We start from the raw sequence: 72089 nt of genomic DNA, 5'->3' as shown, positions 1-72089 counted from the left end.
ACCTACTCTGCACGAGCTCAGCCCAATACAGAGTTTGGACAATCTCTAAATTTGTAAATTACATTTAGGTAAAAACGAAGTTAAAATGAATATCAAATTAGTAGGAAAGGTGGGGCCAATATCCTGCTTTTATTTGTTGTCATTTGGGAAAACTCGTAAGTTTGTGGCTAAAGGACCTAATGACACAGAAAGTTCGCGGAAATTTATTATCTATTTCTCTTGATGACCGCAGTTATAAAGTGACTTCTATTTCCGTGTCACAAAGTAAATGGTGGACACCACCACTTGAGCAGGTGACCTAATGGCACAAGAGGACGTCTTCACTCTTCTACGAAGGAACTTTGCTCTTTTATATCAGTCGGCTGTACCATATATACTTCTTGAAGAAGGCAGAAATAGGAACCTTTGGTGTTGAAAGTCAACTGTATAGAATCAAGTTGGTAGCATTGTCCTGTATTCTGGCCGCGTGGCTGAGAGGTCATTTTCAACTTTCAGTAGCACTAGTGAGGAAAGTTTCTTTTCCAAATTCAATATGCAGAAAAAACACGAATCCAATTCTTTGGAAGTCATCTCCAAAAAAATATTTTATTGTTAGATTATAAATTTGATTGCAGAATGACCAATGCTTGAGTCTCGATCAATTGTTAAAGCTAATAGGCCTTTTTCATAGGACTTTCAGTAATCAGATAGTTTAGCTAGACTCCTAAAAACTATAGCAATCCAACGGATGGCCGGTGCCGGCGATAACAGTTATTGGAGGTGATAATTGAATATTATAAAATCTTATCCGCGAACACTCCTAATAAATATGACAGATGAAAATTAGCTAATAAAAAATGATATATATATATAGGAAAATTATGCTGCCACATGGGTTTCATACCCCCTTTTTTTTGTCTTTTTCTAAGTCAACATTATAACAATGGAGTCCATTTATTTGTTAAAAAAAAAGATAAAAACAACTAAAATTTCACACATTAGTCTTGCACCTAAAAATTTTCAATTGCAGTGATACTTTTTGAAGCCACAATCTGTTTCGCAAGAACCTTTCAAAGATGCCGACATGAACACAATACTCCAACATTGTAGATTTGTCAATTTGGACAATATAATTTTTTTTTATTGCAATATATGTAGAGAAGCCAATGCATAATTTGCTAGAATTGAGGAAAAGGAAAGAGAAATCCATTTCACTACCAAACTTTAAAAAAAAAAATTGGTCATGGCCATGGTGCTATTTTCCAGCGCTGAGCCATTAATTTGATAAGAATATAACAGAAAAATATATATTTGAGTGGTCAATTTGACACAATTATTTAATTCACCATATCCGTGTCAACTAGGGATGGCAAGATCGAGTTAGATATAGTTATTATCCATCTATGTGTAAATCATAATTATCGACTATGAATATGGATACCCAAGGATAAACATGGATAGATAATTTTTATTATAAATCACTATGCATTTTATAATATGGAAAACTAATTAATGTGTTTTACATAAAAAAATTCTTATTTATTTTTATTTAATGTCCTAAAATGATTAATACTAAAAAGTAATTAAATTATTTTCAATATAGAAATAGAATAATAAAACAAAATTGTTACTCTTATTTTTAATTACAAAAAAAATTTACATTAAAAAATATAGACAATCATTGGCAACCATTATTCTGTCGTCGGCAATTACATTATTGATTGCAGGGGGCCATCAAGGGTACCATTACACTCAAAATTGGATGATATGCACAATGATTATCTCAATGTGGTGATACGTAGAGTTGCATGCGCCTTCCAAAAATGACCGCTACCATAACTACACCACAAAACCACAACGACTTACATTACACTGCTACTTTTTTTCAATTTACAAACCGCCAATTGTGTTTGTTAAGGGCGGTGAAACTTGAAACGCCGCCTAATCATGGCGGTCTTGCTATGGTTATTTGCATTGGAAGGCGCATCCATCACTAGCACATCCATTTATCCGGTAACGTTACCACCATTATATAGATCGGTGAATTTTGAATTTTTTGATAGTATTTGTGCTTCTGTTCACTCACTTCTATTTTTTAGTGATGGTGTTGTCATTGTTGTCATCGACTGTGCAATAATTTTTAGAAATGTTATTTTGATCTTTCATTTAATTTACAAAACTTAAATAGTAATTATAATATTCAATTTTAGTCTCATTCACTTAAATATTAATATTCAAGTTCATACATGGATATCAGATAAATCAAGTCCATAGTATTTTGGATGGATGTTATCCATTCTATTTGAATCAGATCCTTGGATATTTAACTTGAATGGATTTGCTTGCTCTTCATATCTGTCAACTCGATTAATAATTGTATTATGTTTAGATTTAAAATTCCTAATATGATAATCTGTTTGTTCAATTAATTATACTAATTGACTTATATTTTAATCAATAGATATGTGTTGAATTTCATATTTTTAAACATCATTTATTTGTATTTAAAACAAAATTGATTGGAGTTTAAGAAGATAGCACTCCAAAACTTATAGAATATTAAAAAATATTTTTTATTGAAAATTAAAACTTTGTTAAATAAGTAACACAATTACATAATTATAATAAATGGGTTGAAATCCTTTACTCAATTAATAAATGAGTTGGGATTGGGTTAACTCAAATTTGATGTCACGATATGAACATGATCCACTATCCCGAATTGCCACCTTTGCTATTGTCCATGTGCAATGCTAGCACGACAGAAGAAAAAATAGAAAATATTTATTTTTTAGTTTACTTTTAATAAAGAAATATTTAAATTATTTTCAAATAGAGTAATTGTTTAGATTTTTTTAACCTTCTTTAATTAAATTAATGAAATATCTTAACCATATGGATGTGCACTAATGACTATTTAAAATGTTGGGGTGGAGTAAAAAAAATCCATTTATTTAAGTGTGCAATTAAATTTATTCTTTTTACTAAAGGCAAAAACTTAACAAAAAGTACAAAAGTCCTTATTCAAACAACCAAAAATGATTTTACGAATTGCTAAACTAATACTTTATTATTATTAGTAAATTAATATATTTTTACTACATAATTGAATAATTGATACTATGTTAAATAAATATTATGTTGCAAGAAAATAATAAAACATTAACCAAATAAAATATTAAATTAAATTAATTTTCATATTATGTGCATTCGATCTACTTGAGATAGTAAACTCTCTTGTGTTAGGGGAAAAAAGAGGTTATAAGGTTTGAACCCTGCTCATATGGGTGATAGGAAATTGGTTGTCATTATGTTAAATTAAAAAAAATCATCTTTATAATTTTCATCAATTATAGTTAGTAAATGATATACATAATTTAGCTATATATTAAATTAATTAATTTATTGATTAATAAGAGAATGTATTAATTTAAATATATGTTAACAAATGTAAGGATAAGTCATTTAACTAGAAACCTAGTTCAATAGTATTAAAAAAATTTAAAATATTATGGACTTATATGTCAAAATCTAATCTTCTACCACTAAATTTTATGAGACTAATTTATTGGCTAAAAAAAATCATTGGGGTACATTTTTACTAAGGGATATTATCATTTGTTCACCCAAATTTTCTGACATATCAATTCATTGCCAAAGTTTTCAAAAAATTATATTTTACCAGCTAATATTTAACACGTCATCACTTTACTGTCAAAACATTAACATAGTTAAAAATTTGGTGACGTCATAAGGGCATTTACGAAATTTCATGTTAAAGCCAAAACACACCATTCAATTGTGAAATAGACAAATCAAACTAATAGTCGTACCATTTTCAAGAAAAGTTAAACTATTCCCTTTGTGCACCTTCTTTTCACTCTCAAATACCCACAATTTTCAACTACAAAATAATCAAATTAACCAAAGCCTTTGATGCTAAATTAGATGAGAGAGGCTGAAACTTGAAACGGCTCCTACAAGTGACATACAAAAGATATCAAACAAATGAAATTGAGCTCAGATTAGGGTTTACTGCTGTGAGATAAGTTCATTAGCTTTCTTTTGAATTTAAACTATTATATGTATATAAATTTCATGCATGTCATTATATATTATTCTATGTGAGTTTTGATGATTCATTACTTGATTAACAAAACCCTATAAGTTAACTTGCTTAGTAATATAGAATTATATGAATTATATTAAGGGTTTCATTGTAATCGACTTTGATATGATGAAAAGACTACAATGGTGTTGAAAATTGTGAAGAAAAAAAATATGTCATGTTCAATATGAACATAAATACTAAATTCTGTTCACATACTATTTCCAATTTTCTTCTTTACTAGGATAAACTTTGTTATTGTTATTTGGTTATTTAATTTTGTGAATGTTCTTTTTAATTATTTGCTGATGTGAATTTGAGTTCTATTATTTTTTATGTAAGTCTGTTACTTTGATTTTTTATATTTAGTCATGAATTCTGTTATTGTTCATGTTGCAGCTGCGACAATTTTTTCTCATTTATGATTTTATAGTTCATGTTACCAATACAACTAGATATAATCTATAAAGGCGAAAAACAGCGTAGAGAGTTTATGGTAGTGTCGTTAAGGTGCACCAAATTTAAAACCTTACCACTAATATAAATAATTAGTACAGAATATAAATAATTAGTACAGAACGAGTAAGGATCGATCCCACAGAGACTATGCTAGTTATATTTATTATTAACTCCAAAGCAAGATTTAAAATAAAATAATAGTAATAGTAATAATAATATAAATTAGTCTAACTAAAGAAAATACCAATTAAAAATAAAAGAGGGGTTTATGAATTTTTAACTAAATAGTAAGAAATAGAGAAATTAAAATTACGAACAAGAATTTAATAAAAACTCTAATTAAAGGAGAAAGAAATAATAATGATGAAAACTTTGGTTAAAGGATCATTCGCCACCACCAAACATGCACATAATATATCAATTCTATTATCAATTTATATTGAAACTATCAACCATAGACAACAATAAGCTCTGTTAGTCTCAATCTTTCCTTAGTGTGTCGTTAGGTAAAATAAGCTCTTCATCTAATCTCTAACCATTAAATAATTTAAAATAAGCTCTTTAAATTTAAGATAATGGAAGCATTAAATAAAGAAAGATATTAGATTGATCTAGGCAATAAACACACAAGCTCGGATTATTTAACCTAGGTTATGTTCTCCAATTGAAATCATTAATTCCAGCCTGCTACTAATGATTAAAATATCAAGACAATTATGGATCAAGAATTTTAATCTAGCAATAAAATTTATTCAAGTTCTATCTAATTGGCCACTTAAATCAAACAAGAATAAACCATGAACGTTAATTATAGAAGAACATAAACAATCTCAAATAAATAAATTGAATGATAGAATTTAAATTTAATTGCATAGCATGCTTAGGGTTTTGAATTCACCCTCAACCAAATAAAAATTTAGCCTAACATAATTGAATTGGGAATAAGAAAATTGATAAAACCAGTCATGGAAATTAATTCAAGCGGCTGCCTTTTTCTTCAATTGAATTCCGGCTGCTGATTTTTTTTCTTCTTCTTGCTGAATTGGATTTGCCCTGCCCTCAAAGTCTCTTGCTGCCCGAATTCTTCTTTTTTTTTTTTTATTGCTTCCGCTTGATCCTATTTATAATGCTTCAATTGTGGCTTTGTTTAAATCCTTGCCTGGAGAGAATTAAATTCCAAGCTCAAAACTGCCACCTCATGCTTCAATTAATAAGCCAATAATGATTTCCTAAAGCCAAAAGGCTTTATTCTCTTTCCTTTCACGTGGCCACTTTTGGTTTGCAATCTTTGTTTTCCAATTGTGCTCTCAAGTGATGGCTTGGCTTGTTAATTGGCTTGCTTCCTTTTTCTTCATTGTTCAATTTGCTTCCCATATTAACCAATGAGCAAGCCAAAGCCACTTTAATGCTTGCATATGTTATTACCCTTTCAGATTCTTGATTCCAATTAAATGAAGCCGCCAAATTGAATTAAATTCAATTCCCTCTTTAATCTCCACGTGATGGTCATAATCTTCTGAATATGCATGAATTAATTTTGTTGGCTTTGGTTTTCTTGGTTTCCAAAAATCACTAATTATTTCCCTTTTCTAATTCCTTCAAGCAGATCTCTTCTTAAATGCTCTGATTTAATTTCTCTTTAATTCCAAAATATACCTAAAATAACAAAATAAATAAAACTAAGATAAAAATTAACACAATAAAATATAAGTTACTAAATTAAAAATTAACTAAAATAACTAGAATATTTAAGACCAAAACAAGAAAAAGATAGAGAAATTAATAGCAAAATATATGAAAAATATGCACTTATCAGTTTATTGAACCTAATGATTGCAGATGAAGAATGAGGTATTAAAGATCACAAGTGAAGATAGGTTGACCACTCCTCAAAGTGTGCAGTTATTTTTCACCAACCTATAGAACAAAACAAATGGTTAGTATAGATTTTAAGGTAATCTTGCAAATTCAGCTTGTTATACATGACTCATAAGAAGTGACAGTGTTTGAAGTAATATTGTTGCCAACCTAAGGCTTGATTGACCACTTAGTGGAGTGCTACAAGCCATGCTATATAACTTAAACGTTTGACTATCTGCAAAACAAACTACATGGGTAAATAATAGCAGAAATGAACTACTACTTAGGAGCTTAGGCATACATGTACCATGAACAGACCTAAATGAGAATGTTGGGCATGCGATTGATGATGATGATAAAGTAACACCTAAGACTAAAGGCATACATGGACCACAAACAGACTTGAATGAGAGTGTAAGGCATGGGATTGATAAAATGATGATTGGTTATTAGATTTTGACAGAGAATTTATTATTGATGGTAGTCGTGAAAATGACTAGGACTTACCTAAGAATGTAAAAGTTGTGCACAATGCAAGATCTAATTTTGATGATAAAAAATTAACTTAGATCCTCAAGTGATAGATAAGACATCTAATTCAAATTATGATTTGGGCATTACTAAACTTATAGATTATATTCAACAAAATGGAGGGGACTTGCCACTTGAACTCAGAGCTAGCTAGTTCTCCCCAAAATGCGTTGAGGCATAGCCATTTACTAGAAGATAGGTCCTGATGGTAAGTATAAGTTGAGGTTAATAGATTTATTTAAAGATGTTGATGACTTCATATATGTATCAGGTGAAGTGATGGTAGATAAAGACTTTGAAATTACAACTATGTACAATGTGCCTAGGAGATTTTACAGCAAATGCAAATTAATAATTGTCAATGGTATGTGGTGGGAGGTACAATAAAAGACAGTGGCGGATTTGTAATCAAACGGTTGCAAAAGAAGCATGATTGCAGATAGATTGAAAAACCAATGAACATGACTAGTAAATGGATAGTAGAGAAAATAAGGAGTAAAGTTATTGTGGATCCTCATGAAAAGATTTCTTCTTTGTGCATAAACATTTAGTTTGAGGATAGAGAATCTAAAAATGTATAGGACTAAAGAAAAGTAGAGGTGGCAAAATATGTCACCATGTCGTGTTCAAATCATGTCAGCTTTGTTGTGTCAACTTTAAGCTGACCAAACACAGCCCATTTAATATTCCTATCAAAACATTGAGACCAAAATCGGACACGAAAAATAAACTGGTTACCCAATAACCTGCTTAATAATTATATATTAAATAAGTAGTTTTTCAATAAGAGATCCCTGACTTTATTAAAATCAGAGATTAGTTAAAAGACAAAAAAAAATTAAATTTTAATACATTACATGACAAAATACAGTGCATTGAAGTTTGTATTTATTTTGTCTTTTAATTAATCCTTAACTTTATTAAAGTCAGGAATCCTTGATTAAAAAACTATTCATATTAAATAATATTTACATCAAATATTGCACACTCAATTGACACAAATTATATTCCATTATGTATATATAAATAATATAATATATCGATTTTATAAAATATGCATATCTATCAAAATATTACACACTTAGACCATTAAATCTCTAAATCTATATAGAATTTTACAAAATGGAACACATAGCATATATATATGTATGTATGTATGTATGTATGTATGTATGTATGTATGTATGTATGTATATTTTAATGCAAATATGAATTAAAAAAAGGAGAAATTAGTAAATGATTAAACTTATCAATTATCAATAATATCTGTCTTGGATGGAGCATTACTAATTGTTGAGCTTGAGTATATCAATGGTTTGCTCATCCACATAAACCATTGCATTTACTAAAGTAAATAAAAAAAAAGGAGCACTTCAAGTTAGAGAGGACATGCAGCAACATTATAAACCAAAGAAACAAACAAAATCCAATCTCAAAATTGCAAACAACCTTAATTCAAAATCTATCGTAAAAAAATTATATTCATAAAAATTGAGAAAAAAACAACCTTCTTGTCCAAAAATCCAATCTCTACTGCAAACTATTGATTCCACTGTTTCATGCTTAAATGAACTCTAAAATTGATGAAGAACCCGACCATCCACACTAAAAGTTGATTCAGATGCAACTATTAATATTGGAATGGTTAAAACATCACGAGCCATAGAAGTGAGTTTAGGATAGCAAAATTGATTGTCCTTTCAAAAGCCTAAAATATCAAAGTGATTACTCCTATCAGCTCGTGGTTCACTCAAATAAAGCTCCAGCTGAGTCTTTTGGGTGCAAATAGATTCCATGCTCTCAAAATTATCAAATTCCTATTATACATGAACAAATAAAAAGAATAATTCAACAAACATGAAATGTAACTAAAATTCATTAAACATAAAATGTAACTGTGAAGTAAACAAGAATAAGTTGCAAATAAAAATATCTATATAAACAAAACAAACCTCAAGACATTAATATAATTTTCCTCTGCCTTTTCTATCATCATTCTCATTGAAGTGAGAAACAGAACCTTGCATGGAAGGTGTACTAGTAGATTGAGTCAAAATGAGTATATATTCATTGAACAATGAAAACAACTTCTCTCTAGTATTTTTTAACTCATTTGAATCATCACCATAAACCTTTTTGCATGCTCATTCAACAAATTGTAACTTGTAATGAGGATCCAAGATAGCAGTTATTGTCAAAATTGTACAAAAGACAAACCAATACTCCAAGAATTTCTCAAGCATCCTCTTGCCAATGTCTTTCATATACCCATCCCCATTTTTTGAGTACTCCCTCAAAATTACATAAGTTGTAAAATACTTTTGGAAAGTACAATTTTAAAGTGGAATACTTTGACCTAGAAAATATGCAAGTAATCTTATAAAAAAGTGCTAAAAAATTACTAGTTCTCTTCAATTTATTCCACTCATATTTTAAATGGCAGTACTTATAATTAGAATCACCTAAAGCTAAGTGAGAAAAAGCACTTTTGTAATAAAGTGCACAATCAAGCATAATATCAGTGGAATTCCATCTTGTAGGAACATCTTGTCTCAAGCTTTTTTTCCTATGGAAGGACATTTGATTAGCACGCTCCAAAAACTTTTGTTTTCTACCTTGAGATGCTTTAATATATTTCACACTTTCGATAATTTTATGAAGCTCTCCCTCTATTGTTTTTAATCCATCTTGAATAATTAAATTGATAATATGAGTACAACAACGCATATGTAAATAGTCACCATTAGCCAATACTACTTTTCTAATTTTCAACTGAGATTTCAACATAATAACACATGCCTCATTAGCTGAGCTTTGTTCAATGATATAGAAAACAACTTTTTTCTCAAAACCTCATTCTGTCCATAAAGATAATAACTTTTCAAATAAACAAAGTCCAGTTTGTGGAGATGGCATCAAGGTGAAGTTCAACAATCTTTTTTGTAAAACCTAATTTCTATCAATAAAATGTGCAGTAAGACTCATGTATCCATCAGCGATATAGGTAGTCAAATTAGAGGTAAAACAAATTCTACCAGGAGCCTTCTCTAACATAACTTAATCCTAAGTCTTTCCACATTATAAGCTTTTAGGACATCCACTTTTGCTATATTTCTAGAAACATTTTGTACTTCAGAATTCAGAAAATCAAAACAAGTTCTAATTGCATTAAACCCAACAAACTGAAAAGGTAACTTGTTCTTCACAATTGCTATAGATAACTACTTCTACTAGGAGCCTTCTTTAACATAGCTTTAATCCTAAGTCTTTTCGCATTATAAGCTTTTAGGATATATGCTTTTGCTGTATTTCTACAAACATTTTGTAATTCAGAATTTAAAAACTCAAAACCAGTTCTAATTGCATTAAACACAACAAACTAGAAAGGTAACTTGCGCTTCACAATTGCTGTAGACAATAACTTACGGAAGACATCTTGATCAAATTTTGAAGAACATGGCCCTATAGAACCTAAATGGTCTAAAATCAATTGATGGGGGTCACGTGACTTTTTTAACCTAGGACATTTTTTAATGTGCTTAATCATGTTACTAGTCTCATAAGTACTTTCGATAATGTAAACTTTTCCACAAACACTCATAGACCTTTCTTTTGATATGCATCTAATGGCAATTTAGTGAACATACCCCATGCTTTAGATGTTCTTCTCTTTTTGCATTGTTTCTTTGGAATATCAATGTCACCATCTTGTTCTAATTCCTCCAAATTCACCTGATGTCCACGTAAAAAGGCTTCAATGTTAGTTGAATTACCATTATTTAGATTTGTTTCCATGTTATTACTGTACCCAAAAAAATTTAATATCAATAATGATTGTAACATTAAGTTACTAACAGAGGAAGGCAATTAAGCGTCAAAAACATTAAACAAATTTAAAAAGAATTACTATCAAAGCAAACTGTAAAAGCTTTAAGCACACATATGAAGAAGGCAATAGAAAACAAAACCCATTAAAGAATACAAACAATAGATAAATAATTGAGAATTACTTTTTAAACTAACCTAACCATGAATGTTTGAACTCAAGAATAGCCGATTAGAGTCTTGCAACTTGCAAGAATTGAAACTTGAGATTTAATTAAGTGTTTGTTAATGAAAAAGAAAGTGGGTGTGGTGTGTAGATAAGACAAAGGAAGTGGGTATATCCATATATGGATTGTGGCATTGGTAATTTCCTTTTTTGTTTTTTAAATGGCAGTAATTGGGTTTTTATTTTTAATTTTTAATTTGCGACAATCTATATCTTTTAAGCGACAATTATTTTTTTAATTAGTGATAAGAAAATTTTATCTATTGGTGCAATATATTAAGTTTGTTTTTATTTTATTTTATTTATCTTAAAATACAAATGTATTCCCACAAATTCTTTTTAGAATGTCAAAAAGGTCATATTTTAGTGGGTCATGTTAGAATGTTCGGGTTGGCATGACATGATTACTCACTTAATAATCATGTCATTGGTCAGGTAAATGGGTCAAAAATTTGAACTCTAACTTGACACGAAAAAAATTGTATTGACCAGACTTGGCCATTTAATAATTGTGTAAAATTTGATTATCCAAACCCATTTATTCGCGTCATGTTTGTGTCCAGTATTCGGGTTGTGTCAAATTTTGCCAACTCTAAAGAATAGACATTCATGTAGATCATTCAAAGGCCTATGAGAACTTATTTCGATATGCTATAATAATTCAAAAGTTTGATACTGGAGGAAATTGTAAAGTGCTCTTTGATGCAGTTATTAAGCCTAATAAAATGTTATTTTAGAGATTTTTTATCGATTTCATCTCAAAGAAAAACAATTCATAATGGTTGTAGGCCATAAATTAAGTTGGATGATGTTATTTGAAGTCAAAATACGATAGAGTTCTATTAGCTACTATAGGTATGAATGTTAATAATGGAATGGTCTCATTAGCATTAACAGTATATGAGATATAGAACATAGAAACCTGAACACGATTTTTAGAAATTTTGTATTCAGATTTTGAAAAGGGATCAAATTAGATTCCCTTTTCTTTGATGGGCAAAAAAGTTTATTGGGGCAATAGAGATCACATAGCCTACTACTATCATAGTCCATATTGTAGACATGTATATGCTAATTTGTGTTAGAACATCCTAGTATTATTTTTAGGAATCTGTTTTGGAGGATTGTCAGTAGCACTAACAAGTATGATTACATAAATGCAATGGAAAAGATCAAAAAAGAAAAATTAGAGGCATAGCAGTAGTTGGAGACAAAACTTGCTAGGTTTACTTGATCAAAACACGACTATGACAAGAATTGTAAAGTGGAACATGCAAATAACAACACTTTAAAGTGCTTTAACAGTTGGATCTTATCTCATAAAGATAAGCCTGACCTGACCATGCTAAAAAAGGTTAAGTGCATGTCATGATACAATTCACAAAGGAAGAAAAGAAGCATATACTTAGACAAGCAACATTCCTACTAGAGTGAAAAAAAGAATTGGATGATGCTTATGAAGCGAGATGAATATAATGGCCATTGTTGATCTTTACTTTTAAGTATAAATATGATTCGTTCCCATTATAATCTATTTTTCCTTTATTGCACAATTGATCTTGTTCAATTATTTTCAAGTTAAAGACAAGAATTATTATCCAGTAAGGAGGTTCATTATTCATCTAATGAGCAAGTCTAGTAATTATGGTTGTTGAGAAATAACTAGACTCCTATGTACTCCTGCTACAGCTACAATTTTTCATTCAAGACACATGACAAAACAGTACCTATCGAAATACTTTACCAAACAGGCATATTTGAATACTTATGCAGTAAAGTTTAAGCCAATACTAATAAGGTTACATGGGACCATTGTGATAGCCAAACATTCTCCATTAGAGATTTCTAAAAAGATTTGAAAACCAAAGAAGCCAAGGAAGAGAGCAGTAACTAAGCGAATGAAAAAAAAAACTAGAGATTTCTATATTTGTTACTCCTTTTGTGGTGGGATGAACCACAATGTCAGATAATGCCCATTAAGGCTATTGATATCAAGAGAAATAAGAGCCCATAATCAAGTGTTAATTTATTGTATTAATTACTTTTGCTTATATTGAGATTAATTCTTTATTGCTATACATGCAATTTTAATTAAGGTGTTAGTGGACTAGGAGAGTGTTCTAATATAGCAAGTACTTTAAAGATGACAAAGAAAATGATGAATGTTGATTTAAGTATGAAATAATTTTTAGTTTGTTGCAGTCATTGATAATTCCTTTGTATTTATATATTTCAATTTAAATAGGTTATAGGTAATCCAGAGGAGAGTTTACTATTAATAGAGGAAGAAGGTAATAGAAGAAGAATGGATTCTTTATTTACTACAACTAGATAAAATAGAAGAGGTATTGTTTGATATTTTTATATTGATGTCTGGAAATAACTAATGCTCGTTTTAGATTAAGAAATTATAATTTTTTTGTGCAGGTCAATATGAAGCTAATAATCTTTCTCCAAATCCAAGTCAAGTCTCACAAGCTTCACATATTATAGATGGTTACTGAAATGTTAGTATTATCATGTTTTGAATGCACAAAATTGTTAGTATTGCATTAGGCTATTGTGTATTATGCATTTTGAATGCACAAACTATTATTGGTACATCAGGCTATTATGTATTTTGAATGCACAAACTGATGGGTATTATAATAAGTATTTGAATGCATGTATTTTGAATGCACACACTGTTATTAGTTCATTATGATATCTCATCATATTTTGAAATTATGTTAGTCCATTGACTATTCCAAAAAGTTTAATGAAAAATACTTTTGATTATTTTTTATTTTCATTACATCTTAAACTACACCGCATGAATGTTATAGTACTTTGTCATATCCATTACATTATTTTCTCATGCATAAGCCTACCACAAATCCACAAATGAAAACTTGGACCAATTTTACTTTTACTTTAATGTATCGTAGTGTTTCGCTCATTTTCATTACATCTTTATTTAGCTTCATGTCATGACCATATGTGGTATTACACATTTCTATGTCTTCTTTTGCTGCCCATTGTAAAAAATTATACTTTTTAAACTATATGTCTGAAATAATTTATTATCTACTATGTTGGAAAATGCACAGTTGCAATATTTAGGGTAGTAAGTAATTTCTACACGTTTCTTAGCCTGACCCTTAGATTTGGCACTTAAGTTACTATTGGAGGCCATTATTTAGTTTGAATTTATATGTGTGAAGGTTGAAAGTATGTTTGGTTTTGAATGAAGATTGAAAAGATGTTGATATTTTGTGTTTATATGAATTATAGTGTTTGTAGTGGTTTATAGTTGCTGTTTTTAAATGATAAAGTGTTGAACTTAGAATATTTGACTTGCCATTGCAGTGATTGAAATGGTTTGGGGTTGCTGATATTGAACAATATTATCAAAAATGCAGTGGCTGACTTGTATCAGTTGGAATTTGATTTTTGAATGCACAGTAGCAGGTTTATATAATTAAAAAAAAACTATTTTTTAATCTAACTACTACTCTTCTAGGGTAATTTTCATAAATTTCACTTTTATAATTTCTTTCTTTTCAAAGGAAATTTTGACTTTTAACTTACATTTTGTTAGATATTTAGTTATTTTTAATATTTTGGTGGTAAAATAATAACTTTAAAAACTAGGCGGTAAAATATAGTTTTCAAAAAATCTTGGTACTGTATTATAGATTAGACAACTTTTGATGGAAAAATGATAATATTCATCTAATTAATTAATATAGAAATTCCGGGCAAATTATTTGCACATCAACTAATTAAGAATTGTGCTCTAGATTAGAGCTAAAAAATCAACTAACTAGTAGAAATTGCTGCCACTATTTTAGTTGATTACTAGCTATATCAGAGGAATAAAGACAAATAGAAATGATAATATGCATTATGTACATGCATGAGATGAAATAGCTGAAAAAAAGGGTTTTGCTAGAACAGGTACGTATTTGACAAACTAACCAACAGGCCAACCTGACACATGCTCCATGAATTAACACTAGGGGTGGACAAAATATTCGAACCAATCCGATCCGATCCAACCCGACCCAATCCGAAAAATTTCAAGTTCGAATCATATCAGGTGGTGAGGAAAACCCAATCATGTGAATTTGTCTTAATCCGATCGAATCATGATCAGACAAAGTACCCTAGAAGAGTAGTACACACTCACAATCTCACACAGTCACACTACACTAGTGCACTACAGTACACGGAGTCGCGAACACCACACAACACACACACAAAGTCAATATTCACAAAACACAAACCTCAAGACTCACAACAATTCACAAAGAACACACACAAACCCTCACGGCCTCACGTCCCTCACAAAGAACAAAGCTAAGTCTGCCATTAACGCTTAGTACACACACAAACCAGCACTCAAGCACAAGCAGCCAGCCCACTGCCGACCGACAACGTATAGGCCACACCCATTCACGGCCTCCGTTGCTCACCACACGCAGTAAACACACACGCAAAGTTCACGGAGCTAACTTCATTCGGCCACCACATGCAGCAACCACTGCTGAGAACAATGTCAACCGAAGCCGAAGCTGATTCGTGAAGATCGTGACCCAATATATGGATCTGCTGCAACCAAGCACCAGATCCATGCCTTGAATCCTCCACTCCACCATCACTCGACCCAATTGAAGATCCACCTGGCAAGCTACCCCCGATTCAAGCTCTATTTGCATTTTGGAGTTCTACTGTTGACTCTCAAAAAGTGTTTGAGTTTTGGAAGCCCAAATCCGACTTTTGATACTTATTAAGTGATGGTATATAATATATATGCATTAATTATAATTCTAATATGTTATATGATAAAGTGGAATGTTAATTGAAATTTTGTATGTTAATAATATATAATTATATGTTGTTAAATTTTAACAATAAAATGAAAATAATCGGGCATTAATTTTTTGTTACTTATTAATAATTATTTTTTTGTATGAATAGTAATGGTAGATTAAAAATTAAAATTAAATATTATGTTACAATATAAATTATAATTATATATGTCATATGATATGTGTACTTGTGCAGTAGTTTCAACTTCAACAAAAAATTAACCAATTTAATTGCAGTAGTTTCAAGTTTCAACTTCAACAAACAATTAATCAATTTAATTAATTGCATGATAACCAATAAGTAAATATTAAGTGGTTAAGTACATATAATGTGGGCATAAAATTTAGGGGTTTATAATAAGAATTAAGAATTTAAGATACGGATATGTAATTAATATTATATTATTTTGGCCAATGGATAATTAGATATTATAAATTAAATAATTACATTAATTTCTTGGTTTTCTTTTATGGAATATGCATATTGAATTCTTGATCATATATAAATATTATGGTGGAAAATTGGAAATATTGATTTAAAAAAGTTTCATAAAATTAAATTAACAATTATTTGAATCAATTTGTAATACTAACTATTAAGTAGATTTTTTTAATAATCTTTTTGTGTTTTGATTTTTGAATTAATGATTAATAATTATTTATTTGTATGTTTAGACGTCTGGACACTCAAGATCGAATTCGATGAGTGATGATGACAATCAAAGTGTTCAAGTGGAAGGAACCCAAAAGGCAAAGTGGAAAAGACCACTGATGAAGAAAAGATTTGAGACGTGGAATCGTTTTACTTTACTTGAGGACAATCCAAACAAATGCAAGTGCAACTATTGTGGTAGACAATATCACTGTCATTCAAGGCATGATGAGATTACAAATATGAGAAATCATATACAGACTTGCCCTGCATACAAGACATTCTGGGAACAATAAGAGGGAAGTCGACAAAACATGACAATTGAGGGTGGGGAAGGAAATGCAAGTAATATGGTTTTGGCTAAATGGTGGAGTCAAGACGCTTGTAGAAGGGTAGTCATCAAAATGATCATTATGGGTCAGTTGCCGCTTAGTTTTGTGGATAACAAAGGGTTTAAGCATTTCTGTAGTGTAGCCATTCCTCAGTTTGTTATGTCATCTCGGAGAACTATTGGTAGGGATGTTATGGATTTATTTTTGGAAGAAAAGATAATGTTGAAGAGTTTGATTTGTAATAGCAAGCAGCGAGTATCTCTTACCGGTAATTTATTGACTTTCTTTCAAAACATGAGTTATATGGTGATCACAGTTCATTTTATTGATAGTGACTGGTGTTTGAATAGAAGGATTATTAGTTTCAGTGTGATTGAAGATCATAGAGGGAAAACGATCGGTAAAAAGATTGTAGCTTGTTTACAAGATTGGGGGATAGAGAGGTTGTTTGCAATAATCGTTGATAATGCCACTACAAATGATGTTGCTGTTAATTATGTGACTATGCAATTGCTTGCTTGGAGGAATGATGATGCACTTGTATTGGCGGGACAGTATATGCATGTGCATTGTTGTGCACATATTTTGAATTTGATTGTTGTTTCGGGGTTGAATGAATTGCATGCTTAGTGTTGCCGTCATCCGGAATATTGTGAAGTATGTGAGATCCTCCATTACGAGGCTACAGACATTTAAACAGTGTGCTCAAAAGGTGAAATGTCCAAATGGAACAGTTGTTTTGGATTGTCATAGTAGGTGGAATTCCACCTATTTAATGTTGATGACTACATTGAAGTTTCAAGCGGCATTTGATAGAATGGCAGAGGTGGATAAACTGTAAAGACATACTTTCTCGAGAAAGAAAATAATGCTAAGAGGGTAGGCCCGCCTTGACCTGAGGATTGGGAGAGTGCAGAACGAATTGTGAAGTTTTTAAAGGTATTTTATGATACCGCATTGTTATTTTCTGCCTCTTTGAGTGTGACTTCTAATATTTGTTATTATACCATTGGCTTAATTGAGAGCTCATTGACTACATTAAAGGCAAGTAAAGATCCTTGGGTGGTGACTATGGCTTATAATATGAGGAAAAAATTTGATAAATATTGGGAGTCTTTAAGGAAGATAAATAAAATGTTGATTGTGCTAGCCTAAAGGGCTATACATAATGTAATTTTGATGATAACAAACATATGTATTAAGTTATTTAATAAATATTGTATTTCACATTTTCACTAGTTTTTTAAGGATAATATTTATGCAAGTGATCAAGTGAAATCAAGATTGAAGACACTCAACGGACAACGGCGACATCAAGAATATAGTTTAGAGCTCAACGAACAAATTAGTGTGATAAATTCTTGTAAAGCCCGTATGATTTAATTGATGCTTGATTTAGCATTTGAGAAGCTCAAGAGATTATTTTCATTAAATACTTTTCATTAACTAAAAGGTTTTATTTTTATAAAGTAAAGTATGTTGTGGATTTAAGTAATTTGGACTTAAATGCTAAGATTTGAAATCTTTGATTTTAAATAAGTATTAAATTTCAGAGTTGGACGTTTTTACAAACATTTGAAATATTTTAGGCTATACTATAATTTATGAATATTTTGGACTAAAGTGAAAGGTTTTGAGAACTTTGAAAAATATGGGTATTATGTTAAAAAGGAACTTTGTGTGAAATAATAAAATCTTTGGGGCTATATCATAATTTTAAAAAGTTTGGGAAAGTCAATTATTTTTAGAAAGTTCTGAAATTGGACTTATTTGTAACATTTTATGACGTTTTGGGTCATAGTATAATTATAGAAAGTTTTAGGCCAAAGTGCAATTTTAGTGAACAGTGTTACTGTAGCAAAATTCAAAAATAACGGTAATATCACTATTCCTAAGCGACTAGCCGGATAATCAAGCGGCTTACCGGTTCAGCGCGGGAATTTGCTTATAACGGCTAGTTTTTGGGCTTTCAATATAAAAAGTCAACTCAAACTTCATTCTAAGGACTAATGCACGCAAATATAAGATCATACAACATATATTGAGCTTCCAAAAAGTAAATCATCATTAATTGAATCATTGTTGAGCTATTAGTTGCATATCCACTCTTAAAGAGAGTTTTTGTTGTAATTTTTATTTCTTATCAAATTGTGAGTGTGTAAGTGTGGGAAACACTTGGGTGAAGAGATTGGGGAGATAATCTCTTTGTTGTAAAGGTTCATTGATACCTTGGAAGTCAATTGTAAAAACTTGAAGCCTTGAGAGGCTTGGATAGTGAAATCCTCGAACTTGGTTGGCTTGAAGGCGTGGACGTAGATGGGGATTGCCGAACCATGTAAAAATTCGCGTGTTTGTTTTTCTATTCCCTTGCTCTTTTATTTTTACGCTTGTTTGAATTTATTGTTCTATATTTCATTAAGGTGTTAGATTGATTTATTGTGCGAATCGTATTGCATTATTTTTAAAAACTCAATTCACCACCCCTCTTGGGTTGCGTTACTTGCATTTCAGATTGTTGCCTCTATTCTTGATCCACGAGCTAAAATGGACTTTGCCAAACATATTTTTTTATCTCATTTTTGCCAATGATGGTTGGAAAGTTAAAGAAATGACCAAAGCAGTAAAAGATTTGTTGAATGAGCTTTATGACGCATATAGTGCAATGTGCTCTAGTTCCACACCATCGATGTGTAGTGAGAGTGTTCCTAGCGGTAGCTATGGTGGTACAAGTTATTCTCCTTATTTTACAACTGAGGTTGGTTTGGCAGAGGTTCCTAGTGGTGATAGTGATGACATTTTCCGAGTTTCTCGCCTTTTCCTTGGGTATGCTCAGAAAGTGTTTGTTCAGAATGAGGGCAAGAGAGTAGTATATGAGGTGGAATGATATTTGAGTGACCCAGTTAAGGATCCGAGCAATCTTAAGCTCAATGTTTTGCTTTGGTGGAAGGATAATGGATTGAAGTATCCGATATTAGAGAAAATTGCAAGGGATGTTCTCGTTGTTTCTGTTTCTACAGTAGCATCTGAATCTGCCTTTAGCATTGGGCGTCACGTCATTGATATGTACTGAAAATTAGTTACAAGCTAAACTTTTTGCTAATCCTATCTACAACCTTCAGGAAGATATTAAGGAGCAAATATTCTATATGAAGCTACAAGAAGGTAATATTTTTCTCATACTTTATAAAGTTAAGATGTATTATAACTTTATAAATAGCATCTACATGTACTTAAGTTATTTATTAATTTCATTTTTTGTTTACATTTTAAAGAGTTTGTAAGATCACAAGCCTCAACGGTGGAAACAGTGAGCGCTGATATGGGTGTTATGGATATTTGAAAGGTAATTCTTAATACATATTATTATTTATAATTTTATATTATATGTTTAGGTTGTAATTTAAACTATAATAATAGAAAATAGTTGTTATAGTTTTAACTTTTAAGTTTTAAGTCAAATTGTAACATTAAAATTGTTTTATTTATTTTAGACACATTGAAGTTGGCAGAATGGTATTACTTAGGAATTAGGATTATTGTTAACTTTACTTGGTGATGAATGCCATGAAATAATCCGCGATTGAGTAAATTTTTTTTCTTATATTTAATCAAGTACACACATGAATTGGGCATATGTGTTTGTGTTTAATGTCCCTTTATTTGTAATGCGGCTTAAACAAAGTGGTTAAACATTTATCATATATTATTTTTTCAATTCTTCTCTAGGGGATAGATGCTTCAATTCTTCAACTTGGAGTAGAAGAAATTGAAGTTAAAAGTTGTTGAAGTGCTTGCAAGGAATGGTGGAGCCATGGAGGAAGTTGATCTAGATTTACATTTAAACTTTGTTGTGTTTTGGATTTTAGAACTTTGTCATTTGTGCTTTAGGAAATGGAAACTATTTAATTAAGTTTAATTTTGTAACTTTGTGTTCTAAAGATTAATGTTTAGAATTGGACATTGCGCTTAGAATGGAGACTATTAAATTTAAACTTTGTGTTAATTTTAATTTTATGCTTTGTGTTAATTTTTAATTTTCAATCATTTGAATTTAATTCTATAGTAGTTTTCTTTTTTTGTTGGTTGAAATGAATGGATGGATGAATGAGGGAGGACAAGAAATGCGGGAGGAAAGGTCTTAGTTAGCAAGGTGACAAGAGGGTTTTTGAATTGAAATTTCATTGGTCAACATTATTATTAACATTACTATTATTATTACTTTTCATGTGGATTAATGGATTGGGGCGGGTTTGCCTTAATGTTTTAGCTCTTGGATAAATTAAAAATTCTCTAATCTCTACAACAAATTGGTATTTGTTAAATGTTTATGATGAATTTTTAGGTGGGATTCATATTAAAGGCAAAGAAAATTAGCTCCAAATTGCTTAGACTCTAATTGACCCGAATTAACTTGAATTGACCCCGATGTGAGCTTAATTTATTTATGCATGTTGTTTACGTAAGAATTGGGTAGGCGTTCCATTAGTGTTGAGTTTTATTAGTTAAGTCAGTGAGTCATGTTAGTGAGTTGTAATGGAAGTTAATTTGTATTTTAATTACTATCTTCTAGCAGTTTCATTCAGTTATTGTAAGTTACATTGTCATGTAACATGTATTGTATTTAAACTGGAAAAGTGAATGAATAGAGGAGGTAATTCACTGAATTAATGCTTCTTTTCTGGAGAGAACGGTTCTCTCGAACAATCGTATTTTTTCTTCCTTCTTTATTACTTATAATACAACTTAGAACATAACATTTGCTATTAGAGCAGTCGTTCCATGGCTGATGCTACAAGACAAAAGAAAGATGCATATTTTAAAGCTTTTATTACTGAGAAGATTGAGAACCAAGATGCAATCATGTAGAAGGTCCTTAGCAAACTTCAAAGTTTGACATCTATGTGTGATAAATTGAGTGTTCAATATGCTCAAGTCAATACAAACGTTGGCAACCATTTGATGCCAAGAGATCACTCACAAACTGTTGAACCATCTAGCTCTTCTACTAAATCTGTTGACAATAACCTTGTGCGACAACTGAAGTTGCACTTTCTAAATTGTAATGGTGTGGACCTATATGGATGGATTTATCGGGCTGAAGAATATTTTGAGTACTAGAATATTGCAGAGGAGCAACAACTGCAACTTGCATCTTTCCATCTTGAAGGAGCAGCGCTTTAATGGTATCGATGGATGACAAAAACTAAGGGCCCAATCACCTGGACTGAGTTTTTTAGTGCTATTCTCAAAAGATTCAGACCAACAGAATTTGATGATGCAGCAGAGGCCTTATCCCAGTTAAGACAACAAACAAGTGTTATTGCTTACCAAGAAGAGTTTAAGAAACTTTCCCACTTGGTGGATGATTTACCTGAGCCCTTTTTAGCAGGCTCATTTGTTGGGGGACTAAAAGATGAGATACGATTGGAAGTGAAGATGTAGCGACCTCGTTCGTTGTCCACTGCTATAGGTCTGCTATAGGTCTTGCAAGGCTTGTTGAGGAAAAGTACAACCTCCATAAAAAGAATTTCATGCCTTGTTCTCTATCTCTTAGTTCTCTTCAAAAAGGTACTTCGAGTACAGGGTTATTGGGAACTCAACCTAATGCCACACCACCATTAACTTTTAAACGTTTGACTCTAAGTGAGGCAAAGGATCGAGGAGAACGTGGATTATGTTACTATTGTGATGACAAGTTTGCTCTTGGACATAGGTTTCGTACTCCTCGCCTATTTATGATTGAAGCATCTCATGAAGATGATGAAGTTTTAGATGAAGAAAGTCAAAAGGCACTTGAAAACGTTGCTAGTGATTCAACCTTGAGGGCAAGGTTCATTCCAAAGGGGGTAGAATGATGTGAGCTTAATTTATTTATGCATGTTGTTTACGTAAGAATTGGGTAGGCGTTCCATTAGTGTTGAGTTTTATTAATTGAGTCAGTAAGTCATGTTAGTAAGTTGTAATGGAAGTTAATTTGTATTTTAATTACTATATTCTAGTAGTTTCATTCAGTTATTGTAAGTTACATTGTCATGTAACATGTGTTGTATTTAAACTGGAAAAGTGAATGAATAGAGGAGGTTATTCACCGAATTAATGCTTCTTTTCTGGAGAGAACAGTTCTCTCGAACAACCGTATTTTTTCTTTCTTCTTTATTACTTATAATACAACTTAGAACATAAAATTTGGTATCAAAGCAGTCGTTCCATGGCTGATGCTACAAGACAAAAGAAAGATGCATATTTTAAAGCTTTTATTACTGAGAAGATTGAGAACCAAGATGCAATCATGTAGAAGGTCCTTAGCAAACTTCAAAGTTTGACATCTATGTGTGATAAATTGAGTTTTCAATATGCTCAAGTCAGTATAAACGTTGGCAACCATTTAATGCCAAGAGATCACTCACAAACTGCTGAACCATCTAGCTCTTCTACTAAATCTGTTGACAATAACCTTGTGCAATGACTGAAGTTGCACTTTCTAAATTGTAATGGTGTGGACCCATATGGATGGATTTATCGGGCTGAAGAATATTTTGAGTATTAGAATATTGCAGAGGTGCAGCAAGTGCAACTTGCATATTTCCATCTTGAAGGAGCAGCGCTTCAATGGTATCAATGGATGACAAAAACTAAGAGCCCAGTCACCTGAACTGAGTTTTTTAGTGCTCTTCTCAAAAGATTCAAACCAACAGAATTTGATGATGCAGCAGAGGCTTTATCCTAGTTAAAACAACGAACAAATGCTATTGCTTACCAAGAAGAGTTTGAGAAACTTTCCCACTTAGTGGATGATTTCCCTGAGCCCTTTTTAGCAGGCTCATTTGTTGGGGGACTAAAAGATGAGATACGATTGGAAGTGAAGATACAACGACCTCGTTCGTTGTCCACTACTATAGGTCTGCTATAGGTTTTGCAAGGCTTGTTGAGGAAAAGTACAACCTCTGTAAAAAGAATTTCATGCCTTGTTCTATATCTCCTAGTTCTCCTAAAAAGGGTTCTTCGAGTACAGGGTTGTTGGGAACTCAACCTAATGCCACACCACCATCAACTTTTAAACGTTTGACTCCAAGTGAGGCAAAGGATCAGGGAGAATGTGGATTATGTTACTATTGTGATGACATGTTTGCTCCTGGACATAAGTTTCGTACTTCTTGCCTATTTATGATTGAAGCATCTCATGAAGATGATGAGGTTTTAGATGAAGAAAGTCAAAAGGCACTTGAAAACGTTGCTAGTGATTCAACCTTGAGGACAAGGTTCATTCCAGGGGGGGTAGAATGATGTGAGCTTAATTTATTTATGCATGTTGTTTACGTAAGAATTGGGTAGGCGCTCCATTAGTGTTGAGTTTTATTAGTTGAGTCAGTGTGTCATGTTAGTGGGTTGTAATGGAAGTTAATTTGTATTTTAATTACTATCTTCTAGCAGTTTCATTCAATTATTGTAAGTTACATTGTCATGTAGCCTGTGTTGTATTTAAACTGAAAAAGTGAATGAATAGAGGAGGTTATTCACTGAATTAATGCTTCTTTTCTGGAGAAAATGGTTCTCTCGAACAACTGTATTTTTTCTTCCTTCTTTGTTGCTTATAATACAACTTAGAACCCTATATAACTCGAACCCTATTTGATCCGATTTCACCTTACCCGAATCTAATCGGAACCCTATATAACTCGAATCCGATCCGATTCGATTTGAATTTACGAATCCGAAACCGGATCGGGTTGATCCAAACCCGATTTTGCCCACCCGTAATTAACACCCATTCATTTCACATTCCAATTCCATTCATTATAATTTATAAGCAATTGAACTTTGTTAATGGCTATGAAGCCTTAAATTCTTCGGATTTCCATTCCCCGTCGCCATTTATCTTTTATTTTGCCATCATTTAAACTTTTGTTTGATGATGACAAGATGACAATCACAAAATTTGGGTGTTGTTTTACACTTTAGCTTCACTGTTTTGCTATATTCTTTAATCAATTTCTTTTTATCTTTGGTTTAAATTAGGGGTGGGCAAAATCAGGTTCGAGTCGGGTTTGGGTCAACCCGATCGGGTTTCGGGTTGTTCGGGTTAGACAAGAATCAATCCGAACATAACCCGAATTATTGACCCGACCCGAACTGACCCGAACTATGTTTAGGTCGGTTCGAGTCGGGTCAATAATTCGGGTTATGTTCGGGTTGGATTTAAAACGGGTAGGATTGAGTTCGGGTCAATTCCGGTCAGTTCGGGTCGGTTGAAATCGGGTCAATTTGGGTCGGGTCAAATTCGGTTAATACAATTTTGAGCTCTCTTTTTTCCTATTATTGTAATTTTTATGAAAGTTTTAAGACATTTTTCTTAATTGTAGTCATTTTTACTAATTTTCAACTAAAAAAAAGAAAAGAAAATGTTATTAAATCAAATGAATAAAGTTAAAATGCTATAATAGGATTATTTGCCTATTGGTTTGGAGGGTAGAATTAGGACTATTATTTGCTCAGTCAACAAAATCCAAAGTTCCAAACTTAATAAAAGTTAAAATTAATACAAACTTACAAAGTCCAAAGCACAATTTCCAAATATTAGTCTTTAAAAGTTTGAAACACAAACTCACAAACTCACAAAATTAAATTGTTTAGAAACATAAATCACAAAGTTCAAAGTCCAAACATTAAAACTAAATAAGCTTTCTTGGTTCCTCCATGGCTCCATGCTAGTACTTTGACAAGTTCTAAATTCAAATTTTTGAACTCCAAGTTCAAGTGCCGATTGCCTAGAGAAAGATTGAGGAAATGTACAATAAATATTTTCCTTAAGCCATGTTCCAAATGAACAAACTCAATTCATATAAAAAATTGAGCAAATAAACCAAATTCATAAGGTTACACATCAAACACAAATACAAATAAATAAATCCAATTCATATCTTTTATTTACTAAAGGGGTGTTACAATCTTTCTAATTTCCATTATATCATTATAAATTTATAAATACAAATAAATATATATGTTTACCAAATTTTTCAATACACACTTGATTATATATTTCTATTATATCATGCTTATTTTATGACATTTATCACCAAATCAAGTTAATAATAATACTAGACAATAATAACATTCTATTAACTTCAACTTGTCTAACTAAAACAATTACAAATTAGACATAAAATTTAAAACTATAACAACTATAATTATAGTTTAAATTACAACCAAATACTAATAGTACTATATTATCAAATTATGAATAATAATATATATTAAAAGTTACCTTTCAAACATCTATAACACCAATGTCGGCGCTCACCGCTTCCACTGTCGAAGCTTGCGATTTTATAAGTTCTATAAAATCCAAAAAAAAATTAATATGTAGATGTTCTATATAAAGTTATAATGCATTTTAAATATATTATATATTTAATGTATGATAAAAAATTAAAAACATTACCTTCTTGTAATTCCATATAAAACATTTGTTCCTTGATATCTTCTTGGAGGTTGTAGACGGGATTGGCAAAAAGTTTAGGCTGCAGCCAACTTTCAGTGCATATCAATGCCTCAACCATAGCCGGAGTTAAAGAACTCCTATACTCATCAATAATACGACGCCCGGTGCTAAAGGCAGACTCAGATGCTACTGTAGAAACAGGAACAGAAAGGACATCTCTCGCAATTTTCTTAAGAATTGGATACTTCAATCCATTCACCCTCCACTAAAGCAAAACATTAAGTTTAAGATTGCTGAGATCTTCAACTGGGTCCTTCAAGTACCTTTCCACCTCAAATACTACTCTTTTACTCTCATTCTGAACAGAAACCTTCCTGGCATATCCAAGGAAAGGGCGAGATACTTGAAAAGCGTCATCATATTCACCACCAGTAATATCCACCAAATTAACCTCAGTTGTAAAACGTTGAGAAGAACTTGTACCTCCATAGCTGGCACTAACACCACTCTCACCATACATCGATGGTGTGGAACTAGCGGAGAATGCACTATATGCATCATAAAACTCATTCAACAAGTCCTTCACTGCTTTGATCATTTGTTCAACCATCAAACTATCATTGCCAAAAATGATCTCAAAAATATGTTTAGCAAAATCCATTTTCGCTCGTGGATCAAGAATAGAGGCAATAATCAACATTTTGTTTATCTTTCATGTGGACTCCCAATACTTGTCAAATTTTTCCCTCATACTATAAGCCATAGAAGACACCCAAGGATCAATACTTTCTTGCAGGGCAGTCAATGAACTCTCAATTAAGCCAATAGTATTATAACAAAGATTAGAAGTCATACTCAAAGAGGCAGAAAAAAATAATGTGGCATCATAAAATACCTTCAAAAACTTCACAATTCGTTCGGCACTCTCCCAGTCATCCGATCCAAGTGGGCCCACCCTTCTAACATTATTTTCTTTCTCAGCAAAGTATGCCTCATAAGGTTTATCCACTTCTGCCATTCTATCAAATGCCGCTTGAAATTTCAGCACAGTCATCAACATCAAATAAGTAGAATTCCACCTAGTAGGACAATCTAAAACAACAATTCCTTTTGGACAATTCACCTGCTCAGCACATTGTTTAAATGTCCGCAGCCTCATGCTGGAGGATCTCGCGTACTTCACTGCATTTCGAATAGCAGTAACACTAGCATGCAACTCTCCTAATCTTGAGATAACAATCAAATTCAAAATATGTGCACAACAACGCACATGCATATATTGTCCCGCCAACACAAGTGCATCATCATTCCTCCAACTAAGCAACTGCATAGTGACATAACCAACAGCAATATCATTTGCAGTGGCATTATCAACAGTTATTGCAAACAACCTCTCTATCCCCCAATCTTGTAGGCAAGCCACAATCTTTTTACCAATCAACTTCCCTCTATGATCTTCAATTGCGCTAAAACTAATAATCCTCCTATTCAAACACCAATCACTATCAATAAAATGAGCTGTAATCACCATGTAGCTCATGTTTTGAACAGAAGTCCATAAATCAGTTGTAAGAGACACCCGCTGCTTGTTGTTGCAAATCAAACTCTTCAACATTGCTTTTTCCTCCAAAACTAACTCCATAACATCTTTACCAATTGTTCTTCGAGATGGCATAACAAACTGAGGGATAGCTACACTACAGAAATGCCTAAATCCTTTGTTGTCTACAAAACTGAGCGGCAACTCACCCATAATAATCATTTTAGTTACTGCCCTTCGACACGAGTCTTGACTCCATCCTTTACCCAAAACCAAATTACTTGCATTTTCTTCGCCGCCCTCGGATGTCAAATTTTGTTGACTTCCACTGTGTTGTGCCCGAAATGTCTTGTATGATTCACATGTCTTTATATGCCTTGTCATATTTGTAATCCCATCAAGCCTTGAATGACATTGATATTGCTTACCACAATAGTTGCACATACATTTGTTTGGATTATCTTCGAGTAAAGTGAAATGATTCTATATTGCCAATCTTTTCTTCATTGGTGGTCTTTTCTGCTTCGCCTTTTCCTTTCCTCTATGGGTTCCTTCCATTTGTACACTTTGGTCTTCATCGTCACTCATCGAATTCAATCTTGAGTGTCCAAGCATCTGAATATTCAAAATAATAATTAATAATCATTAATTCAAAATCAAAACACATAAATATTATTAACATAATCCATAAACAAAAATTAGTAATTTCAATTCAAGTTGTTCATGCTCCATAAACAAAAAGTAAGAAATTCATGATTAATTAATTAATTTATAATATCCAATTGTCCATTCCCCATAATAATATGATATTATTTGGCTATCTATATCTTTTTCTTATTATAAATTAAATCCTTTAATTTCAAGTCCAAGTTACTTGTACTTAACAACTTAACGGATGATTAACATACAATAAAATATTAATTGAATTTATTAATTTTTTTAGGGTTGAAAGCTTGAAGCTACTGCACAAGTACACATAATTACATAACACATTATAATTATAAAATATATACAACATAATACTTAATTTTAATATTTAATCTACCTAATGTGCTAATTTATTCATAAAAAATCAATTATTAACTATTATTAACAATTATTAATAATTAACAAAAATTTTATTATTCGCTGGCTAACAGCATTTTCATATGTCCTTTGTACTTGATTGTTATAGTCTATTCGCTAAAGAGAGCAAACGATAACAAATTAATAATCAATAAAATAAAAACAAAATCCACCAATCATCAATTCCTTTTTATATATGACAAGAAAATAATTTCTGATGAGTTCAATAATTAACAAAATTTCCTTGATTTAATTACTAATATTTATAAATACATAATTAGTTAATTATAAGAATTAAATAATAACCATTAACCAATTACTGAATTACATAATAAACTATTTAGCATATATAATTAATTAATTATATAGTGTATATATAGTTATATACCGTGAACTGAAGTGAAAACTAAAAGGACTTGGGAAACTTGAAAAAAGTTGAAGGCTTGAAGCTTGAAACTTGAAAGTGGAAGGTGGAAACCGGAAAGCTTCAAAATCGGGTTCAGGTGGAGAGGATTCGGCCTTCAAGCAGCAGATCGGTGGCCACGGCTCATGGCTGGACGGACGGGATTTCACTTGGCAGCAGATCGCGGCTTTACTTGGGAGTTGGCAGCAACAGATCGCGAAGATGCAGACGGCTCACGGCTCATGGCTGGTCGTGACTTCACTTGGCAGCAACAGATCATGATTTCAGCAGTTGGTAGCAACAGATCGCGCCTTGTGGTGGCTGGTTGCAGACTTGCGGGTTGCGGCTGCCTTGTTCTATTGTTCAGTTGTTTGTGTTTGTTTAGTTGTTTGAACTTGTGAGTTGTGGCTGACTCTGTGTGTGTGTGTGTGCATGTGTGTGTGTGTGTTAGGTTTGCGAGTGAATTGTTGAGACTTGAGTGACTGTGTGCAGCGTGGGTGTGTGCTGTGCAGCTCGTGTGTGTTCACTGAACGTCCTGACTCCTGTGACTTCTATTCTGCTCTATCATTCTGTCATTTTGTGTGTGTGTTGTGCAAGTGTGCAGCTTGTGACTTGTGTTGTGTGTGTACAGCAACGTATGTGTGTGTGGCTGTGTGTTGTGCAGCTTGTGACTTGTGTGTGTGTGTTGTGCAGCAGCCGAGCAGCGTATGTGTGTTTGGGCAGTGTGGCTGTGTGCTGTGTGCAGTGTTAGCTTAGGTTTTTTTTTTCTTTGAGAACCCGATCGGGTATTCGGATCGAGTTGGGTTTGACCTGAACCGATCACAACCTGATCGGGTTTGTAAATTTCAAACCGATCGGGTTTCAATCCCGACCCGATCCGACCCGAACTCGAAATTTATCGGGTCGGGTCGGGTTAGGTAAAATGCCCACCCCTAGTTTAAATATTATTTCTCTATTAATATTGAAGCAATCGATGATGAAAAACAATTTTTAGAAAGTTCATATGGCATTGTTTGTGCCCTGCCTATGTTTTTCTGATCCCATCTACAGTTTAAAGTTGGGTTTCATATTCAGATCCGGCCTACCAAATTACCATCCGGGTTTCGAACCGGAACAAACGAAACCGAATATGAAGCAGATTTTACCATCCTTACACACGAGAGTACGTGGGTCAGGCAAGAGGCCCATATCATTTTTTAAAATGATGCGATTTGAATCCAAAAAAACTATACAGAATGATTTATGTTTAGCAATCAAATTTTCCAATTCTAAAGCCAGCAGATTGTTGTTGTTATCATCATTAGAGTAAATAATTAGTAGCATTTAATTTATGTGCATTATTAAATCTCATAAAATATGTACTATTTCTTAATTTAACTTTTATGAAAAGCGCACGTGATAGAAGTTCACCTTTCGATAGTTAATGTGCTTTAATTAACTTTCTCTTTTTATGATTATAATGAGACCATATCAATGTTTATGTTTAGTGTTTGGCTGAAAAGAAAACGAAAGAAAATTATTAGGAAATGAAGTAAATGGAGAAGTTTCCAAAGAATTTCAATAGATCTGGATCAATACAAAACGTATGTACAAAGAGCTATTTATAGTAATATATGTTAATAAACTTACTAATTGATAACTAACTCTACAACAAAAGGACTAAAACGCATTAACATAATTTAGCTGTGTGTAGCTGCAGGCACGCTGGCAAGTCAGAGACAACAAGTCAACAAATCATATACTCTAACAGCCCCTCAAGCTCAACCGGGTGAAATAATGTTGAATTTAGACCTAAGATAATGAGAGGGCACAAAAGCTAAAGCCTTCATCAAAATATCAACGTTCTTATCCAAACTGAGAATGTAGCTAACCATCAAACTCTTGTTGGCTACCTTCTAACGCAAGAAATGAGGATCCAACTCACTATGCTTTGCTTTTATGTGGAATTTAGGGTTGCTTGCCAACGCAGCAGCACTTTGGTTATCACACCAAAATATTTGAATGGATGTTAAAAAAATAAAGAAAGAAAGAAAGAAAGAAAAATCCAAGTTCAATAACTAAAGACTTTAGGCAAAGTACTTCTAAGGCAGTTATAACAAAAGCTCTATATTCAGATTCCGTGTTAGACCTAAAGATTACTTATTTCTTTAAACACTAAGAAACTAGATTAGAATCAATATAACCACATTAGGGTGCAACTAATTTTCTATCATCTCTATCATTAGCCCAAAAATTAGGAGCAGACGAGCATGAACTCTTCTAAAGAATAAAGAAGAGTCTAATATGGAACTCGGGAAACCCCATTTAACTGCAGTGTTTAATTCATCAAGTTCACATGTTCTATTGGCAACTGTTTCAGAGTCTATTGTTAATTCTCTAATATAGTTCAACTATCAGAGCTCTTACTACCATTTTCCACATCGGCTTTTCTTGAACAATACATTCTTTAATATATAGCATAGATAGGTACCATATGATACATGTGAGCTAAATAAAAACTATACTAGGTTCTTACTTCACACTCTCAATCACCAACTTCTTTTACTACACAAATTCTAAAGCACAATTGTTAGTAGAAGATTTTTAGTATGCCCGACAAAGTTAAGAAAAGGAAAACAAAACTTTTAATTATTAAAAATATATTTATGCTATAACAAAATATAGGAAAAAAAATTTCACTTATAGAGTCCTCCATCATATTATACTTGAACCTACAAAAAAAACGTCTCCTTGTCCTACAAAATTTTCAACCAATCCTTGCATGTTTTTAATATATAAATTTATCAACAATAAATAATTTGAAAGTTAAAAGATTTAAAAAAGTTAATTAGAAATTTATTGTCACGCTTAATTGAATTTTCTCTTACTTCCTCACACTCATGGGTGGATGACTCGCTACAACAAAAACAACATCTACTAGCATCTAGAAAATAATACAAAAAATGAAATGTAGCATTTGGCAGACGCTTAGTTAACCCACGTAACTAAAAGTCTTTGAATATATATATTAGCATTTAACAGATGCAACAACTTATAATATATTGCATTTAGGATTTCTTTGTATAAGTGCTACATTGGATTACTCATAGCATCCAAAAAATACTTCCAAATTGCTTTTATAGCTTTATGAAAATGCTAAGAAATTGCAGTTATAGCTTTTTGAAAATGCTGTATAGCTTTTGATAGCATTGTATAAAGTTAAGAAATTGCTATTTTTTAAAATACTGGATCTTCACCGATGTTATCCATCTAAATATAAATATCAACTCATTTCCAAGGATGAGAAAAAATTTATAAATATGCATGTAGGATTATAATTTACCTGATAAACTTCAAAATACATTAAAAGGGAATAAGTATATTCTTTTAGTGATTCAACCAAAATAAAAGTGAAAAGGAAAACTGCCTTTATCTGTAATCTGCCTTCAGCACCTTGGAGGAAAATTTTCTTAATCTTCACAACCTGCATTATGAATTCAAAACAAATCTAACTGAATGAAAACAAAAAAAAAAAAACATATTCTTCTGAGTATGAATGAATTTTGAAAGGGTTTAGCAAGTTTGGTTAGATAATAATAGAGACACAAGGAAAATTTTAACTTAATTAATTTCGAAGGAACATTAAAGATTCTGCAGTAAGAATAAGTACAATTGAAGTGCAACAAAAATACACGTACTGGTTATGTTCTTGGAACATCGGCTTTCAAAACCCGTTACAAATAGAACATATATCAGTAGCCAACATATATGTTTTCTATTAAGCCAACATATATATATGCCTAATTAGATACTGTTATACATGATTATATTAGGCAAGGATTTGTGACAAATATCAAATAACCAAAGTTTAGATCTAAGTAATAAAAATAAATATTATTAGAAGAGTTGTAAAGCTTACCTATTGAAGAAAACTTACAGCAAGGAACAATCACAAGATATCCAGGTTGGAGTAGAATTGCACTCAAGGAGCATCCAAGCACGCACAAAATGTATATTGTGCATCCTTCTTAGCGAGGTCTAAGTTGTGTGGTACCTTGATGAGTATACAATGCCATAGAGAATCAATTCTGAAGGATCGAGAAATCCTAGGAAAACAAAGTTTATAACAATCCATGGAGTAAATTTTGGGAGGCCTTGTCATGAAATTGATGAATCAAAAATGAGAAACACACTAACAAATGTCATAACGAAGTGAAAGATTAGTGATGATGAATATTAATTTTTTTTTTTTTTATGATTTCCTAATGGGTAAAACTAGAGATGGCAAAACCCCGGGCCGGGTCCGGGTATTGCCATGACCAGACCCTGCCCGGATGCAACCGGTCCGGGTCCGGGTCCGGGCCGGGTTTTAATCCGGGTACCCGGATTTTATATTTTTTAATATTTTATGTGTATATATTTTTTATTTTTTGATAATTTTATAAGTTTTAAATTTATTTCAATAAAATTTGACATGAAAATATAAACTTTAAGTGTTTAAAACTTTATATATGTATAATAAATAAGTCAAATAAATATAAAATATTTAAAATAATATATATTTTATAATTTTTTTTAATAAAATCCGGGTTCCGGGTTTATCAAGTGATGCCCAAGACCGACCCGGCTTCATACCCGGACTGGATAATACCCGGCCCGCAACACCCGAGTACGGTCCGGGTCCAGACCGGACGGGTATTTTTGCCACCTCTAGGTAAAACAACTGGGCCTATTGGCTCTGGCCCTCTGTATTAAGCTCAACGATGTCATAACATGAGATGGCCAACTTCACCAAACAGTAAATGTTATATTATAGCCTTTGTTATTTTACGTTTTTTTACTTTTTTTGTTTATTTTGTGGGCCTAATTATGGTAAATTGCTCTTGCTGTCTCGCACAACTTATTTTTAGCAAATTATACTATACACTACCATTGAATGGCGTCAAGAAGCCCTGGCTCCGATAAATTCTGCCTGCAACGGTCTTGTACTTAGGCCTCATAAATAAGGATGAGGCCATTGAAAGAGATTTATTCTTAAAAGGCACACTGATTTCTAGTTGTTTGGCTTACAGCATGCATATGCGTGTCTTGTCTCTTTATATTCTCACCTTCGGACGTGTACATTTTTACAATTCTGGATCACCAGTTTTATGAATAGAAAATAGTTAAAAAGACAAGAGAGCAGATTCCAGCCATTCATTATGCAACCCTAGACTCCGAAAGTCGAGCCAAATTTGATTTTTTATGGATTCTTTGTACATAAATAAGATTTATCTGGATGGAATTTACTTCAGCAGAAGAGTTATGATAAGATTCTTCTCCAACGCCGAGAGTTACACTCCTTAAATGCACGGCGATCTAATAGTCGGGAGGTGAGAAAAGCCCAAAGGCTTTCAATACATGCTGTAAATATAATAACATTGAACAAATTTACCAATACATAAGTTTCTAGGCAATGCAAATCAAGTTTTGGTATTATTTACAAGAAGACAATCGAAGAGCCACAAACATAGTTGGATATGACACTCATTTCTATAATAGAGAATACTAATCTTTAACAAGTGTATAGAGACCGGAAGAAATCTATTTCGTTGGCATCAGGAACCACGGTTTGGGCATGCATTTGCAAAGTGTGATGGTTCACCACAGACATAACACCTTCTACCAGAAATAGGATCGCCAGTTGCTGATACAAAAGTCATACCAGTATTATGTCCTCTACTTTGGCCACCTCTGCCCCGGCCACCCCTTTGGCTAGGATTGGATGCCGATCCACTGACGCCTGCTTGTGGCATTCTTCTGGTGCCATTCTTGGCGTCATCTTCCCATCTGATTACAATGAATAGGATTCAGTCAATGGACAAAAGATTGCAACAAATAGGCAAGATCTCTCTCTGTGGCTGTGTAGATATTTATGTCCATTAAAACCATTTCCTAGTTAAAGAATCATCCGAGTAAAGCACAACATGATAATTGTTTATGTTTACACCTACTTATGTGTCAATCATAACAAGCACTAAATGCCAATTTAATTCCCCACAGCCACACATCTTTGTATAAAACTATCGATGATGCTAAATTAGTTATTGCATAGGAGTATAGAAAAAAGCTATTAGAAAAGGGTGAAGTAAAGAAGAGCAAAGATGATGTATGAAATAGTAGAAGAGGAACACAAATGGATTTATAAGAGCCCAGTTTAAATAACCGCCTAAAACAGATCAATATGATGAAGTAGAACTATACATACACAAAGAAGTTGCACTCTTGTGAAGAACACGAGTAGAATTTTCTTCCCCTATTATTTGCTGTATTAGCTGTTCTTAGCACACATGGGGTTCCACATGTGGTACACTGTATTGATGATTCTCCTGCATAATAAGAAAATTGTGAGACCCTACGAATTCAGTTGAAAGTACTGGCTAAGAGCAGCTAGATATAGAGTACAAAAGCAACTCATAAACACACAATTTAGGAGCCAACGCAAGTAACAAGATTCCGAGATAAATGTAAACGAAACCAGCGTTTGCTTAAGAAAGAGTAAGATCAGATATAATGTTATGTCAAACAAATCTAATGAAGCTTTTATCATAAATCTAAACACTTAAAATTCCACAAAAATATATACAACAGTAAAATTAAACCTGGCCTGTAGGGAATATGATTTCAAAGATTGGCCTGTATGGTCATGAGACAGGGATGAGGTTCTTTTACAATAACAAAGATGGGAGAAGAAGAGAAAAACAAGAAAACTAGAAAGCAAGATAGGAGGAAAGATCTATAATAACTTCTGTTTCAATCACCATTGCCTCAAGCAACACAGCTCTATTTTGAGTTCATATAGATGGGAAGGAGACTAAATCTGGCTTCAAAACCAAGAAACATAAATAAGACTATCTAGATGAAATATCTTTTAAATTTGATTGAACTTGCATTGAAAATTTGCACATAGGTTTTCATCATAATTACACAACAGTTGTCAAATTTTTATATCATATCTTCAATTAAAGAAATATTGTTTCAATTCCCTTTGAAGGAATATTGTAGACAACTTTCATTTGACTTCTTGTTTCAAACTTAAAGCTTGCTGTTATCTTTATAGTTTGTATTTTAAATATTTGTTTCCTATTTATCAGGATGTTATCTGTTCAGGATGCTGAGTCCTTGTTTATAGCTAAAGTTTCTTAGGTTGTATAAATATATCTTTGTAATACCATATTTCTTAAGATGGTATATAAGAATTCTATTTCTTCAAAACTGCGTTCATGGTATCAGAGCTGGCTGTTGAAGACCAGTGTTTTTTTTTAAAAAAAAAATTTGGTTTGTTCACCAGATTATAAGAGACTATTCTTACCCCCCCCCCCCCCCCCTGGCGTTTTGGGAGGGGACGATATAGCTGTTAGGAGGTGTTGGAAATCTGAGAGATTATTCAGTCAGGATTGTGAGCATAATATTAAGGATATGACAGCTGTAGATGTGATATGATAGATGTAGTGTACGCTATAGAATAGGAAAGTATAATATGTAATTATTTGGTTTCCTTTTATGTGTCTTGTATTTTACCTCTTTATATAGGTATCATGTATACTAAGAAAAGTAGTAGAGAATGAATTCAATTCTTTAATTCCCTTTCCTCTTCTTTATGGTATCAGAGCAGGGACTTATTCTCTGACTTTTACATATATATATATATATATATATAAAAAGGGGAACTAGTGTTGCTCCACCATGTTAGAAACTACATTTGCATCTACTTTCAGAACCACCCCATTGACGACCATAGAAACCCATGTCCCTACTTCTGATTCTCACTCTGTCCAAATCACTAATATCAAACTGAATGGTGATAATTTTCCTACGTTGGTCCCAATCTGTCCGGATGTATGTTCGGGGACGAGTAAAGATGGGATATTTGACTGAAGATAAGAAGGAACCAGCAAAAGAAGACCCATCTTATGCAACTTGGGATGCTGAAAACTCTATGGTGATGACATGGCTAGTAAATTCCATGGAGGAAGATATCAGCTCCAATTATATGTGTTACCTAACAGCCAAAGAACTTTGGGATAATGTAAACCAGATGTATTCAGATTTGGGAAATCAGTCCCAAATATTTGAATTGACAATACAGCTTGGTGAACTTCGCCAAGGAGAGGACATCACCAAGTATTTCATTTCTCTGAAGAGGCTGTGGCAAGATTTAGATCTGTTTAATGACTATGAATGGAAATCAACAGCAGACTACAATCACCGCAAAAAAATGGTAGAAGATTATTGTGTTTACAAATTCTTAGCTGGATTAAATGTAGATTTTGATAAGGTTAGGGGGAGGAATCTTGGTCGCCAACCTCTACCCGCTATTGATGAGGTCTTTGCGGAAGTAAGAAGGCAGGAAAGTCGCAAGAACGTGATGCTTGGAAAGAAGGGGGTTGCTGCCCCTGTTGAACTCCAGTCATGGTTGCATTAGATGCAACTGCAAATAAGGTTTTCAATCAGCAAAGGCAGAATGAAAAACCTCGGATATGGTGTGATTTTTGTAATAAACCACGCCATACTCGAGATAACTACTGGAAGATCCATGGGAAACCTGCTAATTGGAAGAGCAACAAGCCGAGTGACAAACCAAATCAAGCAACCTCCTATGCACATGAAGTTGAAAAGAGTCCATTCAGCAAGGAGCAGATGGACCATCTTCTTGAACTGCTAAAGTCCAACTCTTTATCTAGTACCCCTTGTGGGGCTCTTGCACAAACAGGTAGCAATCCTAATGCTCTATCTTGTAGTCTAAATCCTGCTCCCTGGATCATTGATTCAAGAGCATCTGATCACATGACTTCCTTTTTTAGTTTGTTCAATAATTATTCACGTTGTTATAAAAATGAAAGAGTAAGAATTGCTGATGGTAGTTTTTCACCTATTGTAGGAAAATGTCAAATAGAAATTTCTAATCAAATAACTCTTCAATCTGTCATTCATGTTCCAAAATTAGCTTGCAATTTGTTATTTGTTAGTAAAATTTCTAAAGACTCTAATTGTCGTGCTGTCTTTCTTGACTCTCATTGTGAATTTCAGGACCGGAACTCGGGGAAGATGATTGGCAGTGCTAAAATGGTCCATGGTCTTTATTATTTTGTTAGCAATCCTTTCGAGAATAAAATTGCTCAAGGCTATGGTGGTAGTGTTAATTCAGATTTGCCATTAAAAATTTTTGGTTGCACTGTCTATGTTCATATACCGAGCAAATTTCGATCCAAGCTTGATCTAAGAGCTGAAAAGTGTGTTTTTATTGGTTATGCACCAAACGAAAGGGGATACAAGTGTTATAATTCTCAAACACAAAAAATGTTTGTAAGCATGGATGTCTCTTTTCTAGAAAATCAGTCTTATTTTTCCAAAAATTGTCTCCAGGGGGAGATAGAGATAGGAAGAAAATTTTTGGCAGACAACTTTGGATCCCCTACCAAAACCTATTCTCTTATCTCCTTCTCTAGATGTTGAAAAACAAACACAACAACAGGCTGATCAAGATGTGGAGAACGAAAGAAATCCTAGTCAGACTTTACCAAACATAGTTGATTCACAAACAGGGGGAGAAACCTTACAGAAGAACAAAAATGCTCATGAACCTGAGTATTTGGTTTATACTCGAAAGAGGACTAGGCAGACGAATAAAGACCAGCCAGCCATTTTACCACAAAGTCAATCAGAATCTTTGGAAAAAGGTCCAAGTGATTCAGGTAATTTCAATCTTAGTCCTATTCCTTCTAATCCTAATCCTGTTTATGTTCTTCCTTCATCTTTATCCCCTTCAATTATTGAACCAAAAGATCATGATATTCCTATAGCCATTAGGAAAAGAGTTCGAGAGTGTACCAAACATCCCATTGCAAAATATTTATCCTACGATAGACTGTCCAATAGTTATAGAGCATTTACTTCTAATGTGTCTAACCTGTTTGTTCCAAGAACTATCAAGGAAGCCCTGGATGATCCAAGTTAGAAGTTAGCAGTTATGGAAGAGATGAATGCTTTGGAAAAGAATGGTACTTAGGAGTTGGTGAGCCTACCGAAGGACAAAAAAACTGTAGGGTGCAAATGGGTGTTTACTGTAAAATGTAAAGCTGATAGCAATGTTAAGAGGAACAAGGCAAGACTTGTAGCAAAAGGGATTGACTATCAAGAAACATTTGCTCCTGTTGCCAAGATGAATTCTATCTGGGTACTTTTATCATTAGCTGTAAATTATGATTAGCCCTTACATCAATTAGATGTAAAAAATGCTTTCTTGAATGGAGATCTTGAAGAAGAAGTGTATATGAGCTTCCCTCCAGGATTTGAGAAGAAATTTGGTGAAGGAAAAGTCTGCAAACTAAAAAAGTCTTTGTACGGCCTTAAACAATCGTCAAGGGCATGGTTTGAACATTTTAGGAAAGTCGTAAAAGGTCATGGCTACTGTCAAAGTCAAGCAAACTATACTATGTTTTATAAACATTCGAGGGAAGGAAAGTAGCCATCTTGATTGTTTATGTGGATGACATAATCTTAACAGGTGACGATAGATGTGAGTTGGAGAAATTAAAGAAGGAACTTGTTAGGGATTTCAAGATAAAGGACCTTGGAGCTTTGAAATATTTCCTCAACATGGAGATTGCAAGGTCCAAAGAGGGTATATTTGTTACTCAACGCAAATACACTATTGACTTAGTGAGACAGGTTTGCTTGAATGTAGAGCAGCTGAAACCCCAACAGATCCCATTTGAGACTCTAGCATGCTAAAGCTGAGAAGGTGGGGAACATAGAACAGTTTCAAAGACTTGTTGGAAGGCTGATCTATTTATCCCATACGCGACCTGATATAGCATTTGCAGTGAGTAGAGTGAGCCAATTCATGCATTCACCAAGACAAGAACACTTTGAAGCTGCGTTCAGAATCCTAAGATATGTAAAAGGAACTCCTGGTAAAGGTCTATTGTTTAAAAAACAGGGACATCTTCAGGTGTAAGTCTACACGGATGCAAACTGGGCTGGGAGCATTACTGATCAAAAATCCACCTCTGGTTACTGCACGTTTGTTGGTGGGAATTTGGTTACTTGGAGAAGTAAAAAATAGAATGTAGTGGCAAGAAGTAGTGTTGAGGCTGAATTCAGGTCAGTTGCTCATGGAATTTGTGAAGTGTTGTGGATTAAGAGGTTACTAGAAGACTTAAAAATTCAAAGTACTTTACCAATGAAAATGCACTGTGACAACAAGGCAGCAATTGCAATTGCTCATAATCCGGTTCTTCACGATAGGACTAAACACGCGGAAGTTGACAAGCACTTTATCAAAGAGAAGATTGAAGAAGGTGGGATCTGCATGTCTTATATACCCATTGCTGAGCAAATTGCAGATGTTCTCACAAAGGGTCTATGCAAAGGGCAGTTCGATTACTTAATTTGCAAGCTGACTATGGAAGATATATTCCAACCAACTTGATGAGGAATGTTGGAAATCTGAGAGATTATTCAGTCAGGATTGTGAGCATATTATTAGGGATATGACAGTTGTAGATGTGATATGATAGATGTAGTGTACACTATAGAATATGAAAGTATAATATGTAATTATTTGGTTTCCTTTTGTGTGTCTTGTATTTTACCTATTTATATAGGTATCATGTATACTAAGAAAAGTAGTAGAGAATGAATTCAATTCTTTAATTCCCTTTCCTCTTCTTTAGGAGGCAATATTGGTTGTAAATGATGATGAAATCTCTGGGGGAACCACAAAGCCTGAAGGTTCAAGAGATATCCGCTCCCTTCAGAATATCTCACACTTGCTGAAAGGAGATACTTTTCTACAATGGTCTCAATCCATGAAGCTCTTTATTAGAGGAAAGGAGAAGATGGGTTATTTGACAGGCTCACAAAACAGCTCCAGCAGAGACTGATCCAGGCTATCTGTTGTGGGATTCAGAAAACGCCATGATTATGACATGGTTGGTGAACACCATGGAACCTAAGATTGGGTAGACTTTTCTTTTTTGCCAACTACAAAAGAAATGTAGGATGAAGAGAGTGAGCTCTACTCTGATCTAGGCAATCTTGCAAACTTATGAGATAAAAAACAAAGAAACCACACTGTAACCAGGTCCCATAGCAATTTAAAAGGCTTATGGCATGAACTAGACATGTTTTGCAATCTAGAATGGGGTTTTGATAGTGCTCAATTTAAGAAGATGCTCTAGAAAGAACGAGTATTTGAGTTTCCTGTAGATTTGAATAAGGAGTTGGATGAGATGTGTGGACGTGTTCTTAGCAAAGAACCCCTTCCCTCTATTAGCGAAGTTTTTCAGAAGTTCGTAGAGAAGAGAGTAGGAACTCAGTGATGTTAGCAAGTCCACTAAACCCACTGTGGATCCTGAAAGTTCACCCTTAATGTTTCAACTACAGAAAGCGGGTCTATTGATGCTGGAATAGCAGCTGTCAGCCAAAGATCAAAGGTAGATAACAAAGGGATATGGTGTGATTTTTGCAACAAGGCAAAGCATACTAGGGAAATGTTGGAAGCTGCATGGTAAACCATCAAACTGGAAGGGGCAAAAATCTGTAGAGAAAGGGCCAAGGAGTGCAGTCACTAGTCAAAGGTAGCGGTAATCAGACATCACCATTTAGCAAAGAGCAACTTGAACACGTGTACAAGTTGATTAATGAATCTCTAAAAATTCCTTATGCATTTTTGCCCATAGGGATATCTTTCCTAGAGCCCTAAGTTCTGATTCTATTCATATATCTTGGATTATTGATTCAGGTGCTTTTGACAGTATAACTAGTCATTTTAAACTCTTCTCATCTTATACTCCATGTTCGGGAAATTTGAAGATCATGATTGCAGATGGCACTTTGTCTGCCATTGCAGGAAAAGGTTCTATTTATCTAAGAATCTTACTCTAAAATCAGTCCTTTATTTTCCAAATCTTGCTTGTGACCTTTTCTCCGTTAGGAAGCTAACTATGGATTCTGATTGTACTGCACAATTCTCACATTCCTGCTGTAAACTTCAAGATATGCATTCAGAGATGACAATCAGCAGTGGTAAAGAAGTTGATGGACTGTACTATTTTGATGAGTAGACAACCTCAAATTGCAAGTAGTAGTGACATTTTTTTTTTAACTGTTGACAATCAATAATGTCATGGCACTTTAGTCTAGGCCACCCAAGTTTTGAGTATTTGAAAAAGTTATTTCCTTCTTTGGGTAAGCATAAGAATCCTTTGTTATTAGGATGTCAAAGTTGTAAATTATCATCATGTTTATTTCCATTGCAACCTTATACGGAATCTAAACCTTTTTCTATTGTTCATAATGATATTTGGGATCTTCAAGAATGACAAATTTAACAGGTAGTAGGCAACTAATTACATAATGACCACACAAGGATATGTTGGGTGTACTCAATGAGAAAAAAATAAAAAACCGAGGGAATTTAAAAAAAAAATTATAAAATGGTTAAAACTCAATTTGAAAGACGTATATAGATCACTAGAACCAACAATGGGAGGGAACATTTCCATACCATTCTATGGTCTTTTTTTTAGGGACAATGGCATTGGTCACCAATCCTCTTGTGTGGACACCTCTCAACAAAATGGCATTGCTGAGTAAAAATAGACACCTATTAGAAGTATCTAGGGCAATTATGTTTACTATGAGAGTTCCCAAATACCTTTGGAGTGAGGATGTTCTTACAACTTCGTACTTGGTCAATAGAATGCGTACTAGGATTTTGAAGTTTCAAACTCCATTGCAGTGTTTTTGTGACTGTTTACCCCAAATTAGACTTTCACTTCCTTACCCTTGAAGGGCTTTGGGTGTGTTCCCATCCATAAACACAATCACTCTAAACTTGATCCAAGGTCAGTTAAATGTTTTTTTCTTGGTTATTCTCCAACCCCAAAGGGTAAAAATGCTTTGACCAACCTTGCTTTACCAAAATTCTCTTCAAGGGACGCTACATACTAAGGAACATCTTTATTAGGCCATTTCTAGTTCACTACTTATTCTTGTACTCAACCAAATTCAGGAGGAGAACCACTTGTTCAACCTATGTCTATGCCAAATTGTTCAACCTTGCACTGAACATCATGTCAACTCAAGGAGGAAAGATCAAGGTGTGAAAATCATACTTCTACAACCAACCAAGAATCAGATTGGAGTGTATGTTTTCCTAACACAACAAGTATTTCAGATTCGCACTCTCGTCGACCATTTCTTTCAGTTTCAAATACCATTTGTGATGATCTAAATGTTTGCATAGCTGTTAGGAAAGGTACTAGGACTGGCACTAAGCATCCTATGCTAAACATGTCTCATATTATAGGCTTTCTCCCAATATGAAGGCGCTCACCACTAATCTGTCCAACGTTGTAATTCCAAAAAATATAAGGGAGTCTTTGGTTGTTACCAGAATCAAAACATGCTGTATTGGAAGAAATGAGGGCGCTCAAGAAGAATGTGACATTGGCAGATGTTGGATGCTCCAAGAGGGAAAACACCAGCAGGCTGAAGTGGGTATTTAATGTGAAATAAAATGCGAATGGCAGCATTAAGGGATAGAAAGCGTGACTGGTGGCTAAAGGCTTCACACAAACCTATGGAATTGATTACCAAGAGACGTTTGCACCACTACCAAAACTGAATACGATCAGAGTTCTCTTGTCGCTTGCAGACAACTTGAATTGGTCTTTACAACAGCTAGATGTGAAGAATGCTTTTGTGAATGATAAGCTGAGGGAAGAAGTTTATATGGCATTAGCTTCCGGTTTTGACAGATTTGGTAAGTCCGTTTGAAGTCGTGGATACTCACAAACCCAAGCAGATCATACACTCTTCTACAGTCATTCCAGGGATGGTAAATTTGCTAATTTAATAGTCTGTGTGGATGACATCATTCTTATTGGATAGAATCTAGTTGAATTGGAGCAGTTGAAGAATTTTTTAGCTAGGGAATTTGAAATCAAGGATCTAGGGACCTTGAGTCATTTCTTGGGAATGGAAGATCAAATGAAGACATTTCAGTGTCTCAAGGAAGTACAAACTAGATTTACTCAAAGAGACTGGAATGCTAGCGTGTAAACCTGCTGAGACTCCAATTGATCCTACTTGCAAGTTAGGATTGCTAAGAGAAAGCAAGAGTGTTGATAGAGAACGTTATCAGAAACTTATTGGGAAGCTAATATATCTCTCTCACCCCCGGCCTGATATAACTTATTCAGTGATGTTGTAAATCAGTTCATGCAGTCTCCAAAAGAAGAACACCTTCAGGCGGTTTATCGGGTTCTCAGTTACCTAAAAGGGAGTCCAAGAAAAGGCTTGAGGTTCAGAAACAACAATAGTGTTCAGGTTGAAGCCTACAGTGATGCTGATTGGGCTGGAAGTATAATAGACAGGAGATTTACCTCAGGTTATTTTTCTTTTATTATAGGCAACCTTGATACCTGGAGGAATAAAAAGCAATCTGTTGCTGCTAGATGTAATGCAGAAGCTGAGTTTAGAGCAGCTGCTCATGCTATCCGTGAACTTCTTTGAACGGAAAAGCTACTTAAAGACCTAAGAATTCCAACTAAGAGGCCTATGGAGCTCCACTGTGACAACAGGGCCGCTATTGACATAGCACATAGCCCAATTCAACATGTCAGAACCAAGCATGTTGAAGTAGATTATTACAGGAAAAAAAGAAAGAGAAAGAAAAAGAAGCGTAGTTCTTTATAGCTAGAGTTTCCTATGTGTGCATAAAAGTATCTTTATATTACCATACTTCTTAAGATAGTACATAAGAATTTTATTTCTTCAAAATTGTATTCACACACATTTATTAACTATTCAGATATTTTGGAATTATAATTTTAATCTAATGCAAGTGGAAATACCTAAATCACATCCTAACACCAGCAGATTATTGCTGGTCATGTTTCCAGACATACGAGTGTGTTATAATGCATTGGGCAATCAATAGTACTCTTTACAAAAAATGATGAGAAAATAGGACTTCGGCAGTCATACCACTTTGTGGGTTCATTCCATTCGCACGAGCATTTCGAGAGCCTGAAAACTGAGAAGGACAGTCACTTGAAGAATGCCCCATCTGTTGGCAGTAAATACAAGCACGCTGCCTATGGTTACTTTGTTGGCCATTATTAGATGAAGCAGTGGGTCCACGCCCTCTAGCTGGATACATGTCACACATGTGGTAAGAGGTTAGCATATGACCACTTGGGCCATCAGCAAGAGAAACCAAAATGCCTTTAAGATTTGCATCCTCCCGCATTAAAGACAAGTTTAATGCAGTGAGGTTTTTTGTTCTTTAGCTTTTAGCAAGCATTTCACCACTAAGGAGCCTCTAGCACATGGCCTTCACTAAAGCAATTCAATTTTGCATATATAAATAGACCGTGTCAAGTAATTAGGTAAACATGCATTAATACCTGGAATGCGGGAACCAGTTCCACAGATTTCTATCAATTGTCGAAGCGTTTCATCACAGCCACCAATACAGCCTGCTCAAGTATGTAAGAACTTCAGTGATGGCTGAAAACTTCGACTTCCGCAAAATTTATTAATCAGAAGAATAGCAAATGGTTGATGAAAAAAAAAAATTGTTGCACAGGATGAGAGTTTATACATGTGTTTTTGTGCCTCCACCATCCCCCCCCCCCCCCCCCCCCCAAAAAAAAGATATTTAGGCAGATGAATAAAAGCACAAGGGATAAATTGAACAAAATAAATGCACATTGAAAAACTAGAGATGTACGGATAAAGGACATCATGAAGGGAAAGCAAAGATAATCTAAAGCAATAGAAGATAAAATGGTTCAGTCAAATGGATCAAGAGGACAAATAGTTAGGCAGTAGTCAGAATCAAGTTAAAGGTGTTTAAAATATGGCCAGAAAGAGTTTGCATGGCATCACCAATCATTGGAGGATATGGTCCCAATACAACTGAATGGGAAACTCAATGATCAGAGATGAAGAATTATGTAAACATTATCTTTAAAATCGTATAAGCTATCATCTTCAAAATTTCAAAAGGAAAAAGAATAAAAAAATACGCACACTTACAGATACAGACTCAACAAACTTGTAATAACTATCCTACATGGTCCAAGGTTCTTATCAAAGGAAACTATATAAGTGTCTTTCACAAACCAAGGAAAAGAATACTTCAGAGCTAGGAATGAACTTCAAAGTGTGTCAAATAGGATATCTAGAACTTAACCAAAACAATTTCCATTATTCATATCGACAATCGTAGTGATATAATGCTAATGATAACCAGTAACATCTAAAGCATGAGGTTAAGTTCAAAATAAAAACAGAATGATCCTTTTCATGTAGTATGATCAAAATATTTTAATTTAGAGAAACAGAGGGCACAGATTCATGGAGCTACACATACCCAAATGATTGACATTGAAGCCCGGAGGTATTTCATGCTGACGGAACTTGAACTGAATCAGGTAAACAGGACCTAAATAGACAATTTACTGTTATTAACATATGAAACTCAAACAAAATGAAGAGGGGAAAAAAAAAAAAAAAACTCACCAATATGCAGTGAAACTAGCTATTAGCAATGAAGATATAGTTACCAGCAAAACTATGCTAAAGAAACTTAATCATAAATAACTATTTAAAAATGGGCAAGAATATCCACTTCATAGGCAATATTACATCAAAGTGTAGTCGTTAAGGATGTGTCTTAGTATCAAACACAAATCCGTCGGAAGCATCCAACAATTGTACCTTAAGATAATATCTGGGAATGCTCCAATGTTGAGAAGAGTTGAAAGAATGATTTAATAAATAAACTGACAGTTTTGTGAAGGAAACACTACAGTGCTCTGGTGCATAGCCTTCATTCAGAACTATTCAGAATAAGACACAAGTTAGAACAGCAGTTTGTTTGCTTCCAATGCAAATCAAGAGGCTATATAAGTTTGCCTGTGTTAGTTAAAATCACTAGGACTCAAAGACTTGAGCTTTTAAGTAAGGGCACAACATTAGTTTTTGAAGTCTACCAGGCTCCTTCAGGTAGAACATGTATAAGATAAGTACGTGGAAATTTATGATATAAAGACCATGACCAGAGATTGTAAAGGGAACTGATTTGAAAGTAATGGATTGAAAAAGGGATTCAAACACAGGACAATGATTATGATACAATGTTTGTGAAACCACTTGATCCGAACTTTTAAGATATTAGGTAAGGACCCATCATAAGTACTTGAAGTCAAGTTAATGATCTCAAACAAACACTTGCATACAGAATACAGAACTGAAAACCATTGTCAAAGATATAAAGTAATAAAGAGTGGAAAAGGAACCAGGAGTGCAAGAGTTGCAAGTGTTTGTGGTCACAGCTGCTTCTGATACAGATCCAGGGAGCCAAACAGCATTCCTGCACTGCAAACATAAAGCACATGTATGATTATAATTGTTATAGTCAGTCATATGAAAAAACAAAAATTACAGTAGTGATACATGGATTTCACCAGATAATTAAGCATTGAAGGAACCAAGTATTTTTGTTTAACAGTAAAATGGAAATTGCAGTGAGAATGGTTTTAACTCTTATTGAGGATGCTTATCTAACAAGTTATTAGAGCAAGCTTGATCACATAGTCTTGTGTTTGAATCCCCTGATGAAGTAACTGAATAACAATAAGTTGTATTTTTATTTATACTTATTGCTATTTATTGTACTGTTTATTGTTTTGAATGTATTTGATAAGCATGCCTTGTGTACAAGGGGTTCGGTAAATTTGTTGCTCAGCCTTTATGTATAACCTTAAGCTTTAGGGGACTGGTTATTTGTCACTATGAACTATATAGCATTTCTGGATTCCATACATGCAATAAGGATGTATATATTTTCTGCATTGTCGTAATGCATCTGGGAATGGTGCAAGAAGTCTTGGGTTAAATCCCCCTCACACTAGGATCGGTTTAAGGAGTGGGCCATGTCAGGTTTATAATAAAAAATAAAAAATAGTTCAAAAGATATAATATATAGATTGCCCCAAAAGAAAACAGATCTTTAAGAAGTGCGTGCTTATAAACTGAAGTTGAAAAAATTATTAACCCAAAAAATTATTAACCCATTTATCTTAAGTAAACCACCTATTCTGCACAATGAGGTCCTTCAATATTATTTTTTCTGGACATTTGTTCCCAATAAGCCAAATGCGAAAAAAGACAAGTTCACAAACCTGTGGGAAAGCCAAGCATCCAACCATGAGATTTCCATCCTGTAAAGAGTAGAAAATGGCATAACTAAGCAGAACTTTTCGATACAATACCAGAAATAAAGATAGTTATGTGTTACAGAATATAATTAGTTGTATATAGCTGTCTTATTAGCTTCATTATAGGGATCCTAATTAGTATAGTTTCCTAAGATAGCTTCCTATTTTCTGTATATATATGCTTCAGTATTTCAATGAAATGTGTGGAATATACAATTCTTTTCCATCTCAAATAACATTATGAAACATAATACCAGGAATAAAGACAGTTATGAAACACATCAAAATTATTACAGATGCAAACATACATATTTCACAGCATCCAATTAATCAAGATGCATAACATTAAGACATTATATGCGGTATGCAATTTGATTATGGTGATTTTAAGGGGGAGAAAAAAGAGCAGTATTATTAGAAATGAAAAATATTTAGTTATAAGTACTTCCATAGTTTCATTATTTATTTAACTTATATAAAGACATCATATGATTTATTACCCGGCTTTTCTTGAGCACCATATTTGATTCCTGACAGATCCCACATTGACGAACAACTTCTCCCGCCGCCTGTTGGTCTTCACCGCCTGACCTGCAGTTGAAAGCCTTGGATTAAAATAGTAAAAGTATATAATCCACAACATATGAGGAAGAGGAACCACCTTTCAAAGAAAATTCCCATAGCTTCTAAGAGTTTTACTTTTTTCAGCCTTGCCTGCCATTGGTTCTAGTTTGGTTAGATGCTAGAATGAGATTGACCAAATATGCACACAAGGATATGCAAGTAGTATTTTGGAAGAAAAAAAAAAGGGCTAAGGTGCATGAAGGACTACATTTTGAAGATTGCAAGTCATGAGTAATCATCAAGCATTGAAGTAATGTATAATATTTATTTGCTGCCCTGGGCTTACCAAATAAAGACAGCTTATATGATCTAATTTTTTTATTAATGAAAGACATTGACAGAATTCCAATCTTACATCTAAAAAGCAAGCTTTCATCTGCTGCAAGCAATTTGCCAGAACGTCAGCTTTACTCTTATTGCCTACGCTAACTTCTTTCATGTCACTTTCCATCATTGATCTTAGATTTGGCTTCCAGAGTTCATACCTGAATTTTCGCATAATAAACATTAATGCCAGCATTGTAGCTTGTCTTAGATAAACTGAAGATAAGCATCATGTCTTCTATTAAAGCCAGAAATCTTTAATGCCTAAGTTTCACAAAATACTCTTATAAGTAGTACACACCATGACACTCACCCACACTACTATTCCAGGTATACAAGGCCACAATTTTCATTTTAATTCAAGGTGCGCTTTACTTTTGATAGTCAGCGAGATATAATTCAATGACATTTTCTGTTCTTTTTCTTTTTTTCCCCTCCCCTCTGGGTTTTCAGTTTTCATATCATTTGAACAATATAGAAATCAAAAAGGCATTGGCCAGTACACACCACTGATACAAACATTAAAAATTTTTGCACTAAACCTTCTTACTATAAAATGCTATTGAAAATTTTGCACAGTAAGCTACATCATTTCATACTATACTATTATACTCGGCAGGGGATGAATATTTGTCTAAAAAACTTCATGGGCTCACCTATGTTTAGATCACAGCTCCCAGTAATATACACTAGTTTGGTAGTTTACAGCCAAAATAATCTTTATCAAGTAATTGTGACAATTTAAATCAAGAGCATGCAGTAAATGGCAATAACACGTTTTACAGAAAATTATAATACGCAATCAGAATCGCCTAATTCCTGATCATGGTATGCAACTCTGACAATAATATTTCCACTTAAGTAATAAATCAGTTAAATATTCCCAAGCCCTCATCCTCCCTTCTCTAATTGAAATAAGTTGAGATTTCAGAAAGCATCTTTAAGACATAGAAATGAAGCGACTCACCCCATGTCATCATAGCCCATAACTAGCGCCTCTCCCTGAAATTACATTAAAATCATGAGTACTAAAGAAAATTACTCACTGGAAACAGGATGTTATCATTTTATCTAGTTTATCTCTTTTTTAACTCCAAGATTCTCGAAATTTTCAAATATATGGGAATGCGACTCAAGAATTAACCACTAATCAAGCACACAAAAGGAAGACAGCAATGACTTTGATAAAGCTTAATAGCAAGTAAATAGTTACATTAACCTACAAATTGTTCCAACCTTATTATGAAGTGAGATACTGTCAATAACATAAACTACTCTCGGCATTTCATTAGTGAATAAACCCTCCAGGCAGATCAACACCCAGTACCAAGAATATTGAAAGACAATCTTAGGAACAAGCACGGGGTACCCTCAAAATCCAAGGAAAGCTATGGAAGGGACCAATTTATATGCTAAAGAACTCCAATTTTTGAAGATTTATATAATTCAGTGACATACACACACATAAAAAAAAGGGTAAAAATAAAAATAAAGAGAAGAAGAAGAAGAAGAAAGGGTTGATGAAATATTGAACTGTACTAAACTTTGACCATTCTTTACTTCTACTCTACCAACTTATCCTTTACCACATGTTCATGAACACATGAAATAGAAAGCAAAGCCTATGATCATAAGCTGAAGATCACAAATGAAAAAGCAAAGAAAGATATCGCCCAGATAGTGCCAAATAAGTTACAATATTAGTTGGCGCAAAGCGAGTATTTGCATCCTTTATTGCGTAAAACCGATCAAGCAGCTTTTTTATGTGATCGTGCATTGTTGCATCTGTACCAATGCCTGCCTGATGGACAAACCAAAAGAAAGGTTTTATTCTAAATTATGATAATCTTTGTTTGATAAAACAATGAAATAATAAACCAAAAACATGCACCTTAGAGAGCAATACAAGAAATATTATAAAGCCAGATTAGAGAATAATCTTCTCACCTTGTCCATACAACTCAGCAAATCAGCTTCACTAAGAAGTGGTGGCGGTCTGGTGACTCCGGAATCAAGAGTGAGCGTCGTCGGGATGAACTGTAACATCAGTACATACCATGGATTATCTAAGCTTTAAAGCACATACAACAAATGGAAACAAGCTCTTGAGTGCTCAGAACATTAAAAACTGGTATTAAAGATGAAAAATTCTTGTAAAGTTTAAAATGTTCAATTATTTAAGAACAGTAAATAGGTTGGTATTTGTCCAGATAATAGTAGCGAACCTGCTGACCATGGACATAAGTCGGGATCACCAATCCTCCCCAAGATTCAAAGCGGTAAACATCTAAGTAATTTTTCTGAACAAACAAAAAAGTACACAAGTCAAATACTAGTATCAGAGGAAAAGTAAAAAAACAACAAAGATGATTTAAATAGATAAAATGAACTCTGTAATGCCAAACGCACCATTAGCAATACTATTTGACCTTTGTTTTCTATTTTTCTTTTGAGGACAACACTAAACTTAGTTAGCCAGAACACATTGGTCATTCTTCAAACACAAGGTAAATCAAACATGAGTTATAATGAAGAACTAGAGTTTAATTTTAGAACAATTAGTCAACAGAACTAATTTTCCGCTATTGTCTCCAGAATTAAAACTAAGATCTATTTCTTTATCTTGATAAGAAACAACAAAAAGGTTGTTAGCATCAATAAATCTGGTAGGTACAGGTGAACCAGACATCCACCTAAAAAGAAGGAAGACTCAAAAGAACAAGAAAACAATTACAAACACATCTGATGCATCAAAACTCCATCTTCATCAACCACGGCATCACACTACAGTTGAATTAACAGGTGCTACTTCTTCAGCCTAACAAAATTCAACTCCAACCTTGGACAATAGCTCATGAACAGATCAATACTTGTGATGTAATCCAACTATCCAAGTAAGAAGACCAAGTGTTTTTCAGTCCCATTCTTCCTAAGTCATGTCTCATTCTTCCTAAGTCATGCAAGTAAGATGTCGTAAGTATTGATCACCTACATTTCCAGTGTCCTACATCAAAGTTGTGGTTCATGCTTTTAACATTGCTAAGAGGTTGTGGGTGATAAATGAAAGTGGTTATTTGTTTACACCTTACAAAAATCAGGAAAAATAAATTGTTTTGATAAATTGTTGTAAAACTGCTTTTGTAAACGAAAAACATGCTCTCATAGTTATTACATTAGTATTTCAAAACAAGAAATTGTTCTACTATTTTAAAAGATAGGCAATGAAATGGAAAAAGAACTTTTAAATTATTACTAACTTTCAACAACAGTGTCAATTGCAATTTCACTATTATTAAGTTAGATAACTTATTTCAAAAAAAATGTTAACTAATGCTTTTTCAGTATTGAAAACTCACATTCCAAAACATCACCTTAATTTTGAAATGGCTTTAACAAACACTATTTTGTTTATAGTACCAAAAGCGCCCTAAGTTTCATTTCAGTCTCCCAAATGATTATTACAACCTTGATAAAATCTAATTTGTGTAAAGAATACACTTGGCATCATGGAGATAAAAAGAACAACTTTTAGGTTATCAAATCACATCACAGTAGCATAAGGACATTCAAAGGGAATGCCATAATCGCAACTGCTAAATAGAAATCTGTATTTGTTGTTAGTGTTAGGGTACATACAAAAAAACAACCCAAAGACTTCTTAGTGTAAGGTGGAGGACTATTATTTTTTGTGAAGTCATATCAAATCCTCTAAGACTTAAAGTATAAGGCAGAAATGATGGGGAAAAAGGAAAAAAAAAGAGCTTAAAAATTTACAGTCTAGGAACAAGGTAAGGAGGCATCAACAAAGTGGGCCACATATAAATAAGCTTTGACACCATGACAGAAAATCAACCAAAAAACTTATCAATTTTAAAATAAATTTGAAACATTGACCAGCTAAATGAAATCATATCATATTCAAAGTTGAATTGATATGGTATTAACTGACAAGATCCCTTTTCATATTAACAAGAAATATTGAATAATGCAACAAAAAACTCACAGCTAATATCACTCTCCCGGATGTGGAAAATACTTCACCAGCAATATTAATTTCGACAATAGTTTCAGCCCCTACTGCTGGCTGCGAGACACATGCTAGAAAATGGCGAACAACCAGCTCATACAATTTCTGAGACAAAATGGAAATAATTAACATTGGTAAAGGTAATAAAGGAAACCATGATGTTTTTTACTTAGACAAAAATCTAAATATCAAGAACACCAAATCTATTAATAATGACTTACATAGTGGTCCTGACTCCATCTAGATTCCCCAGAAGAAAATTTTGTAGGGTGTATGGGTGGATGGGCCTTGTCATCATGTCCACCACTACCAGGATTTCTCCAAAGCCCTGCTGCATGATCCAACAACCGCTGTGCATATGGTCCCCAATCAGGATGCCCTATTTGTTCTTGCACAATTCCCTAAATCATATTGAAATACAAAAGATATGTCTAAGTAATAACAGACAATAAATAAATGAAACAACAATACATACATTAAAAAGATACTCTCAATTTAAGAGAATTGGGGATCACACCAGATTATAAATAAATTAATGCTATGCCGCTATCTGAAGGAAAGGAGGAAATAATTAAGTTTCAATAAAAACAAGCTGAAGTGTTGAAGAGACATCAAGTAGATCCAAATTATATTAACCATATTTTGCAGGACAAATCAACATATCATCTGGATTACCTTAACTAGTTGAAAAACTTTTTATGTCAGTGGCTCTTCTACAAAAGTAGATCAGGAGAAGTCATCAAACATAGAGAGTAATCCATCAGATAAGAAAAGGAAACTTTGAAGGAAGCGAATCAAACTTGAGATATTGCTATTTTTGTATTAACAAAGAAAGAGAGAGACGTCGAATAAGAAAAATAAAACTTATACCAGGGATTAACAATTTAGCATTTGATGGATAGATAGTTGCTACAGATAGAGGTAGGGAATACAAGCCTAACAATAACAATAATGGGCCAGGAGATTAAATACTTCCTTCCAGGTGGTTCTCTACAGTGAACAATTACAATTCTCTCTAAACTATAAAGAAACTATTCCATCCAAGTGATTCTCTTAAACAAAAGCATGTCAGTGACACTATTTTGATTGTGTCTAAATTGCAAACACAAATACGAACAAGACAAGATACTTCTCATAGTTCTTATGTACATCAATGGCATTGACACATTTAGCCAGAAGAATAAAGATCTCTCCAGTTTTAAAGAAACTGACATCTCCAGTGATAGGACAATTCTCAGGGAGAGTCAAAAAAATACTGACAATCATCGTACTAAGTTTTCAGTCCTTCACTGATTCAGTTATCATTGTCTTGGCTTATAAAGTTTACATTTATTATGTCTTACGCTATTAGAGAGACGCAAGTTCCAACATCTAATTATAGGCATGCTTGTAGCCAAATATAGAAAAATTAACGTTTCACTTTACATAATATCTAATATATACATATATCCCCAACAATTTACCAGTATATAAATTCTTACTATTTTCTTCTTTGTATTTGTACTCAAATCTTTCAAATTTTATTCCTTTCTCTTTGGTTGTGAAATTACTAATTGACTTAAAAGCTAAACCTTATAGGCACAGGCCCAAAGAATAGTCTTAAACTCTAATAGACTCACTTGCATGCAATACTGGTGCCAAAAGGCTTGCTGCATGAATCATGCCCAAATAGAGACAAAAGACAGAAAGAGATAAATGCAATCACGTAAGGTGATTCAAACATGAAACCTCTAGGTCAAAACTAGCTCAGAAAACAAGTTAAGTTATCACTTTACCTAAAAGCATATATGCTTGTAGGAATGGACTCAAACAATAGTATAAAGCTCTAATAGGCTGCACAAATCACATTAAAGCATATGTTTCTTCCCCTCATTCCCTTTTTTCCACATATTTATTGCTCTCAACCAACAGCAATCCAAATTATTTTCTAACAAGATATTACATGTACCTATAATCATCTCAAGCAAAAAGACGCACGCTTCTAATAGTAGGGGACAAGGTTAGCAACATGCAAATTAGTCTTACTGAAAAAGCTGTCAGTCTCTGCACGGCAGAACCAGGTTCCTCCCCTCATTTCCTCTATTTTCCACGTGTTTATTGCTCTTAACAAATAGCAATCCAAACTATTTTCTAACACGATAATATGATTTCAAATAATCATTTCAAGAAAAAAGATGCACGCATCTAATAGTAGGGGACAAAGTTACCAACATGCAAATTAGTCCCACTGGAAAAGCTGTCAGTCTCTGTACGAGGATAGCTGATGAAACCAGCTTGATATAGATCTTCTGCTACCTATAAACAATAAAAATTTTTGGAAACAAAAAAGTTAGTTTCAGACTAAATGTGTAAAATAACAAGCAAATCAAGTCAATGAAACAACAGTAATGTGAAATTGAATTTCTTATTAATATTGAGCTCCCAAAACATATCAAACAAGAAGCAAAGGACGGATTTGTCTTCTTCTTTTCGTCAGTCAAGAGGGAAAAGCAGCAGAACTACTCCATATCCCAACTCCAAAACATACTACGTTGTTCTGGAAGCAACAGTGAGGGCCACTAAGTAGAGTTTTATTCACATGCAATAGAAATCTAATGAGCAGCCAGACCTATCTGACAATAAGCCTTCAGAACTAGTAGGGAGTAGAAACCTCCTACATCCACCCATGAATATTAAACAAGGAATAGACCTGAACAGATCTGAGATTGTAATTTACAATACATACACTTTTATAAATTTCTTTAAATTTTAAGTTAAAAAGGTTTTTTCGATTAATTATATTTCTGAAAAGTGGAGAACAAATCAAAGTTCAAAATCCGGAGCTCAAATTTAAGGTCAAATAAGCTGCTCAATACCTAATTTTTCTTGCGCAGCTTCAAAGCAATTATAAGGATGTGAAAATTCTTGCATTTGTCTTAACATACATCTAGAATGGACTAGATTTATTGAACTGATAAAGTATAGAAACACAAACAAAATATGACAAGAAGACTAGTGCTTAGTCCTGCCTTCATGGTATGTTCAGAACTCATACGGAAGTAACGAGAAGCACGTTTCTCAAGCTCAATGGTACTTAAAGGATATGGAGGGTACTTCAACTTCTCCTGTTGTCTAACCTTTGTAACCTGAATGACAATAAGACAAATAAATGTTGGCTAATTAAAGTAAATAATATCTGCAAATGAGCATTATTCTGAAGAAGAATATTTGAAAAGGACTCACAGTTGCAGTGGGTTCTTGAACACACATTTCATAAATTATAACTGCAGAAGTATAATCAAATAGATGCCCACGCCTGGAAAGTAAGAATGTCTTTAGCTTCAAACATTTGAGTAATATAACTCAAAAAGGAGACTGCAAAAGAATTCAGAGTTTACATCCAACTAAAAGTAGCAGTGCCTTCCTCTGATTTGTGAGAGCAGTTGATTGTCCAAAACTCTTCTGATTCATGTGCTTGTATTTCCCAATAACGTTCAACGACAAAGCCAAGTGTAGGAAACTGCAGGAAAATGAAAATGAATACGTGAATAATACATGCAAGGATATGCAGATCAATGAGTGTTACAAACCGTAATGAAGTCAACTTCAGCATACCTGACAAGGGCCGTAACTTAGGACAAGATTTCTGTCATCTGTAACAGAATCAATATGGAAATTTTTCAAAAGCATTGTCTGGAACCTGGTGAAAGAAGCACCAATCCGGAGATCAATTTCCTGTGAAACTTCAAAAGATTAGTTCATTTTTTATGATAAAGAAGAAAAATAAGTATAAGCATATTATGGCAATGTGCACATACATAGGAATGTATGAATTGAAAAGACTGCTGTGATTTGTTCATGAATAATCCAGCTGATGTAAAACATTTTCATATTAAACCCTCTAATACCATTTTACAGAATGATCAGCTTTTAGAACCCAATTGTAGGCTTTTGTGATTTTCAGATGCATTTTAAATTCATAATAAACAAAAACAAGTATGTCATTGAAAGTGGTGCTCAAAATTAATATTTTACTACATATTGAATACGAGATCAATGGATCAAATAGCTATAGAAAGTTGATAAGTATAAAAATCAGCATGCATTTCCTTACTGAGAAGGTTATTTAATTTAAGAATAACTTTAACAAAAGAAATATATCCAATATAATAAAGTTGTGATGGTTGGGACAATATCCATTTTCTACCAGAAGTGGAGTCTCGTCATAAATATTTACATATGGAAACTTATATACTGAATTCACTGGAACCAGAACAAAACCGATAAAGCATTAGTAAAGGTACTCACTTGCCTAGCATCCACAGCATCAGCAAACCACTGATTAGGATCAACAAGATTCTGCACTGCTTGATGAATTTCCCTGGCATTTACAGAACCAAACATAATGAAAACCTTAAGTTTGAAAGTAGGTGGAAATTGTAGCAACAAATGTCAGACTTAAAAACCTGTCAATCAAAGCAGAGAACCGTGCTCTCCGTAAGACTAGATGACAATTTACTGCTCTACAAACTTCAATCACCTCAAATGCAATGTTTTCTCCTTCTCTGTCACAATCAAGCCATAAAACTAGCCACTGACACCTCCTAGCTTCCTCCTCCAATGTCTTCTTAATATCCTTTTTGTCCTACATCATCAAAATTCTATTTAAATTAATAGTTAAAACCGATTAATGAAACAAACAAGATCAAGAGACAAGCATCAAGGAAAATCAAAAAGTTAAAATCTGCCCATATTTTTGTGAAGCACATAAAAATCAGAACAATTTGAACACAAATACGGGTTAAAATAAAATGTTAACCTTCAATCTATGAAAACATCAATGCACCCGATTCACCATTCAAAGATTAGGGTAAACGAGGTTGCATTGATAAAATTGTTGTCTTTTGAGGGGAAAATGGGGTTAAGATTGATGTTTTCAGCATTTTGGGAGTGCATTGGAAGTTTTCATTTTATCAAAGAGTAAATTAAAAGTAGCCAATAAGTACGAAGGTTAACATCTTGACAAATCTTAGAAATCCAGGAGAGATTTCAAACAAAATTTCGATATTATTCCAGTCCCCATGTGATTAACAGAGACATATTTGAATGATTCGGCAGAATTTTAAAAGAAAGTAGGGCTACTTAAGTGTTTCTTAAACACTAAAATAGTTCTAATTGACCGTTAATGCCTATCAACCACTCGTATACTTAACAACTAATTATTCGAAAAATACACTAAAAAGCACGCGTTACCTCGGGGACATGCTTACGAACGGGGGCGTGATAGAGATCGGCGGGATCGCAAGAGTGCCACTTGCGGTAGCGTTCGTCGAAATCAAGCTCCATCAGATGGCCAGTGACGGAGGTCATCAGCATGTGACATGGCTGCCCTCGAATTGAGTAATTGAACTCGTATATCTTGTTGTAGCGCGACCGCCCTTCACGAATGCGGAGGCCCTGGTTCTTTGAGAGAATGCCGGCCACCGACTTCGCCACCGAAGGCTTCTCGGCCACGTTCAGCACGTTTATTGGACGGCCACCGCCGGCCATTTGGGTTGAAGAGGTGAAGGGTTTCTGTTTGTTTGGTTTTTCTTTTGTATGTGATTTGAAAAATGTCAAAATGAGGGGGCTTGGGTTCATGGGATCGTGAAAGAGGGATTTTCCCGCCGTTTTCAGGGCGAGGCGTGTGAGTAAATTTGATGACGAAAGTAGCCTTCTTTGTATTGAGAATTGCGTTCAGATGTCCCTTGGGTTTTTAGTAATTTAACGAAGGGTGGTGATGTTACAAATTCCCCCCTCAACTTGTCTTAACCCAATCATTATTATAAACAATCCACATTATTTTTAATAATTTAAAAAAAAAGAAGAAATTTAAACAGTTAACCAATTAAATCCTCATTAATTTCTCTCTCTCTCTTTTTTTTTTTTTGTGATTTAGATCTCTTGAATATCTTTTATCATTATGACATCTTTCAATTTGACTATTTTACCTTATAAGATAAAAGTACAAAAATGCTCACAAATTGTTTAACTTCTTCAATGTTTTTAAACAAAAATCTAGATTTCTGAATGATTTATTGATACTAATTTATTAATATAATTATTAAGCTTCGATTAAACTAACAAATAGTATTTGTAACATAATGTCTCGTGAAATTTATTGGTTGTTGAATTTATACTATTTATAAATGAAATATTATTCAGTTTGTATTAAAAATGTTAGATTATATATGATGAAAAATTAAGTACCTAAATTAGTATGGCACAAAAGTTCACATTTTTGGATGAATTGGTCATTTTATATTATAATGGTAAACTAGTCAAATAAGAATAATGTTAAAAGAGAGGCTATTTAAATCCAACACTCTACTCATTAAACTTATTCTTAAGCAAACCCACCTAAATACCCAATATATCTTTAATGAACTCAATTTATATAAAATTAGTGTTTTTATTCATTAAATTCATTTATAAACCCCTATTAATTGATTTAGATCTTATGAATGCATATAGATGCAGTTTTTTATGAACTTATTTTTCCTTTCATCAAAATCCCATAACTGTATGGCTCATTATTAATTCTTGCAGTATGAAATTCATGTTGAGTAAATTTTTCCTATAATTAATAAAAAAACACTAATTTTTTCAGTAATGATGATAAAGATAAATTCATTAATAATAGATTCTCCCTTGTGAGCAAATATAGAGCTACGTGTCACGATCTGCTCAAATTTTCCACCAATAGAGGCTAAATTGGCGTGCACCGATACGTTCAGTAAAAGTCCGCCTATAAGTAGTCTGCGCTTAACAGTAGAGTGTGCTCAGCAGTGGCCCGCCTCACACAACTAGCCAACTGTAGTGCACTCAACAAGTGAACAAGCCCGGCCCAAATTTTAAATTTCTCTACAATTTGTAATTGCCTAAAAATTTCTATATTTTTGCATTCTAGTCCTATGAGATATTTAGGCAAGTTGTACCACTTGCTAGGAAGCTTTAAGAGCTAGGCAACCAACTCTATAAACAGAGCCTAACACCCACCATTTTGTTTATCACACACAACCACACCGGCACACAAGCAACTCAAGCACTCTTGTAAAAAGCTCTCTTGTAAATTCTCGAAGTAATAAAATTCACTTTGACAATTTTATTGTCTTCTCTCTAACATTTTCGCAAACATCTTTGCTTAGCTAGTTTGAGAAGTTCTCTAGGCTTGCTTAGCAACTTTTGTGCTAAAAATTATCTAAGTGCCTGCACGGGTTGTTGCACCAACAAAATTAATCTCGTATCACACTGCTTAAATTTTAGGACTGAAAAATCAACCAAGTTCTTTAATACTTCAACTTGGAGTGATTTCATTTTGTTTTGTTTCTTCTATTGTCTTCTTATTCTGTTCCCAAATGAAAACTACCCAACAACATTTCTATACACACACACACACACAACAACAATATATTATTTTTTAGCACCTTTCTGTTTTCTAAACAAATAGCCACACGAAATTGGTGTCTTTTTTTTTGTTTTTATCCTCACGTATAGAATTCATCATTACTAATTTGTATAAATTTAGTGTTTTTACTCATTGGAATTTTTTATCTATAAAACAAAACAGTCATGCAATTTTTATGAATTTTCTTAATAAAAAATTATTTTTTCTTTGGTATATTTTAGTGTCCATAATTTTGATTTAATTTAGAGATATTTTAATAGTTAAAATTTGTTTTCAATAATAAGTTTGGTGAGTAGGTTGGTAGGTTTTAATAGTCCCACCCTTATGTTAGGTCAACATTAATGGTCGACAATAGTCAAGAGAGTTAGTGAAAGAAAGGTTCAAATTAATTGACTGTTTAAACTTTTTTTTCTCTATTTCTAAATGTCGAAAAAAAATAATATGAATTTTTCGTAAATAATTTTTTTAAATAGGATATGTTTATATAAATTGTGGGATGGAAATATTCCCATCCTTTGACAAATTCTTTAAATAACTAGTGATGATTTTACCTTTTTTGTGAGATATAGCTCGAAACTTAAGCTTTAAGGTCGGAGTGTTTGTGCATCTAATTTTGTGAATTGGACATCAATGCATATCCAATCCGTTATTTTACAGATTATAAATTTTCAATCCAATCTAAATCCAATCCATACATTTGTGGATTGAATGTAAATTTGACCCAATCCATATCCAATCTATCATTTTACGAATTTGTTTGCAGATTAAAAACTTTTAATTCTGTCTAATCCACAAACTAATTAAATAAAAATAATTTTACTACCGACTAAATTCAAAATTGAATAAGATTTAAATAAATTAATTGTTTAAATAAAGGTAGAACAATACATTCAAAGTTTCAAAATATAACATTGAAAACAAAAAATCTCATTTGTTTAGATAAATACATGAAAATTAGTTATGAAAATTAACTGTTTAGGAAGCTATTTTTGTTGTAAGATATAATATGGTGTTAATATAACTACATTTTAACTTATTTATTTATTAGCAAGTAGTAATGTCATATTTACAAGTTTTATTTTTTAATTAAACAAATATTGTTTTATTTCTCAAGTTCGTGGATTTTTGCATATTTACATAAGTAAATTCATATTCAATCCAACAAATGCATATTTCTAAATTTTCAATCCAATGCAATCCATCAAGCTACAAATTGAACTTTTTACAATCAAATTTTTGCAGATTAGACAGATTGAGCAAATTGGATTGAATTTTGAACACTCCTACTTTAAGGTAGAGATGTGGGTTAGGAATTGTGATTCTTTTTTCCCCCTCTTTAAAAAGGATTTGTGTCCTTATAGAGGTTTGATTACCATGCTTAGTTGTCAAGCTATCTATCGTATAGGAGTAGGTTGGGTATTTTTGACGAAATTAGGGTTTGCAAGGGCTTTCTAAAAGATTTTCTAAAAAAAATAATAATTTTTGCATGAAAAAGTGTTTTTACTCATTTGAATCTTTTATCTATAAATTAAAATAGTAATACAGTTTCTAGGGGTATTTTAATAATTACAAATTATTTTCAAAAATAGGTTTGATTTATAGTTTAGCGAGTTCAAATAACATCACTCTTATGTTAAAATAATATTAGTGGTCAACAACTGTCAAGAGAGTTATGTGAAGGAAAGGTTCTAATTGATTGATTGTTTAACTCATTTTCTTTATTTTTAAATTTTTAAAAATAATGTGATTTTTTTTAACTATTTTTTTTAAATAAGGTAGATTTATACAAATTACGGGATGAAAATATTCCCATCCTTTGACAAATTCTTTAAATCAATAGTGATGAATTAACCTCTTTCTTAAGACATAGCTCGAAATCTAAGCTTCAAGGTATGTGGATTAGGAGTTGTGATTTTTTTTTTTAAAAGGATATGTGTCCTTATAGAGGTTGGATTACATTGCTTAGCTGTCAAGCTATCTATCTTGTAGGAGTAGGTTAGGTATTTGGACGAAATTAGGGTTTGTATGGATCTTCTAATGGTTTTGTTTTAGGCCTGGTTCAGTACTAGTTATCCTGTGATAATCTTGATTTGTGGACCTTGGATTAGCATGGGTTTTATTGGCGAGTGGTGATATTCAAGTCTCTTAATTTATCACACTAGTCCCTACTTTTAATTTAATATTATTTATTTCAAAATTATTTTATAAAAAAAAAATCAATGTTTTTCTTCTCTCTTATGCTTTCAATCTCTGTCATTTTTTTTTAATTGATTCATAATTTGAATCGAAAATTAATTTCTAATTGAATCCCAAATTGAAATTAAAAAAAAAATTAAATTATCATACAGTCATACACAATCAAAACCAATATCATCAATGGTAATAAAACCCACCGCTTGTTCATAAAATTGAAGAAAAACTCACTTGTTCATAAAATTAAAACTCATTATATGTTGGTGGAGGTGATGGTTGATGGTGAAGAAGATAGGTGGTAGTGGCCAATGGTGGTGATGACTTCTTGTTGATTGAGATAGTGGTGGGAATTATAGTTATGTTAGAGAGATAGGCGAAGAGAAAATAAAATAAAATAAAAATAAAAATTTTTAATAAAGGTAATTTTGAAAAATAATAAGATAAATTAAAAAACGGGTGCTAGTAAGATAATTTCATGGAGTCAAATATAATAACCAAATAAGGTGATTAGTTCTCCATTCAGCATAAATTGGGCCCTACAGAGGTATATCCACTTCTTCGAACTAGTTAACCTAATATAAAACTGGGGTTCACAATTACAAACATATTTGTGGACTGGGCCCGGCCTTTAGGCCTAGTGCCAATTTTTTGGTGGCATCAATGATTAACATGTGCACAACCTTAACTATCACCAATTAAAAAGAATCAACGAGATTATGTTGCTAACAACAAAAAAAAAAAAGTCAAATAAACGTTTGGCAAGTCAGTAGGCAAATAATCGCAGCAAGTACAGTTTTACAAAAACTTTTCACGAAAAATAAAAAGCGTCAATTATCAGTCCTTAATTTCTAATGAATTTTCAAGTATGACTATACTTTGTCCATTTACACCATATAGGTCCCTAAAGGCAAAGTAGTAAAAAGTACAGTAAATGACCTAATGCAAATATATAATTTCTCTTGCAAATTAAAACAAGTATACCAGCAATCATACGTAATGATGGCCCACATAAAACGTTTAGCGAATGGATGTTGAGAAATGAGAATCATGGGAGAAAGAGTGGGAGAGAGGTTTGGACTTTTGAGGCTTGGCCTGGCTTCCGCTTTAAGCTGAACTCAATTTCAATATTGGCTGGCTGGACCCCGGGGGAAAAAGCTTATTAATCGTAAATTGATAATATTAAAAATTAAAAGTTTAAAATAAAAAAGAAAAAAATGGAATATGAAATGAATTTGAGGACTCTCAAGTCAAGTGTAGACTTGGAGTCTTTGATTCAATGGGTTGTGGCGATGACTTTACTTCATCTCTAATCTGAGAGCTTCTCCTCATATTTCTTCTCTCATCCCATAAGTCGCTCCAGTTTTCAGAAATCTGAGATTTACCCAGTTGGGTTTTCAGGTGAGAATTGAAGAATTTGATTTTAGTTTCTGGGTTCATTTTTTTTCAATTTATGAACAAGAAGCCTTTCATGGGCAGTGATTAATTTTTTGTTTTCGTGAATAAATCTTGCAGCTGGAATTTGAAATTTCGTAATAATAAGTGAATTTTGATATGTTGTCTGAATCTTGTGGGTTGAGCTTGCTTGTAGCTCTCCCTGATGATATATTTTCAATTATATCGCGGTTTTTGTTCCCGAGGGACTTATGTAATCTTAGTGTATGCTGCAAGAGTCTATGTTCACTTGTGGCCTCTGAAAAAATTTGGCTCACTCAATGTGATATGGTGGGGATTTTGCCTCATGAAGAACTGATTGAATGGAGAAAAGGGGTCTCTTCTTATAAGGCACTTTGCTGCTTCCTCGTTAGTGTTAAGCCTTTAATTGGAATTTGGGTTCACCAGAATCCTGAGCTTGGCAATGTAGTATATGTCATGCCTGGTTTTGTTTCTGTTGTTGGGTGCCGGATAATACCTCAAGAGCTTGGACCGTTAGGAGTTGAGGATGGTCCGATCTTATGGGCTCCGGTGTTTGAAATTATTGCTGACTTTGATGGGTCAACCATATTTTTTCTACATGGAAGAGAGAAGGGACATGACTACTTGTATCCTGGCTTAATAAAGGCTGTTGAGAGGAGTTGCAATGTGTTATTGCTTGAAGTTGAGCCCACGCAACAAAAAAATCAAGGTAAATTATTGCAGAGTAGCAGCCTGGTTCAATATCCTGAGAAAGAGATATCACGGAAAGTTGCTAGGTCAAATAGTGGATTGTCAAGGTCCCAGAGGGTGTTAGAACAGAGTGAACCAGTGCAAGCGGTGCCATTCAGCAAGTTGGCTTTCAGTGACAGAAGAAAGTTGCTTGAGACTGTAACCAGCCAAGTTCGTCTAAAGGTATCTGATTTGGAAAGTAGGCCGTTATTTCCTCAGCTTAGGGATGATGTGGAGAATTTTCGGAAGGATATGGTGTTATTGTCGGAGAGGAGATCAATTCTTCTGAAAATTTTCAAGTTTGGTGGAGATGATATTGACTGGAAGGCAGGCCCTGAACTGCTTTCTGATCCTACTCAATTGGAATTGAGTGAAATCAGAAAGACTCTTGATATTTGGAGTAGTGTTCGTAGTACACTCAGTGGAGATCATGGTCACAAACATCTCACCAAGTCGAAAACTCTTGGTGGGTATTTTAGAAATAGCTTTAGACAGATTTTAGGCAGATCTGGTTCAATTAATGGTACTTGTACAATTTCAAGGAATAGTTCTTCAGCCAGTGAGAACAGGCATGAACTACTTCACCAGTTTCTCAAATCAGGAGATACAATAGGTTTAACATTGCATGCATGCACTATGAAGTTATCATCGTATCGAGCATGGCCGAACATGCATGACAGTCGGTTTGCTCTTTACAAGCTCCCCATGCAGGCACCAAGAACCGACCAAGAGTATGCTGGCCTTTGGGGAGGGACATTTGGTTGGCCACCTGGGAGACCTTCTGAAGATAAGCCTGGCAAAGCTCTGTTCTTCCTTCTGCTCTCTTATGAGGAGTCCCGAGGGCAACGACTTCTCATTGCAACCAAAATTTTGGAAGGCACGCACTATGTTCTGCATCCAAATGGCTCAGCAATGTTCATAGTTAATGTCGATGAGCCTTCACTGGATCCATTTCCTTGGGATACTGATGCAGATTCTTGTCCTGTGAATGTGAAGCATGCTTTTGTAGGAGAGGGTATTGCTAATGGGTATGGTTTCAGATATCCAGGCTCAAAGCCTGGTTCCCTCTTTGTAACACAAAATGGTCTACTTGCCTTCATCTGGAAGGAGTCCAGGGTTGTCTTGACCCTGCAGAGGCTTAACTTACCAGAACTGTTGAAGAAAGGTGAACAAGTGCCAGCTCTGCTTCCAATAAACAACTTTTCATATTTGACCAAATCGTATTCAAATGTTTTTGCTGGCTTCTCAAATATGTCGACATGTTTGTCTTCTCCAAGGTGTGCCTCTTCCCCTTGAATGTACAGCTTTTTCTGTGTTTTTTTTTTTTTTTTTTTTGCATTTATTGAGATATTGTCTTCTGTGTGTAGTCCCCAGATTTAGAACTCGCTGATTACAGAATGTCCTGGTTTTTCTGGCCACCAAAAAAAAAAAAAATAGCGTCTTTGGTGTATGCTATTTTCTGTCGACATGTTTGTCTTCTCCAAGGTGTGCCTCTTCCCCTTGAATGTACAGCTTTTTCTTTGTTTTTTTTTTTTTTTTTTGCATTTATTGAGATATTGTCTTCTGTGTGTAGTCCCCAGATTTAGAACTCGCTGATTACAGAATGTCCTGGTTTTTCTGGCCACCAAAAAAAAAAAAAAAATTGCGTCTTTGGTGTATGCTATTTGCTTTACCATACTTAATAAAATTGGATTTGAAATTGTATCTCCATGCTCCATTGTTCATATAAAACATTAACGCCTTTATGGTGTTTTCTCTTGACACTACTGTATTACCACACTGGTAATCATAAAAGTATTGTGTGGGAAAGATCTAAGACATCTAAGTTACAGTGAGAAAAAGACAATCGACAAGCATAATGGAGGGAGAGGGAGAGAGAGAATGTTATATTTTTAATTTTAGCTGTGAAAATAGCTGGAAAAAAACTGCAAAAAGAAATTTTTCAATTATCCATTAACAAGAATTAGCTATTTGTTCTCTTAGAGAGAGTGAAAGGGGAGGGATAGAGAACCTTTCATGTATATGAATTAAGATTAAGGATTAAGAGTTGATTTTGTCTGGTTAGTACATATGTGTTTTATGACTTTATAATGCAGCCTAATTTTTAATCCTTTTATCAGGTTAGTTTGTTGCTGTATCTTATTTTGCAAACTTTTAGGCCATTCTTACTCTATCACCATTCAGTTGAATCTATAAGCACTCAAAACAAATTGTCCATTTAAAGATAGTTTGCATCTACTTTTGGTTTCATCAGGTTGGTGACCTTTCAAATTTAGTTAAGCTTTGCATATATTATTCTTGGCTGGTTGATTTTGAGGTTGACTTAGTTTCCCCCCTCCTTTTTTATTTATTTTGTCATTTCACATGTTATGGACAATAGACTCCGTCCTCTGTTTGCGTTGTAATATATGTTGTGAATTGGTAGGACTTGGTCGGTAAAATTATGAGAGTTAAAAAGGATTTCATATGTTGCTTTGGCTGGTTATTGGGGGTTGTCACTTCTTCTCGAAAAGATTTTAAATGAATCACCTTCTAATTTGAGGTCTTTGTTTCTTCGACAGGCAAAACCAAATTTAGGCAATTTATAAGCATTTGAGTTAGAATACAAAGGTTCAAAGATTGCTGTACTAAAGCTTGTCATCTGCTGCTGATGGTTCAGGGTATTGAACATCATTTATCCTTGCATATGATATGAAACTTATTTCTCATAAGTAAAATGAGGATGAGGTAATCTTATTGTATTTATGAATATATTTTCATGACATTTAAGGTTCTTCTTACATTAATAAATTTTATATCAAAGTTGAAACGCAGAAGCTTGTTTGTATTTTACTGTTGTAGATAAAAATTGATACATTTAGTGAAACTTGGTCATGCTTCTGATTGAAAAGTTTTGGCAATGGATTTCCCCTTCTCCATTTCAATTTTGTTTCATATTGTTCCCTCTCTCTCCATGGCATATCGAGTAATTTTCTTGTCTGTTGAAGATCATAAAACTGGTCTCTCTCTCTCTCTCTTTTTTAGCTTGTTTATATTAATGAAGATAAACTGATACCCCAACTTTGATTTTAGCAAAATTCGATTGCATGAATTTGTATACCATATTAATAGATTTTACTGGGTGAACTGGTTGGCAGCAGCGTGATGGTCGAATAATGAAAAAGAGTATTTTGGCCTCTAAATTGTAGAAATATTGTCACTAGAGGAGACCAAAATAAATAAATAAATTGTTAGTTGCCATTCGAAAGGGTTTGGCTATGATAGAGTTGCCCTAAGGTAGAGCATCTCTTCATAACCATACAATTAAAGTTATAATGATTTTTTTTATTATTTATCACTTTGCGTGTGTGGCTGAGATTTATACTCCACCGTAGATCTGCTCCAACATAGACATAACCCATTCGAAATTATACAGACCAGTCATTTTGGCATTTTGCAGGATGTGTAATGTGTCGATGAATACGTAAAAATGTCGAGTGTCAATTACTCAAAACAGTTTTTATGGGGATAACAGAAAATGCTCGCTGGCCTGAGTCTGGGTGCTCTGGGTCAGACTCAAATTTTACTTAAGAAACTAAATTTTGGTCTGAAAGTCTAATTAATAAATGTCTAAAAAAATTTAAAAAATAAATTATATTTAGAAAAAAGATATTTACATTCTCAAAGTTTGAGAAAATGGATAATAATATTTATTTAAAATCGTACAATAAATAAAAATATATTATTAAAATAAATATAATAATTTACATTTTGAACTTTATTAAAATATTAAAAAATTTTAATATTGTTAGTCTGTTGCATGGATTACATTATTTTATATAATATTTGTGTTTATAAAAAATTTTAAAGTTAATTTTTTTGGAATAATAGAGGTAAAAGATATAATGGTACTTGTGGGTGTTGGTGACTATTTCTCTAAATCTTGGAATGTAGACAGTAGACGCCCTTTTCCTATTTTATTTTAATTAAAACATATCTTTTAATTTTTATTTAACTCACTTATAACATATATTTAAAAATTTAAATCCTTTTAACTCGACTTTTAATGACTATTCTAATAAAAATAGAATAAATTTTGTATTTTATAAATTTGTAGGACATAATAAATTTTTTTAACTTAACACATAAGTTTAGATTTTTCAGATTTGGCCCAAAAAAACTGGCCCGACCCAATATAAGAGATATGCTAAGAGATTTTACTAGGAGTGTTCACAAATAGGATTTTGTCGATTGAACGTCAATTCATATCCGATTTATAATTTTACAGATTATAAATTTTTAATCCAATCCAATTCACAGATTGGTAAAATTCAATTCACACATTTACTTATCGAATGCAGATTTGACTCAATTCATATCCAATCTACTGTTTTGCGAATTTGTTTGCAAACTAAAAATTTTTTAATTCTGTCCAATCTACGAACTAACAAAATAAAAAATAATATAAAAATAATTTTACTACCGATTAAATTTAAAATTGAATAAGATTTAAAGAAATTAATTTTTTAAATAAATATAGAAAATACGTTTAAATTTTCAAAACATAATACTCAAAAAAGAAAAAATCTCATTTGTTTAGATCAGTATATGAAAATTTATTATTTAGGAAGTTATATTTGTTTATTTACTCATTTTTTATTTTATATTATTATCAGATAAGATATAATATGATGTTAATATAACTATATATTAACTTACTAGTAAGTATTAATGTCATATTTACAAGTTTTTTTATTATTATTTTTGTGTGGATTCGTAGATTTTTGCGGATTTATACAAGTAAATATGTATCCAATCCACCACTTGTGGATTTCTAAATTTTTAATTCAATCAAATCCACCAATCCATATATCGAATTTTTACGAATTAGATTTCTGAGAATCAGACGGATTTAACATATCAAATTGTATTTTAAACACTCATTTTACTAACCCTACTTTTAAGATAATGTTACATTTTCTATGTTGTACGCGTGTGCTGTATGCATATGCAAACATCATATGACAGTTGTGGTCCAATTAAGAATACTCTAATATAGCAATTATTAAATTGAAGTGCCAGTTGAAATATTGATGATTCAATTTGGGTAATCAAACCTCAAAATTATTATTATTATTGTTATAATACACATTCAGACCAATAATGGAGTAGAGAGTAGACCAAGTAAAAAACTTGGGGTCAAGCAAGCCCACAGGAAGAATAAATTAAATAATCTCATTTGAAAATTAAGCTTCCTGCCTAAACAATGTGTGGACCTATTCAAAGTACTTTTTAATGATATATTTTAAAACTGCCAATTATCAAATGAACATGACATTAAATCATTCATACACATTCTGTCAAGGAAAAATAGGATGTAATTGTGTTTTTGTTAAGTAATTAATACCCTTTTAGCATTTCAAACCACAATCTTAAATAGAGTTTTATTAAGTTTAATAACGTTTAAAATGATAAAATTCATATACAATATTAAAACAAGAAGAAGAAGAAGAAGAAGAAGAAGAAATATATAGTATGTTTGGAAAAAAAAATCCCACAAATATATTTAGGCAATATCTTATGTATTAATGATATCATGTAGATGAATCACAATCTAACGAGAGTTTTCACACTTTATTAAAATATATTGCTTTACACAATATGATATACAAGTGTTTCCATATTTTATTAAAAGTGTGAGAACTCCCATTAAAAAATTTCTATCATACAAATTATCTCAATAGATAGAACAACAAAATAAATTTATATTTTTAATACAATCAGCTAATTTATTGATTATAATTATAACACTTTTAATAAAATGAGAGAGTGCTACTTGGTTTCTTATCAAAATTGTTTTTAACGCTTTGAACCATTTTTAAATTTTAATACTCTGTGATATGAATGTGACATTTAGCTTATAAATTAACTAGTTTTAATTTGTGTCTATGTTGGACAATTAATTATATATTTAGAAGATGACATTTTAGCTTTTAATACTTCTTTACATTTAAAAGAATATGTGGATGAAAATTAAAAAAAAACTTTTCTAACACAATCATTGTCCTATTGTTGAAATCAAAATTTTTTTTTTTTTCAATGGGCTGAGGGCATAATGCAAAAACTATCAACTTACTATATTAATAATATAAAAATCTATAAAATTGAAAAGCCAACGGCAGAAGTCATCACCTATTCAGAATTTTGGTACAATCGAAGTTATAATTAGGAGGTGGCAAATCCAATCAACAAATCAAATTGTAAATGAATTGGGTAAAATTCGATAGATTTGAATTTGATTCATTTAATAAATTAATTGTAATCTTACGTTTATTAAATAAATATTCATTTAATTCAGTCACTGTACAAAACTAAACGAATTGAATCAAATTTAGATTTGTTTACAATTTATTTAATTTGCTTATGCAGAATTATTTATTTGTCTTTGTTATTATAGCTTATAATTATGAAACTATCCTCCACATTTTTTTAATTTTGTACACAAAAAATTAATGGTAAATAAGTAACTTAATTAAATGGATATTAACAAATAGACTCATCTTCGATTCATTTACGAATTGTTTATCAAACGAATTCTAAATTAATAAATGAATGAGTGATCTCAAACTTGGATTCGATTAGTTTAGTTAGCGAATTAAATCGAATTGACATATTTATTAAATGAATCAATTTTTTCAAACCAAAATCTATATAATTTTACTTGAATGAATAGAATAAATGAATACTGATCTAAATTGCCACTACTGATAATAAGTTCTAAAGATATGACAATTGAGACCGAAATAGGTAGTTAATGAATTACCTACTTTACATAAAACTAAA

The 72089-nt window shown here is 33.0% G+C and overlaps 2 protein-coding genes across 4 annotated transcripts; one reads left to right on the top strand and one right to left on the bottom strand.

Annotated features, from left to right (window-relative positions):
• Positions 1-34652: 34652 nt before the first annotated feature.
• Positions 34653-59174, bottom strand: LOC102618169 (DNA topoisomerase 3-alpha). The gene is made up of 24 exons (XM_006465042.4): positions 58739-59174; positions 57952-58130; positions 57794-57866; positions 57101-57220; positions 56884-57005; positions 56729-56801; positions 56515-56631; positions 55718-55801; positions 53728-53907; positions 53483-53611; positions 51705-51779; positions 51427-51516; positions 51176-51280; positions 50447-50481; positions 49511-49640; positions 49193-49245; positions 49032-49122; positions 48496-48534; positions 47611-47689; positions 46683-46754; positions 45712-45783; positions 45290-45454; positions 35499-35619; positions 34653-35080 (listed from the first exon to the last, which is right to left on the bottom strand). Exons 1-24 carry the CDS (start codon positions 59123-59125, stop codon positions 34849-34851), a joined length of 2823 nt encoding a protein of 940 aa, XP_006465105.1. The 5' UTR covers positions 59126-59174; the 3' UTR covers positions 34653-34848.
• Positions 59175-64204: 5030 nt separating this feature from the next.
• On the top strand, positions 64205-68191 carry LOC102618452 (F-box protein At5g39450). 3 transcript variants are annotated; one of them, XR_008056679.1, is made up of 3 exons: positions 64206-66544; positions 66635-66752; positions 67829-68191. XR_008056679.1 is itself a non-coding variant. In XM_006465044.4 (3 exons), the coding sequence occupies exons 2-3, from the start codon at positions 64677-64679 to the stop codon at positions 67842-67844; spliced, it is 1884 nt and encodes a 627-aa protein (XP_006465107.1). In that variant the 5' UTR covers positions 64206-64523; positions 64638-64676; the 3' UTR covers positions 67845-68191. The 3 variants fall into 3 exon arrangements, 2 of the variants coding, with proteins under 2 accessions (XP_006465108.1, XP_006465107.1); XM_006465044.4 differs by lacking the exon at positions 66635-66752 and having other exon boundaries at positions 64206-64523; positions 64638-66544; XM_006465045.4 differs by lacking the exons at positions 66635-66752; positions 67829-68191 and adding an exon at positions 66841-66971 and having other exon boundaries at positions 64205-66544.
• The last annotated feature ends 3898 nt before the right edge of the window (positions 68192-72089 follow it).

This window comes from Citrus sinensis, chromosome 7, assembly GCF_022201045.2.
Source record: "Citrus sinensis cultivar Valencia sweet orange chromosome 7, DVS_A1.0, whole genome shotgun sequence".
NCBI lineage: Eukaryota > Viridiplantae > Streptophyta > Magnoliopsida > Sapindales > Rutaceae > Citrus > Citrus sinensis.
Note: the sequence above shows the minus strand (reverse complement) of the source record. Positions and strands in the feature narration are given on the sequence as shown.

Bases quoted from the DNA above. Each gene is read 5' to 3' on its own strand.
- LOC102618169 (XM_006465042.4), bottom strand. From the start codon at position 59,125: ATGAACCCAAGCCCCCTCATTTTGACATTTTTCAAATCACATACAAAA. The intron at 57,867-57,951 runs GTTTTTAAGTCT...TGTAAATGCCAG, and splicing joins TTCTCTGCTTTGATTGACAG to GGAAATTCATCAAGCAGTGC. The intron at 47,690-48,495 runs GTTTGTGAACTT...TTATGTTTGCAG, and splicing joins GATGCTTGGCTTTCCCACAG to TGCAGGAATGCTGTTTGGCT.
- LOC102618452 (XM_006465044.4), top strand. From the start codon at position 64,677: ATGTTGTCTGAATCTTGTGGGTTGAGCTTGCTTGTAGCTCTCCCTGAT.